This window comes from Cibotium barometz, chromosome 8 (genome assembly GCF_041138505.1).
Source record: "Cibotium barometz isolate CiBa-2024 chromosome 8, ASM4113850v1, whole genome shotgun sequence".
NCBI lineage: Eukaryota > Viridiplantae > Streptophyta > Polypodiopsida > Cyatheales > Cibotiaceae > Cibotium > Cibotium barometz.
The window spans coordinates 13816594-13888682 of NC_141053.1; the positions used below are offsets into that span (position 1 = coordinate 13816594).

At 42.5% G+C, this 72089-nt stretch overlaps 2 protein-coding genes across 9 annotated transcripts; both read left to right on the top strand.

The window, feature by feature from the left end:
* Positions 1 to 29650: 29650 nt before the first annotated feature.
* Positions 29651 to 55594, top strand: LOC147635938 (pentatricopeptide repeat-containing protein At5g27110-like). Of its 8 annotated transcripts, none has more exons than XR_015266463.1 (5): positions 29651 to 32654; positions 52317 to 52640; positions 54555 to 54641; positions 54864 to 54954; positions 55050 to 55594. XR_015266463.1 is itself a non-coding variant. In XM_086801341.1 (2 exons), exon 1 carries the CDS (start codon positions 30285 to 30287, stop codon positions 32622 to 32624), a length of 2340 nt encoding a protein of 779 aa, XP_086657467.1. In that variant the 5' UTR covers positions 29660 to 30284; the 3' UTR covers positions 32625 to 32654; positions 44862 to 44988. The 8 variants fall into 8 exon arrangements, 2 of the variants coding, with proteins under 2 accessions (XP_086657467.1, XP_086657468.1); XR_015266464.1 differs by having other exon boundaries at positions 54576 to 54641; XR_015266461.1 differs by adding an exon at positions 48992 to 49076 and having other exon boundaries at positions 29660 to 32654; positions 52317 to 54641.
* LOC147635939 (uncharacterized) lies at positions 44866 to 46266 on the top strand. Its single transcript, XM_086801343.1, has 3 exons — positions 44866 to 45207; positions 45363 to 45524; positions 45649 to 46266. The coding sequence occupies exons 1-3, from the start codon at positions 44905 to 44907 to the stop codon at positions 46069 to 46071; spliced, it is 888 nt and encodes a 295-aa protein (XP_086657469.1). The 5' UTR covers positions 44866 to 44904; the 3' UTR covers positions 46072 to 46266.
* Positions 55595 to 72089: the final 16495 nt, after the last annotated feature.

Consider the following 72089-nt stretch of genomic DNA (forward strand, 5'->3'; position numbering starts at 1 on the left):
GCTCACTCTCCTATATATATATATCAAAAGATCGAGACCGGGGCCGGGGCCGTGGGTCGATTGGGGGTTTTTTCTTTTCAAAATTTTTTTCCAATTGAAAAATCTTTCCTCTCCACACGTTTGGTTTTTTTCTTTTTAAAAAAATAAATTTTTTAATTTTTTTCAAAAATTAATTTTTCCTTTTTTTTAGATAAGTTTTCTAAGGTCTCTTTCTAGGTTTCAGCCTTGGCCGCGGTGTGGTTCGCACACAGCACAGGTCTGGGGATTCAGAAATCCCCCCTCGCACACAGAAACCAGATAACAAAACGCACGCCCACACGCGGAGCGAAAAAATAACAAAAGAAACAGAAATGCAGAAGACAAATCGCAGAAACAGATTGCAAAACACAGAAACACCTCAACAACAAACACACAGTCGCTTTCCTACAGTGTAAATTAAACTTCACGCAGCAGCCCGAGCTGCAAACTGGAGCTTGGTGCAGGGCAACTCCCCGACAGCGGTGCCAAAAATGTGCGCTTTTGCCGCACAGGTTGTAGCTGGGGACTTGCTGGACACCGTATGCGAGCCACGAATGGCTGCAAGCATACAACCACAGGGAAGGAAGCTCAAACAGAATGCAAGGGGTGTGTCACTCACCGCTCAACTGCCGCCTTGAAGGATTCCCGCGTCGCAGTGAAGAAGAAGCCGCCGCCGTCGCCGCTCTACCGCCTCTCCGCCGCTGTGCTGCTACACAGTGCTCGATCGCTCTCTCACTTTCTCTCTCTCTCTCTCTCTCACACACGCAGGAGAAGGAAACTAAAGAGATAAGGCAAGAGCACTCTTATATTCACAACACATGAGAATAAGGATTTTAGGGTTACATTTAACTCTTATAGGTGACTTGACCGTTCACACTTGGGCGCCCATACATGGCCGGCCGACCCTAACCCTTATCCTACTGATATTCAAGGTGCGCCTCTCATCGGCGATCACCCAATCCCTTCATCCTTAACATATGGTGCCAACAAGCCGAAGAAGCTTTACCTTTGCCTTTCTGACTGGCAACAAAAGCTTGGTCACCAACTCGCATAATAGATATGTTTTGCCTAGACTGCTCTTCTAGCAAGAGTACTGAAACCAGCTCATTAAATGTAAGGGCATTTGGATTTCCCTTCATCTCATGAGTTTAAGGGTGGAGTCAAAACTTTAATAAGAATACGGCAATGCATTGAGAATTGTAGGCACCAATGTACTATCAGGATATATCTCATCCACACTAGCGAGATGCTCCTTAAAATCTTTGATCTTGGTTAAGAAACTGTCCATTGAGTCTCCCTCATTCATGTGCTCAGACTCCAATTGTTTGCATAGATATGCAACATGTGCTTCATTGCGCACTTGGTATAATGCAACAAGTGCATCCCACGCGTGTTTTGAAGTGTTACATGATCGAATATGAGGAATAATGCTTCGCTTCACAGAAAGTGCAAGCAATAATGCATATGCCTGTGCATCTCTTCCATCCCATCTCATTTGAGCAGCACTGGGGTGGTACATGTGGAGGAGCCACATCTGTATCAGATTCTACTTTCAGATGTACCTACAGCACGTGATTGTATTGGTAGTTGTGAAACAGGATGAGTTTCACCACCACTCACCACATTCCAAAGGCCTTTAGCAACTAGTACATGCCTCATCATATAGGATCACAATGGGTAGTTAGTCCCATTAAGTTTGTCCTCAATAGACAACATGTTGAATACATCACTATTGCCAGCCATGACCTTCTACCAAATGCATCTTTCAACACACTGCAAGAACTCAGTATTCACTCAATGCAACCCCGGATGGCTGCCAATTGACTGAATCACCTGCAAAGTGTATGAAAAATAACATAGAGTAGAGAATAGAGTGTTATGATGGTCGATGTTGTTGAAGACACTGTAGATGCTGTTGCACACCAAATCTTTGCCATTGCACAGCTCAAACATCCAACTTTGAGCACAACCAATCTAAAATGACGCCTCTTCAGAACGTTTACAGAAACCTTGTGGCACCCAAAACACACCCGAATTGCGATGCGGACCCCAAGAATTTTATATACCTCTTCTCCTAAGCGGGTATCTCAATCAGAGACAGAAAAATAGGGTCATGAGGAGGGAGGCAGACTACTAGATCAAGTGTCAAGGAAGCTAGCTCTACTACCAATTGTTGAAATTAGGGTTAGGATTGTAAACAATGCACACACACAAGATAGAGAAGCTTGAGGGCACACAAACTCACTAGATTAGATTGAACAAATGTGTGCCAGATACAAAACATAAGTAAACAACCCCAAAATGTGTAGATAAGAGGGTGTACACATGCATGGGGAAAAAAACCTCCTAGTAAGGGAAAAAGTGCCCCGACGGTCGTAAGTGTGTTCACACACATCGATACCATATAATGCTACAGCAAACAATTTAACACTCCAAAAACAGGTGAATCTTTATACTTTTCTATGCATACGAAATATAAATTTCTTCAACACAATTTATGAGAAACTTGACATCATAAAAATAAAATATATCGTGCCACATTGTGCCATCTCCATGAGAGACTTGTTCTTCCTCTCAACCACACCATTTTGCTAAGGTGTGTATGGCACTGTACATTGATGCCTTATGCCTTTTTCAGCCATATATGCATGAAATTCCTTGGACATATACTCCCCCCCTCGATCTGAACTAAGGGTGCCAAGTTTACATTCACATGCATTTTCAGCCATGGATACAAAGTGCCTAAAGCACATAAAAACCTATGACTTCTGCTTTAATGGATACACCCAGCTATATCTAGAGTAATCATCAATAAAAGTGACAAAGTAGAGATATCCCCCAATAGATGGTGTCCTCATAGGACCACATACATCATTATGTATAAGCTATAATTTCTTAACAGCTCTCTCACATCCTTTGGAAATGATGCCCGATGCATTTTACCAAGAATACACCCCTCACATACATGTCTAGCAAGAGTTGGCAACTCAAACACCATATCATGCCTTTGAAGGCATAACAAACTGCCATAATTTAGATGGCCAAATCGTGCATGCCATAATTATGCATCACTCATAGCACGAATCGTAGAGACATTGAACAAGCATCATGCTACAACTTCTCAAATACATCCATCTTGTATAGGCCATGAAACAAGGTACCTGAGACAATGATAGAATAACCATCATTTCTATCCTGAACTCTACATCTGTCATCCACAAATTTCAAGCTTGACAAGGCTAAGGTTGAAACTGACAGCAAGTTCTTCTTAATGCCTGGCACAAATAAAACTTTAGAAAGAGTAAATGCACCCCCATTTGCAGTAGTGAGCATAACTCTACCAACTCTTTTGATAGGATATGAGGAACCATTTGCACATGTGACAGTACCTGCACTTGGGAGAAGGACAGATTCCAAAGATGAGAACAAATTCTTTTGTGAAGTAATATGCCTACTATCAACACCGTCAAAGTACCAAGCATCCGATTCTACCACTGACATGCATACATCATGAACAAAAGGGTCGTTAATTGTAATGTACAGTACATGCCCAATCATCTTAAGAAAAACTTGCACATTCCTTCTTCTCTGCACTTGGTGCTGATGCATCAGCCACACAGCCATGCCCGATTCTTTCTTTTTCTCCTTCTCTAGCTTTTTCTTGCACTCATTTATGTAGTGCCTTGGTTTCCGACAATAGTGACACTTGCCTTTCTTTTTAGGCTTATCACCTTCTTTCTATGCATCCTTAACTGAGGATTCTCATTTTGGCTTATAGCCACCATGCGAAGAAGCTTTACCTTTGCCTTTCTGACTAGCAACAAAAGCTTGGTCACCAACTCGCATAATAGATATGTTTTGCCTAGACTGCTCTTCTAGCAAGAGTACTGAAACCAACTCATTAAATGTAAGGGCATTTGGATTTCCCTTCATCTCATGAGTTTAAGGGTAGAGGCAAAACTTTGATAAGAATCCGGCAATGCATTGAGAATTGTGGGCACCAATGTACTATTAGGATATATCTCATCCACACTAGCGAGCTGCTCCTTAAAATCTTTGATCTTGGTTAAGAAATTGTCCATTGAGTCTCCCTCATTCATGTGCTCAGACTCCAATTGTTTGCATAGATATGCAACATGTGCTTCATTGCGCACTTGGTATAATGCAACAAGTGCATCCCACACATGTTTTGAAGTCTTACATGACCAAATATGAGGAATAATGCTTCGCTTCGCCCAAAATGATTGACTCATGTCAACAAGTGAAATTAACAATAAAGGAGAGAACGGCACCCTAAGAATTGGAATGGTGCGTTTCTTAGGGCATCCCATTATTTTGATTCAAGGAAAGAATGGAATTCACTGAATGCAACTGCGGATGGCTGCCAACTGACTGAATCACCTACAAAGTGTATGAAAAACAACATAGAGTAGAGAATAGAGTGTTATGATGGTCAATGTTGTTGAAGACACTGTAGATGCTGTTGCACACCAAATCTTTGCCACTGCACAACTCAAACATCCAAGTTTGAGCAGAACCAATCTTAAATGACGCCTCTCCAGAGAACGTCTACAGAAACCTTGTGGCACCCAAAACACACCCGAATTGCAACGCAGACCCCAAAATTTTTATATACCTCTTCTCCTAAGCGGGTATCTTAATCGGAGACACAAAAATAGGGTTGTGAGAAGGGAGACATACTACTAGATCAAGTGTCAAGGAAGCTAGCTTTGCTACCAATTGTTGGAATTAGGGTTAGGATTGTAAACAATGCTCAGAACTAAGAAAACTCTTGTAAGTGGTCTATGCTAGCACAAAGAATAGTTTATAGTGATAGAGCAGCCCCAACTGACTTATTATTTGCACCACGAAATCACAAGTGTGATAGGGACAGGATGTCCTAGAAAGGAAATGCTAAGGGAATGTTCCTAGAGTTCAAGTGAGCTAGATGTCTGGGCACTCCATGTGTTGGACTATGAGGGGGTTGACATGAAAGCACGCATGTCTGAGTCGAGAAGACTTTCGTAGGTCAAGCAGGCCTAAGATTATGGATTGGAATTTTCTTAGATTGCATGTAGCAATGGGATGGTCTTGGTAAAAAGACCATTGTGCACTTCTACTACCGGCCTTCAGAAACTTGACAGGCGGTGTGAAACAAAACACTCGCACACAAAACACTTCAACACCTTTGAGGACTTGGAAAAAGAAAACAAACATGGGGAGCTAGAGTGCTCCTGCAAATAGTACACGGACACCGATTGGCCCCAAAATGCAGTGGCGCCCCTTGCGGTATTTCTTTAATTGATTATAAAAGAACTTTGATTACAATAAGGCTAGAAAACTCAGCCGTCACAGTAGAACTCATGAAGCCTGCAAAGACCTTGCCAGGGCTTCTTGTCCACTCGGCATCCACAAATAAATCCAGCCATTGTTCACATCGAAAGACTCTCTCACATGAGTCCTGCATTCAGAAGCTTTCCTCCTTGATCAGGGTTGCCACAACTACCCATAGTCTCTCACCCTATGAGCAGCACACATCCCGATACTTCCAGTGCTCTTGTCGCACAACAAAGACTCTAATATGTCTCCAAAAGAGAACTCTCGTTATTATTACAGCACAGCATACCATAGAGAAGGCACATCTGTACAACACCTCTGTGCTTTCCAAAGGTCTTCTCCATCTCTACCATGGATCTCTCAACCCCTTTCCCAAACAGCAGTAGGGCTGTACCAAACCACATGTCCTTCCCTATAACCACAGCTTGAATTATGACATGCATTTCTAATGAGTTGCTCAGCAGGATGGCATCTCACTCATTTTGGTGAAGACATGCCTTAAGGAGGGGACTTTAAGGAGGAGCAAACCTAAGGAGAGGACCTTAAGAGGAGTGACAAAATTATAATCTTTTACTTCTTAGCTTTTTGGTCTCCCATTCATAGTGTAAGTTGCCAGATGCTATTTTTGGCCCCCTAGATCTTAGTATTGCTAATGCATTGTCTAGATCTGCCTCCTCCATGTATCGAGGTGTAAAAATATTCTTTTTATTGAGGATAGATGCATCAAGATTGGTGGCTTCACATTGGCCCATATAGATAATGTTCAGCTATAGGTGGAGATTAAGAAAGGAAGGAAAAATTTAGCACTCCACTCTCTATTTTGGGCCCATATGTATCTTGTTTCCACTTGAAACCAAAGACCTGTATCCCATAAACCATAGGTCTATTTCCAAGAAAGAGAGAGAGAGAGAGAGAGAGAGAGAGAGAGAGAGAGAGAGAGAGAGAGATTCAACAGGTGCCTGTGTGTACTGTTGCGCAGTAGCCAGCCAGCCTCTTGCCAAAAGCACGGGAGAGAGAGATATTTGGTCTGCACCTGTTGGTATAGCAGCGCAGCACAGCCGGCCAACCTGTATGTACAGCAGCGCAGAAGCCAACCAACCTTCCCTCCCCAAAAAGCAAGCCTGTCCAAGATATTCAACTATGCCTGAGTATGTTCCAGCGTAGCCCTGTGTGCCTGCAGTCCAGCCCTCATGTGCACCAAGCGAAAGATAGAGAGAGAAAGGAGCATGTGCCCTCCTCAACAAGCAGTCCAGCCTGCCTTCCCCCAGAGAGAGGGAGAGCGCCGCCCTGCCTTCCGCTTCTTGCCAAGGGACCCTGCTCGCCTTGCTTTTTTTTAAATCAAAAGAGAAGTCTCTTTCTACAGCCGCTAGCCCCTCTTGTAGCGTGTGAAGGTCGACGATATCCTCTCCTTTTCACCAATAGGGAGGCGCCTCCAACAAAAAACAACCTGCCAGTCCCCTTTTCTCCTAAAAAAACAAGAGCAATGGCAAAAAGCGCGTCTCTCCCAAATTAGCTTTTTGAACTATCAAAGGTTATAAAACCTTATAAATTAAAATCTCCTTGTCCCCTTCACACTTGGGGTTGTCCACACATGGATTTCCTTTTTAACTCCAAACTGATGCCATTCACACTGTCCACCATGTCCTCGTGCCCACCTGCATACTGTCTAGAGAAAAACACAGGGTCGTAACATAACCCCCTCTTGAAAAATAGCAAGCATCCTCGATTGCACTCAATGGCACAGTAAAGCATCCTATGAGCAAATACTCCCCATATGACAAAAGCAATGGCCCTCAAGTGCATCTGGGTGATGAAACAATCATCCTGCATAATATGGCCACACTGTCACGTCAAAGTGACAAACAACTCTTGCTTGTGCCTTCAAAACCTGTAGAAAAATTCTAAAACCAAGTGGAAACACGTAACCTGTGTTAGCCAAAAACAAAATTATGCATCATTCTACACATGACACACATATGCATTTGCTAACAATATGCTCCTCAAGATGCTCTACCTACTCTAAAGTAACAGTCTCAGGGCTGCTCATCACAAGCCTTACGCCCATGGACATCCGCCCTGTGTGCCTGCAGTCCTGCCCTCCTGTGCACCAAGCAAGAGATAGAGAGAGAAAGGAGCATGTGCCCTCCTCAACAAGCAGTCCAGCCCGCCTTCCACCAGAGAGAGGGAGAGCACTGCCCTGCCTTCCGCTTCTTGCCAAGGGACCCTGCCTGCCTTGCTTTTTATCAAAAGAGAAGTCTCTTTCTACAGCTGCCAGCCCCTCCTGTAGCGTGTGAAGGTCGACGATATCCTCTCTCCTTTTCACCAGTAGGCGCCTCTAAAAAACAGCCCGCCTGCCCCCTTTTCTCCTAAAAAACAAGAGCAATAGCAAAAAGTGTGTCTCCCAAATTAATTTTTTGAACCATCAAAGGTCATAAAACCTTATAAATTAAAATCTCCTTGTCCCCTTCACACTTGGGGTTGTCCACACATGGATTTCCTTTTTAACTCCAAAGTGATGCCATTCACACTGTCCACAATGTCCTCGTGCCCACCTGCACACTGTCCAGAGAAAAACACAGGGTCATAACATCTACTATAGGAGAGCAGTGATACAAGCAGTGATACAAGCAATTGTTGTGGCTCAAGATAGACTCTGAAGATATGGAAGTAGCATGAGTTAAATGATACTTGGGAAGCTGGTCCTAATTATTGGTACCTCTTAGACACAATGAATTTTGCTAAGGCGATGAAAACGTTACGACCCTAACTAGTTGATTGATAAGGTGGCAAGTATTAAGGCCATTGATTAGATGCTTCGGGCAAGGATCTGTAGATTGAGGCCAAGAGATGAAGCAAAATCTTGAGGACAAGTGGTTAGAAGGATAGCATTACACATGGCAGCATGAGGATCCGCACAATCACTTGCAAGTTGTAAGTGTGGGCACTATCTTGAGGCAGGCGGCTGAAGGAGGATTGGGTTCATGGCTTGAGCCATGCTGGCATCAGTTCCCAATGGTGGGGGAACTAATCAACAAGGCAAAAATGGTGTGGACAAGTAGGTTCTCACTTGGGTGCCCGTGTTATTAGTATATACAGGAGGGATGGAACTTTCACCTAATGCCGTGCTAGTTTCCTTGCTACTCTAGGGTCTTCTTCTCCAAGGGTTCCATATTCAGAAAGGATTTGTGGCATGATGAGCTGCTAGGGTTAGGGTTTCTATGAGGAGGGCCTGACAGATTCTAACACCCCCAAAGCTGCCTAAAAGTGTATGCTAGCATTTGCCTTCCATTGGCTTCAAGAAGCTTTCTTTTCTAGTCTCAGATTCCTAGTCTTGGGTATGGTTTACTCCGTCCACCATTGGCACCTGCTAGAGCAGTCTTCAAAGAGGTGCTGACTCTTCTAGGATTCCCTACATCGGCAGTAGAAGCAATTACTGCATATAATGTATGTCCCATGGTCACCATGAAACTTGTTTCGATGGCTTTGAAACTCGTTTCACGTTTTAGTGTTGAAACGTTTCATGTGCACATTGAAACCATATCATTTCATGTGGGGAAAAAGAAGGTGATTTTGTGTGCTTTTTAGCTTTAATAATTCTTTCTCTTTCCTTCTTTCATCATGTTTGTTCTTTTCTCTTCTCTTTTGTATGTCTTCTTTGTTTACTGATAGATAAATATGTATTAATATCATCTTATAAAACTATTGGCCTGTACCTTCGCATTTTATGTATATGATCATTTCGGTCCAACGTTTCATTGTCCACCTACCTGGTGTTGAAATGTTTTGTTCCAAAATAATTCGTTTCAGCATCGTTTCATTTTGATAGTGAAACAATTCGCGGCGGTGACCTTGGTCTGTCCCTAGAGTCAGTGTGCTGGGAGGAGTCAACATTGCAGAAGATTATATATCATGCTGCAGAGGTGAGGTGGGTTCTTCTTTCATCGGAGGATGGATCGTAGAGGGTGGCATTTGTATGCACTTGTAGAGAGGAGGGTCGCATTGCTAGAGAGAGACTACACTAAGTGAAAGAGCTATAGAAAGCTTTCTTCTTGTCACAAAAGGGTGTATGTTTCATGGCAGACATGGACAATGATGAAGGTTGTGTTATCCCCTTCCCAGCAGCACGCTAGAGGCATGGGTTAGGCATGCACTACAGGTCTCTATGGCATCTCATAGGCACCCTCTTATAGCCTCTTTAGCCCCCAGTGCCTCCACACTGAATAATGTGGAGTGTTTGAAGGACTTCGGGTCATTCCACCACAAGCTACAGGGTTACATGAACTAACAGCTAAAAGCGTCTATATCAAACTGCTTGCTCCTCTTGGATTGTGGATCATGCTAATGCTATTTGTACAATGCACAAAACACATAGATGGTGGGGTGGTTGTTTGAGGAGCATATGGAAAAATGGTTTGCCACTGAAAGAAAGATTGTTTCTTTGGAGATGCATTGTGGGAGTTCTGCTTGTCGATGTATTCTTGGAAAAGAGGCACATCGCTATGGCAAGATGTCACCATTGCATGCTACGAGATGAGACAGTGTCTCATTTACGATGGTATTTTGATTTCTCTCGTGCCCTCCTGGACAGACTGTCAGGGCATCTTTGCACACAATTCCCGGGAGCTCAATTTGGGAAGACATTCTGGCTTTTAGCTCGAATTCCACAATGATATACCAACTTTGGGATGTTCTTCGTGTGGACTACTTTTTGGGCATTGTGGACAATATGGCGAAATAGAAATCAGATGCATTATGGACAATATGGAAAAATAGAAATCAAATGCATTATGTACACATTCTTCTTGATCAATACGCCTACTTCGGACGCTTGTTGAGACAGTCGAAACTTGCAACAAATAGACGACCAGCAATATATTGCCTTCTTTGACTGCAGTCAAAGCAATACATTGACTTCTTTGACTAGCAATACATTGACTTCTTTGACTGCTTCTAAGCAGTCAAATCCCTGGCTGTATAGGGGCCTCAATTATATCATGATGTTTTGTTTGTGGGTTTCCACCTCGCAATGAGGTTTTCCACTGGTAATATAAGAATTACTAAAAAAAAGAAAGAGCCATGGCGGAGCACAACAGCTTGCAGGACTTGCCAATGCAGCCCTTGTTGCCAATGTCCCCTACCCCATCCTCCTAGATAGAGATGGGTTGTCAAGTGCACTTTGCCAACATGGTTGAAACCCATATTCATGGCTACAAATTTCTCCTATGTGGCCTGCCATGGCAACTGGAAGGGGCTGTATGGGTTGTCAAATGCACTTTGCCAACATGGTAGAAACCCATCTCCTTGGGTATAGATTGCTCCTATGTGGCCTGCCATGGCGCAACTAGAAGGAGCTATATGGGTGGACAAGCTATTCTCCTTTACTCCAATAAAATGTAAAGCTGTCAATTTTCTCTCTTTCCTTGTTAGCAGAGCTGAAAATCCAGTAAAATGTAAAGCTATCCTTGTTAGCAGAGCTGAAAATCTATCTTGGAGTCATCGGAGTGGAATGTCTCAACAACCAAGTTAACAGGAAATTATTTGATGTGTAATCCCTATGTGTGCACATATTACCTGTTGTGTGTGTGTGTGCTCGTGCGCGCTCACATACTATTGCTTCCTCTGTTCCCCACCTCTCTCTCTCTCTCTCTCTCTCTCTCTCTCTCTCTCTCTCTCTCTCTCTCTCTCTCTCTCTCTCTCTCTCTCTCTCAGTAACCGCTTACAATTTCTGTGTGTTTCTCTGCATAGGAAGCAAGATAAGGTGAGAAGAGGAAAAAAATTTGTTGGCCATCAAGTGCACACCCCCCTATTGCTTCCTTTGTTCCCCACCCTCTCTCTCTCTCTCTCTCTCTCTCTCTCTCTCTCTCTCTCTCTCTCTCACACACACACACACACACAAACACACACACACAAATTAAAACTAATATTATTTATTTCTCTCTTTTTGGGTGCAACAAATAGAGGCAAGAGAAGAACACACATAGCATTGATGAAAAAGAGGGGAGGCAGGGCATGGATGAGTTTTACTCTGATTGGTTTACTTGTTCTCTCTTTACTTTTACACAGCTACAATCTTCAAAGGTTTTAGACCTTAGTCTCTATTTATAGTATGTAAAAGGCCTTAAAGAGGAACCTTAATAAGACCAAGGATTTGAATGTTATACAAATAAATAAAGAATGGAATCTAAAATGGATTCGTAACACTTGTTGGCACAAGAGGTGGAGAGATCTCTGGGAGTCGCCTTTACCAATTAAAGCCAAAACCTGTGTATGGAAGGTGATGATGGGAGCTCTACCCATTGGACATAAACTGCAAAAAAGGAATATTTAAAATGTTGCAGATGCATGAGAGCTAAAGAAGACTAATGGCATGTATTTTGTTGTCCTACCTTGAGAGCTACTATGTGGACACAATTGGGGAGATGGGCTATGTCTATAGTGGAGGCTAGGATAACTTGGTCCCACTGTTGGTTTGGCAAATCTGCAGGTCCTAATGAAGAGAGCAATCTTGTACTGGGAATGCTCAGTATGGGAAATTTGGCACTCTAGAAATGAATTTTTGTATCCAATGGGAAGCAGATTTTCACATTGATCATTGGATGCCCCATTGATATCCTGCTAATACAGGACATAAGCTTCATGATAGACAGTGTGGCACTTCAGCTAAGCTATTTTTTGGGCATAGCCTTTAATCAGGAGTACCAGACATGAGCTTATCTTTTGGGAGAGGGTTGTCAAATGGAGGATCTCCACCTTGCATAGGGAGCTGGAGTAACACCCTGCTGACCATAGACTTCAGAGGCACTGGTACTTGTGAGGGCAGTTCTTAAGACCCATCTTTGAGTTTGAAAACCCCAGGCATCCCCCCAAGTAGCAAACCCCTTGTTACTGAGCTTGTAATCTTGAGGTAGCCAGACATTCAATCTTGACAGGCAATCGAGAACCAGATAGAATCTTTGTGGTACATCCCAGCTTTGAATCTAAGATTCCTAGTAAAAACCACATTGATTTTAAATTTGTTCCACACCCTCTAGATCCCTCTGCTGACCAGGTCACTGCCTTTGGGTTAAATCTAAGTTTTACAGAAGAGTAAGGTTATCAAAGGCAACTTCTTCCATCTAGGCATCCCTTGAATGGAAAAGGAAAGAACAGACATCATAGAGGTCTCCGGTAACGGTTAGCATACCTCCCTTCTTGATGTAAACTCAGTCCTTGAAACATATCGATGAAGATGTGTCGAGGTTGTATATTGGATGCATGTTGGCATTGGAAATGTCGTAGGTCTTGAAGGTCTGCAAGACAACATGGTATAACCAATAAGGTATTCTAGTGTAAAAACAGAATTTTAAGTACATGCAAACACCTAATCAAGCAATGAAAAAAATTTGGTTATGATTGGTCAAATTTTCTAGCTAAGACAAGTGTAATATTAAGGTTGGCCCAAATTCTATCTAAACCAAAATTGAGCAAAGAACATGCCTTGGTTTATGGCCCTAGTCTCTACACATTAATACTTTTGTGAAACTATCTCTAGCCATTATCTAGCCTCATAAATGAAACTACTAAGTGATTTATTTTTAAGCATTTGCTTTCTTATGTTTTAAAAAAATTAATAAATTATAAATCTTAATTCTAAGATAAAAATGTAAGAGTAAGGCACCACCTTGCTAAGACTCAAGCAATGGTTGGGAGACCTCATACAAGAGTATCTAAGAAACGTTAAGTACCTCAGCAGCGATGGTTTTTTAGCTTGTTTATTGATATGTTTTTAGCTACAAGGTCCTATCCCATGAAGATCAAGGCTATGGTCCCAAGGCTCTATCGCGCGAAGAGCCATAAGTCCTACTAATATCTCACATGGCAATGGTTATCTTCTTGGATCTTTCTATTTCATTTCATTTCTTTTCTTTCTTTATTTTTTGGTTTTTTTAACAACTCACTTGACAATTCACTTAGAAGGCTCTACTCTTAAGTAAAGAGGGCATACTAAGAAAGGTAGAGTATCTGGCAGACTCTGTTGGCATATTCAAGGTCAATCTAAGTAAAGATTAAACAAGGACCAATTCCTTAAAGGTGGAGTATCAGGCTTTCTCCTGATATGGACATGAAATTTGTCGGGGAGAAGCGAAGTGTGGAGATAAAAGTAACGATATTGGCATAAATCCCCTCTACCCGCTTTCTGTCATACCTTGACTTCACGGAAGGTATCATAGATTTTATGTAACTATCTTTTCCAGCTTTGCTCCATCAGTGTTTGTTGGCTAGGAACGCTCTTTGTTACTTGTTGCGGCATATTGATCTCCAACTTTAAGGACGGTAAGGGGCTTGCATAAAAACAGATGGAGCTTATGGGTTCTCCCTTCAATTTGTACTTGCATAGTGATGCACTCTAGGAAAACCAATGGGGTTGGGGCTACGATAGCCAACAAGGGTTTTGTAACAATTTGTGATGTAGAAGCTCCCCCATCAATCACCCTTCCTCTTGTGAGATAGGGTTTATTTTAGGGATCCAGACTTGTTTGGATGATGGTGGTGAAGGTTTATCTACAACAGTCTTTTCTTTGTTTAAATTTAATCCTATGAAGCCTTTGTCAATCACTAAGGAGGCTTGGCAATTGGTAAGCGACGAAAGTGAGGCTATTCATATACATTTATGTTTTGGGATCCAAATACAACAGTTACCCTCGTAGTAGCCTTGATCTTTTAATAAGCATTTAGGTATCCATTTTGGGATAATCAGTAGTTTGGACTTCCTGCGTCGATTATTATGTTGAGGTCTTCTTTGCTTGGTTGGTTGAAGTGGTGTAAATGAAGAAATCTTGGGAACCAATTTTAAGATAGATTTGGGTTGCCACTTTTTAGTCCATCATATTTGTTCATCCTTCTGACATGGAGGTATTTTACGTGTGGAGGTAAAAGAATTGAGTGTCCCTTGAATGATGGACAATGAACTGGAGATGTTTTCTTTAGATTTGGTTGATATTGTAGCTTCCTCCTCATTGTGACTTCTGACAAGAGAGAGAGGTGGTAAGGGGTTATGACAAAACTGTTTAGCTGTGTGGAGGTTATGACAAAATTGTTTAGCCGTGTGGAGGTAAAAAAATTGAGTCTTTCTTGAACAAGACGATGAAGTGAGGGGATTTCTTTAGATTTGGTTGATGTTGAAGCTTCCTCCTCGTTTGCAACTTCCGACAAGAGAGAGGTGGTAGGGGGTTATGAGTAAATTGTTCAGCCGTGGTTTCACCCACATAGACATGCCATGTTGACTAGCCAATCATACATTCTGTAGTCTTCAGTTATGTGCAACTAGGTATTACTGGTTCTCGTAATGTTCTTGTAGGCACAGCAAGGTCTCCCACTAGGTGTTTGTTATCACAATATATTTCAATTTATAGTAGTCCAAGAACCTGGGTGTTCCTATGATTGATTTCTTTCACCTTCGAAGAGGTGTTTATGAGTTGAGGGCTTTCTAACTGGTTCCATGCATTGAAGGAAATTAAATTGTGACTAGCTCCCATATCAAGCAATGCATTGTAGAGCACTTTACCATAAGGGCTAGGCATTTGAATGGATGTTCGTAGTAGAGGTGCTATGTGCTCCTTTGTGTGTCTCCCTCAACTTCTCCCACAAAGGCTCGTGCGCGGATTTAAGGATAGACTGCTAATGTTGTATTTGTCTTTCTTTAGTTTTTTATCGAGCTCGAGCTTTCTTTAATTTTGTATTTTTCTTGGCTTCTTTCTTATCATGTGTAATCCACAAAGCTTCATCGAAAAGAGGACCATAATACTTTTTGAATTTATTGCCATTAAGAAATCCACCGCCGGTTTCAATCCTGTCAAGAGCTTTAACATGCATAGTACCTTGAGGTGTTATTTCACACACTCAAAATGGTCCTTTTTTGGTATACTTGAGTTTCTTTTTTTCGTTGTGGACTCCATACATATGCACAAGGTTTCTCTCATTGCTTTCCTTATCCTTAAGATTATTGTCAAATGACTTTTTTCTCCGATCCTTTTCTGTTAACATGTTTTGTACAACGATTTGTCTTTTTTCCTTCAGTTGTTCAAGAATGAATAGTCGATCGGCCAACATGTTACCCCCTCAAGTCTCTCAGCCACCACCACTGTTACCCTTAAGCTGGGTATCATGAATTCCTAGGTCTTTTTACATATCAAGGTATAGTGAGCAACTTCTACAATGTGTCTATTTTTACTTTCTTCAACACCATTATGTTTTGCAAAGTGTACCTGCATGTGTATTACCTCTTAATTCCCTACTTTCTCAAGGAATCATTGAACTCATAGAAGAAATATTCTCCCCATCATCTAATCTTAGGCATTTAATATGCATACCTTTTTCCTTCTTAACTAAGGCTTTAAATCTTTGAAAGTGAGCAAACACCTCACTTTTCTCCTTCATAAAGTAAACCCACACTTTCCTAGTGTGATCATCAATGAATGTAACATGGTACCTGCAAACAACTTGCAATTGTTACAATCTTGGTCGTCCCCATATATAACATTTAATGGCCTTGCACACTGACATGCTTTTCATGTAAGAAAGCATGTTTGGCTTGCTTTACCAAGCTAGCATGCTTCACATACTTTGTGCATACCGTTAACCTTAAACTTTGACAAGCCTACAATAATATTTTGGGCCTACATAGATTTCAATTGCTGTATATTGACATGACTAATGTTCTTGTGCCATTTGTTAATATCTGCTATGACACTGTTGGCTGGTTACCTTCACCTCGGGTGTGTTAACATCCAAAGTAAACATTGTGCCATTTCTTTTACCCTGCATAACCAAGTGGCATTGATTTTTGAAGCCTTCCACAAAGCACCCTTGAGGATTGAACACTTGTAGACCCTAATCCACCATCGATCCACCATTTGTTCAACTAAAACTAGGTTTTTTGTAATACTAAGATACATGAACTACATCTAGCAGTAGGTACTTCATTTTGCCATCTTGTATAGATAATAGCACTTTCTAACATACACAATGGGGTGTGTATTATAATCACCTTTTGCCACATCCTTTTTTGTTTAACATTTTCACCCACTTGAAATGATATCCACACCTTAAGAGGTGTTTCAAGAGAAAGTATTAAATTTGAAGTTTCATGTGCATTATAAGGGAATTGTTCCATTGTGTTAAGTTCTTCTCCATGATTCTCAACATTATCAAGAGTTATCAATGTGTATAATGGTACCATAGGTCCATTAACCATCCTTACTAATTCTTGTTTGGAGGCTTATAAATTACTTGAAAATTCACGTTGGGTATAAGAATGTTCTTTTACATAGTCTTTTAGATCTAATTACATTTTGGGATAAAAGTGTAAGTGTGCAAAGATGGAAGTTTGTTAACCACTCCATAGGTTAACATGATTTCACCTTCTCAACCTACCATAAGGCACTTTACCATCTTACCATAAGGCACTTTACCATCTTACCCACTTGAACGAGTACATATCTTTTGTAAGACAATGCATATAAAGCATCCTTACCATGTGCTTAATGTTAAATAGGAAAATTCTATGGACTCCCTGTACATGCTTACTTGATACTTGTAGACCATTTTTAAGTTTGTCTAGCCTAGTGTAAAAATTAGTCACTTGTATGTAAGTCATTTTTTATAATAAGCAATATGTAATCATTCCCTTTCAATATAAACTTGTGAGCTCTCCTCTTTCCTCTTCTTACTTGCATGTATGCTATTAAATCTTGCATGTTTAATGGATGCTTGGCTTAGGTTTTCTAGTTGCATTAGATTTCCCTTCTTCCCCTCCCTTTTGTGAGAGAGATCGATCACAAAGGACCATCTCTTTTTGCCTCCATCTAGGAATAGAGAACTCTACCTTCACCCCATCCATAAGGAGCATTCTGGTGTGACAATGGAGTGAGGACACGCGATGGCCAAGCTAGTGCACCCACATAGGGAAACGGCTCTAAGGCAAGACCCAATGACACTTGCTTCGGCTGGCAAGGCTAAGGTAACCTCTTAACTTGAACATATTGTGCCACTATCGAGGACTAGGGCTTAGCTCCATTTATCTAAATCCATTCCAAGCTATTAGCATTACCCAATATTGCCCAATGTTAATTAGGAGGTCACACTCTAAAAAGCATCCAGTTGGATGTGTTTATTTGTTGTTCTTTTATTTACTATAGGGCATTCTAGTTTTACTTCTTGGAAGGGAAAAACCCTAATTTCATTGGTGATTTATATGATTTACCCTAGGTAAGCTTATTTCATAAAATAAAAGTATGTGAGCCTAGTTCATACAAAAACAATATGAACCTACATATATGACCCTGAAGACATGAGCCCCAAAAACATGAGCCTAGAGACATGAGCTTTTTTTTGTGTGTCTGAAACCATTTTTAGAACTTCTCTAAGCCTTTGATGCAAACTCGATCTGGACTTATTATTAGAAATGATAATATAGTCCACAATAGCACGTCAAACCACCCTTCCTCAAACCCACCCACCACAACCTTCAATCCTAGCAAATGACCATCTCTTGGTAAAGTGATCCGTTGGTTAAGAAAGGCTAGACTTATTTGAATCCACCTCGAGCAAGGAGCTATGAGCCAATGAAACAAAGATATGAGCTAAGGAATAATGAAACACTTGGAAACATGAGCCGCCACGATCCTCCGAGCTCTATATTTACCAATTGGCTTGGTAAACAGTGCCATAAACTTCATGAAAAGGGTAAAAACAACCCTTTTTTGGGTGAAGCTCTAGTGAAAGGAGCGAGAGCAAGACGAGTAACCTCAAAGTTTGCTCCATCACACGAAGCGGTCAAAGCATGTGGAAGCTAGAATGTTTCAAATATTTGGTGTCAATCCTAAGCTGGGTTTATTTCAAGCTAACCACACGACCAACTAGCAGCCCAACAATCATAATTTTATGGTAATCGGGACATGCCTCTTTTGTCGTACCTAATTATGGCACACACAATGCAAGTAGGAGTTCCAATCTCTCCTAGAGAAGTTCATAATAGAAGCTCCTTTACCACGGAACCCAGTTTTAGTTCTTCTCCACTTTTGGACAAGGACATTTGAAATGGTAAAGGGTGGGACTACTTCAACACAAAGGGACCCATGAGAGCATTTGTGTCCTAACTTGTAGGCAAGCCTACAACCTCAAAGCCATGATAGAGAATATAAAAAACTGCACAAGCCAACTTTATAGGGCAAGAGATCCCATACGTTGAAATAGAGAGTTTTGTGCAACCATCTCCTTGCATTCTACCACCATGTGAATATGCAAAAGACACACTAAGGATGTTAATTGAAATGGGAAGGGAAGTTACAAGGTAGATAACACCTAGAGGCTCAGAGTTGGGTAAAACCAATCCAATCCACATCTTAAAGATGATGACCAAATTTGATGAAGCTAGAGATCCCATTCAGTAACATATAGAAGTTTGATTAAATTTGTGAGGCCAAGGGATGGATTCATGATCCCACCACAATCTGTTCATTTGAACTTTGCCTTAAAGGCAAAGCAGGCCACTGGTTTAGGTCACTAAACCCACTTGAAAAGGCCAGCTATACAAGGTATTGAGACACATTCATCGAGGGATTCTTGCCAAGTAGAGCCAGATGGATCCCCATTGTACAAATATATAACCTCAAAGCAGGAGGAGAAAGAAACAATGCGAGATTATATTACTAGAACTAAGTATATCCATATGAGATGTACCACTCCATAAAAGTCTAGATGATTTATCACTCATTGATCGATTTATGATTAGTCTCAAGAGAAAAAAGCTTCAAGATCATCTCTAAACATTACATCTTCAATGAGTAGATAATCCCCAAGATAAGGATGTAGAAGTTGTCCACCCAAACCAAGAGATAGGGGATACATCATCCAAAGCCTCATTGGCCAAGGGTGCCCAACCAACACCAACTATAGTCCTAGTCAAGGACTTGGCAAAGAATCTCCTAAATTGTTTAGGCCAGCAGTGGTAGAGCTAGCCCCAAGGGAAAACTCAACGCTAGCCTCAACCAGCACCACAAGCTGGACACCCACACCTATTTCCATGTAGAGATATGGTTTGGTGTGCAATTTACCATGAAAATCATACAAGTACAAAGTGTCCAATTGCAAAGCATAGACAACAATAATTTTATGCTCATTGTCAGTGCCACGAGAACCATGACATAGCTTGTAACATGGTTACTCTTATTTTGTAAATACTTGTATGGGCCAAGGGCCATGGTCAAGTATGAAAGGCCAATAATAGGACTAGTGTAAATAGGGGCCCAAGTATATAAGTCCAAGGATCTCTTTTATACTAACTTTTGGAATATTCAAGTTACTCTTAAAGCTACATACTCAAGTTAACTTGGTATGACATACCCATGTGTATACTCCATGTCGACAGTGCAAGAATATGTGTACTCCATCACAATTGAGTGCAGCCCTTAGATCTTTCAATTCTTCTCATGGATCATTGCTAGTGCCAAGGAAATCCAACAATGTGGTCTCCGGTACCACGATAAATGCTCCTTGCACATGCTCCTTGTGTCAATGTAACCATTAGCCTCGCTAGCCCCACTCCTCCGCAAGCACAAGCTCCAGTATCTACCTATCACCCCAGTTGCTATATCCACCTTTGGTACTACCATCTCAACCAGGTCCTCGAAGGACTGTACCTATACAACAATACTTTATGACTCTATTAATAAATAGAGAACTAGGAATAAGAGATCTATGAGTATTATGATCAACAAGACCTATATGAGCAGCAATAGTATCTTTTATTCCTAGTTCTCTGTCAATAAATAGAGAACTAGGAATAAGAGTTCTATGAGTTTTATGATCAACAAGTCCTATATGAGCATGATCCCTATGGGTATTCTGAACAGGTTCCACCCACCATAGACTATACTTTGTGACTCTGTTAGTAAACAGAGAGCTAGGAATAAGAGATCTGTGAGTCTTATGATCAACAAGACCTATATTAGCAGCAATAGTATGATCTCTATGGGTATCCTAAACAGGTTCCACCCATAGACTATGCCACAGTGCAATACAAAGCAAGAGACCTCAACAATATGGTATGTAGGGGCCACCAATGCAGGCTATCACTGCAATTCAATTAATGTAAAGGCCCACACTATATTATGGAGTGCCCTCACAAAGACCTTGCATCAAGCACTCCAAACCCTATGCTTAACTCCAACGTTACGAAGGCACATGCTATAAGTGCAGATTCGACCATTCTTATAAGGATTGTCCCAATAAAATGACAATCACCCCCATGGAAAAAGAATATGCTACCATTTCGACGAGTGTTAACTTGTTAGGCGTACAAGGAGGACTTATTCATACAATCCCCCTTAATGCCATCACAAGGCTTCAAGCCAAGACAAGGGCAACTAAAGGAACATCCAAGGATGCCAATAAGTAGAAAGACCAGATTTCCAATTCAATTACAGCCTCATGGGAGACAAGTTCTTGTGGTTTCACATCTTTTTTAGATGTAGGTAATTGTGGTTGCTTTGAAGGAGTGTATTTCTTTTTTAGGAGTAGAAAGAAAATCTAGTTTTTCTTCCTCTTATCATTCAAATTTAATGTAAATTATTGTGTCTTTCATGTTATTGGCAGAAGGTTCTTATGGTCTACTTGCATTTGTTTTGGCTACCATTCTTGTTGAAACTTTGGTGTAGGCTTTTGATTGGTAATTGATGAGACAAGGATCTCTTTATTTGTTTTTGCTTAGAAACCCACATGATAGTGTTTGCTATCATGATACACTTAGGTGCACAACACATCCTTTTAAACCCATCTTTGTTGCTTATTGGGAGCTTGTTGATTCCTCAGTTTCTTCTTTGGTTGTTTCTTGGAGAGTCTTGAGGAAGAAGGCTAAAAGACTCCTTGGGTATCTAGACAATAATATTTTCCTTGCAATGCCTTGTGTTATGGTAGTCTATCTTTGTTATTTAGTTAATTATTTAGCTTATGGTAGTCTATCTTTGTTATTTAGTTAATTCTTTGGCTTGGCTTTTATTTCTTCTTCTAGGATTCTTGTGTTAGACTTCTTGGAGCGTTCTTGGAGATCTAGACTTGAGTATTCCCTTTGAAGTCACTTTGGATGATAGACAAGTTTTTTGACAATTCCCATTGTTTTTTTAAATAATATGAGGGTTGCTAGGCTCCATTTATGCAATTAATACATCATAATTCATGGATTTCTTGAATAAATATCGTATATTATGGATTAATTTAATGTTTTTTGTATAAACCTTTTGTACCCTTTTTTGTATTACAGTTTTTATATGCAAAAAATATTTTGAACGGCAAGGCCCAATTTTAAAATGGCCATAGCTTTCTCAAAACTTATCCAAATACACAAATTAATATGAATAAGGTTGATTAATTTATCTTAAATTACCAAAATATACACCGTAAAATTTGTTAAATGTTATTAGTAAATGTGTACTACATTATTAGTAATGTGTAATTAAATAAAAGTCTCTCCCCCCTCCCCCCTAAATAAAAGTCTCTCCCTCCTCCCCCTTACCTTGCAAAATGTTGTTCAAATTCAAAATGGCCATAACTTTCTCAAACTTATCCAAATATAGTCATGTTTATACATAAATTAATTAAAACAAGCCCAATTAATTTATCTTAAATTTCTAAAATATACATGTGAAAATTTGCTAAACATTATTAGTAATGTGTGCTCAAATAAAACTCTCTCTCTCTCTCTCTCTCTCTCTTAGACTGTTGTTCATATGACTTCAAAGAACTACATGTATATGTTTATAAGTTTGGACACAACTCTTAAAGGCTTTCTATGCATGAGGATGAAAAAAAATGTCTATCCTCAAACAAGCTTAAGCTATTTCGGATGTCAAAAGTGCCAAATTCTATACCCAAAAAAGTTTTAAATCTAATGGTGGAATTTTGGGACTGCTTGAGCCCTTATTTTTAAAAGTGTGCTTCTTGTTTCTTTTAAAAATTCCCCCTAATGATCTAGAGTTTGAAAAAACCTCGTAATTTTTTTAAAAGCTCACACATGGAAGCTTGCAAAAAAATATTCTCCATGCTTGTGGTATTCTATCTTTGTTGTGTAGTTACTTCTTTGGCTTAGATTTTGGCCTGGGATTTTGTGTCTTCTTCTTGGATTCTTGTTGGATTACTTGGAGGGTTCTTTGAGATTCAGACTTTTGAAGTCAACTTGGGTGACAAGAACGTTCTTTAACACCCCCCTTGTTTTTTTTGTGATAATATGAGGTTAGCTAGGTTGTATTATTCAATGGATTTAAAAAAATCATGCAAATAATATAACATAATTCATGAATTTCTTGAATAAACATTATATTAGAAATTTTATTCGCTCTTTTTGCACAAGCTTTGTTTAAAACCATTTTTATCTAAAAGCTTTTTGTATAAAAAAAATATTTAGAACAAAAAGCTTTCGTACAAAAAAGTGGAACCCAAGGCTTAAATTTAGAATGACCATTACTTTCACAAAATTATCCAAATGTAGCCATTCCTGTACATAGAATAGGTCCAATTAGTTTATCTTAAATTTCCAAAATATACACTTCAAAATTTGTTTAAACATTAATAATATGCACTTAAATAGAAGTTTCCTTCACCTTCATGAAAGTCCATTCACAAGACTATAAATAACTATATATATATGTACAGTGGCCACATCCCACAAACTTAGAAGAATTACAAACTTTTCTTGGTTTGTCTGGATTCTATAGAAAGTATGTTTAAGATTATGCGAAGATAGTTGTTTCGATGATACATTAGCTTAAAGGAAAGGAAAAGACCTTCGTTTGGGGGGATTCCCACAACAAAGAGGTTTTGAAAAACTTAAGGTAGCTATAGCTACAACTCCCATTCTCCAAGTTGTTGATCCAAATCAACCCTTTGTGGTAGAGACGGATGCTAGTAATGATGCAGTAGGTGCAATCCTTTTACAAGGGGAGAAACCTATTGCATTTGAAAGTAAAAAGTTGGACAGAGCCATGCCTTAAAGAAGTGGAGGCATTATTTATATGGTACCAAATTTGAGAGAGTCTTTGATCATAAGAGTATCAAATGGCTATCTTGTCAAAAGAGTTGAAGGACGCAGAGCTCGATGGGAAGAGTTTGACTTTCAACTGCGATATAGAAAATGACATTATAATGTGGTAGCTGATTCATTGAGTCACATGCCCATGGTTAACGAGTTGAGTTTTACTCAAATTTAGAGTGATTTTTTGGAATCACTTAAGGGGAAGTGCATTGATGATCCGCATTATGCCCACATGTGGAGTGTCATAGAGAAGAGGGATCCCTTGACTATAAATAAAGATAGCCTTGTTAACGAGACAAACACTTCCACTAATGATAAGTCTGGAGAGATGTCTCAAGGAGACATGTCACTTACAAAGTGAGGAAAGAAATCGTTGGAAGATTTTTTCCATCGATAATGGTTACCTACTTTATAAAGGTAGAGTATATATACTGTCACACTCAAACATTAGGTGCCGTATTTTATATGACTGTCACACTCAAACATTAGGTGCCGTATTTTATATGAATGTCATGATAGTCTGAGTGCTGGTCATCCTGGAATATGGAAGGCATATGCACTAGTTAAGAGACAATTTTATTGGTCTGGCTTAAGTAAGGACGTCCAAGACTATGTCTTAAAATGCCAAAAGTGCCAAGTCAATAAGGCAGATGCCTAAAGGTAGGTGGCTTACTAAGTCCAATACTACAGATCCCAAATGGCAAGTGGGAGAGTATCTCAATGGGCTTTATAGTTGGATTACCTAAAATGAACAGAGGCCACGATTCGGTTTGGGTGGTCATGGATAGGTTGACTAAAATGTGTCGATTTATTCTGACAAAAATGACAGTGACTAAACCTGAGTTAGCAAGGCTATTCACTGAAAATATCTATTGATTATATGGCTTACTTGCCGATATAGCTAGTTAGAGAGATACAAAGTTTAATTCAAGAGATTGGACACAATGCTAAGTATGAGTACGGTTGATTATCCTCAAAGTGATGGTCAAACAAAGAGAGTCAACCAAGTCTTGGAAGACATGCTACGAGCATATGTAAGCAAAAAGCAAACCAATTGGGAAGAATACTTACCCATATTGGAATTTGCTTATAATAGTGCCAAACATTCAAGAATGGGATTTAGTCCATTTATGTTAATGTATGGTTTTCAACCGTGAGCTCCAGTGGCCGTTGGACTCGAGAAAGAAAAGATACAAAAGGTTAAAGATTTTCTTCAAGATCTCCAAAAGATGATGAAAATTGCGAAAGAAAATATTAAGAGAGCATAACACTTTGCTAAACATTATGCAGACAAAGATCGTAGACAAATCATCTTTGAAAAAGGTGACCAAGTGTTTTTAAAGGTTCCCGCACATTCCAAATCTTTGAAAATAGGGAGAAGTCTGAAGCTATCTCCAAGGTATTATGGTCCATTTACAATACTTAAAAAAGTAGGTAGTGTTGCTTATAAGTTAGCTTTACCAGAAAGCTCCAAAGTTCATCCAGTTTTTCATGTCAGTAGATTGAAAAAGAAGTTGGGTGATGATAATAATCTCATCAGGAGATCCTAGTAGAGCTTTTTGAACCCCCATCCTTACCACACGAACCAGAAAAAGTATTGGATTTCCAAGAGAAAAGAACACAACACTTTGTACGACATGAGTGTTTAGTTAAGTGGAAGGATAGACCAGAAGAAGGTTATACCTGGAAAAAGGTAAGCATACTCAGAAAGAAGTTCCCGAATTTCATTTTCGAGGACAAAAACTTATCTTAAGGGGGGAGTAATGTCATGACAATGGGATTATTGGGAGCCTAGAGAGCTTGACCGTCCAAACAAAGCACGGGCGGGGTTTAGGGGAGCGAAAACGATCGGGTATGAACTCAAGAGTGGTCAGACACTAATGAGAGTGGTGGGGCACATGTGAAGAGCATCTAGCAAATAAAAGAGAGGAGTCTTATCTTAGAAGGTGTGCAGTTCTTGGCTGAGGTTGGGTGGAGCAAAACATGAGCTCTCAGCACTCTTTTTCTAGAGAAGAAGGTCGCCTAGTTGCTGGTGCCTTCATAATTACCTACCTTAAACTAAGCAAAAATAAGCACTTTACATCTTCTACTAGAAACTTTGGACTATCTATAATTTTGACCGTGGAGACCAATGATAAATGATACTTATCGGGATGAATGGTCTTTGTTGGGTTTAAAGAGACAATTATAGAGCTAAGTTACATACTTGTATTCATTGACAATTCATTTTATTCATGAATCGAATTAAAGGTCTTGCCTCATTGTTCACTTGCATTGGCACATGACATTTAATACACTATTCATTTTTGCTATTCTATTTCTTACAAAAGGCTTTTTCAAACAAAAGCATGAGGAGGAAAAAGGCAAGAAAAAAGAATCTCAAAAAAAAGAGAGAAGTGTAATTATAGCATTAAACAAAAGGACTACATCATAAGTCTATGCTCAAAGTTTTATGAGTCTATAAGGTCCAAAGTAAAAATGAGCTTATAAGTCACACAGACCCTTAGCATTTTCTGTGGACGTTAATATTATACCCTCTCTCTCTCTCTCTCTCTCTCTCTCTCTCTCTCTCTCTCTCTCTCCTAACAATGAACAATTTTATCAAATATATCTACTCCATTAAATTCTCCCAAATCTACCACTATACTTACCCAATATCTTGCACCCAAATTTTCCTTATTGCCCCCATCCCCCCCTACTGGCCCAATTTTCCCTAATTGTCCCATTTCCTTAATTTTCTCAGCTATGGTATGCCCGCATTGGTCACTTCATTTTTTGTAGTTTGTTGTACCTTAAAGGTAAAAGACAGTGCCAAAGTTGCCAAAGCTTAAGGCCCCTGTCAAACGTATATGTGAGGGGTGCAATTTGGGTAAGGTGCAACAAGCATCATTCTTGAAAGATGGATCAGTTAGGGATGTCTAGAAATTATAGCTTATACATAGTGATGTATGTGGTCCCACAAGGGCACCATCAATCAAGGATATCTCTACTTTGTGACTTTTATTAATGACTACTCCAGGCACACTTGGGTGTATCCATTGAAGGTAAAGTCATAGGTTTTTACATGCTTTAGACACTTTGTTTCTATGGCTAAAAATATGTCAGCATGTAAAGCTGGCAACTTTCGTACAGATCAAGGGAGGGAGTATATGTCAAAGGAGTTTCATATATCTAGGCTGAAAGAGGTATAAAACATCAATGAACATTACCTTACACATGGAGTGTTTAACAAGTGGGATTGAATATGAAGGGATTGACATCACTCATAATGCCTACTAGGATCTTATGGTAGGAGTAGAAGTCATTATTCTACTAATAAGCAGTTGTCAACAAATGTTCTTTATGTCTTAAATCTGAGTAGGAGAACCTCTTATCCATAACAATAAGCAATTTAGTTTATCCAAAAAGGAATACATCATATTAATTCTTAAAATAAATGGTGAACCACTTTACATAGGGATTAAGAGTAACTAGTATCATGATTAACTTCTCTAGATAACTAAGTTACAACTACCATGATAACTTCTCTAGGTAATGAAGTTACAACTAGCCTGAAAAGATGCAGGGGGGGAAGAGAGCTTGAGCTCTTGCAAGCACACACACACTCACAAAACCCTAATAGAGAACACACAAGGTGAGAGGCTGAAAATCTTCTTCTTCTTCACTCAACACTCAACACACCATATACAAGATAAGAGTACACATAATATGAAAGGTACTCAACCAATACATACGAGGGTTCTCTATAGTGTGAACCCAACTAAATGAGCTGTTCATTATACTCATTATTTCTGCTTGAGGATGCATAGTTGTTCTGCTGCACTTTCCCATTTTACATGTCAGCCTACTTCTTATAACATTCTGCCTGCACATGTCCAGGCTTACCACAATAAAAGCATTCATATGCATCATTATATTGCCTTTGCCAATTTCCACGTCCTCTTTGACTCCCCCTGCCTTTGAATTTGCCTCTTTCACCTGTGTGTTGTTGATGTTGTTGTTGTGTATTCTGGGACTGTTGTTGTTGCTGCTGCTGGCCATAATTCTGATTACCTGTTCGGCCACCTCCTTGACCGCGTCCACGGCCTTCTCTACCTCGTCCTCTACCTGAACTTGTGTAGAAGGCCTGTTGCTCTGAACTGTTTTTGTTTTGTGAAGACTGTTGGTCTTCACCCAAGCTCTTCTCTTCTATAATCAGCATAGACACCAAATCTGTAAAGTTGGGAATGTTTATCCGAGTCTGAATAGACGTCTTGAACGCCTTGTATTGTGGCTCGAGACTACATAAACAGACTTCCACCTTATCATCATCATCTCTACTAACACACCAATAGATGCAAGGGATTCCACAATACCCTTTATCTTCAATGCATAGTCATTCACAGACATGCTCTTTTTCTCCATAGTATGAAGTTCATTCTTCAACTGTATCTTACGTGCCTTGGTATTTGTTTCATAGAGTTTTACCAAGGTGTCCCACACCTCCTTGGGGGACTTGGCATCTTGAATGTGCCCAATCATGGTGTCATGTATACTAATGGAGAGCCAATACATAACTTTCCTGGCTCCTTGGTTCCAGTCTTTAAACTCTTTCACATCTGCAGTAGTCGGATTTATGTCCGCCGGTATCTCCGGTGCCTCTTCATGCTCACCTTCTATGTAGTCCCAATAGCCCTTTCCCATCAGGAAATTCGTCAACCTGAACCTCCAAGCATGGAAGTTGTTCTTATCAAGCTTCTCAGCCACAATCTGGGTTATGCCATCATTTGACATCTTGCCAGACACACAATTTTACCAGAAACAACACTCTGGTTTGTCCTGCACAAACTGCTATATTTCTGCAGCGGTACTGTAGTACTCTCAAATGTCACAACTAGTGACTTCAATATGCATACATACACCCAATGGCAACTGTTGACCTCTTTGCAGCACACACTGTGTCTGCATAGCCAATCTGTCTTCCTGCAGTTCTTAAAATAGAGTTGTGCAGAGAATCGATGACTTACCCGCAATGCTCAAAATCGCCTGCTTTCTGAAAAACGAAGGTCCAGACGCGCCCGAAACGCGTTTTCGGCTCGAAAAATTTTTGTCCGATAGGACAGTATAGTTGCTCTATAGCTTTACTCCCGCGAAGAAAGCTCCTCAATCAGAGATCGTTTGCCGGTGCCTCCCGTAAAGCTCCCAACAAGGGTGTAGTCACCAACACAAATAGGGAAGAGTAGTTGAAGCTCTTACGCTCGTATCGCTTCCTGTGGTTCTCTTGCTTGCAGCTCAGCCCTTAGCACGAACCAGGCTTTGATATAATGAAAAGATGCAGGGGGAAGAGAGCTTGAGCTCTTGCAAGCACACACACACTCACAAAACCCTAATAGAGAACACACAAGGTGAGAGGCTGAAAATCTTCTTCTTCTTCACTCAACACTCAACACACCATATACAAGATAAGAGTACACATAATATGAAAGGTACTCAACCAATACATACGAGGGTTCTCTATAGTGTGAACCCAACTAAATGAGCTGGCGCTATAACTATGACAGTCTCTAGAATGGCTGTCACACAGCCTGTCATCCCACTGGCCGCATATCACCCAAGATCTCACCAACCATGCCAGTGGTGTAAGTGTGGGGCCTATCCCCCAAGCGGGTCATCAGTGTCCCACCGCCTCACTAGACGAGCTCGATATCTCAACATAGCCTAATCAACTTCTCTAGATAACTAGGTTACAACTACCATGAAATGCTTACAATTATAACGGTTAACTTCTTGTGTTGGGAAGGTGGAATAATCCATCGGCTCGCACATGCAGCCCTCGAAGTGTAGCTCATAGGCATCAAACTCAAGCCAACTAGTCTAATTAACTTCTCTAGATAACTAAGTTACAACTAGCCTAATTAACTTCTCTAGATAACTAAGTTATAACTACCATGAAATGCCTACAATTACAATGAGTAAAAGAAATATAGGTTAGAAAATTATTCTTTAGTGCAATTATCAAGGACATCATCGCGGGGAGGGAGTTATAGCCAATGTGTGAGGAGAAAGGTTCGAGTTCATCTCTACTTATTAGTCTCGATCCACTATAGCCATATTAAAAGTAGTTTGGATGGCCCACTCGTGTCTAATGTCACATCTCTTTCTAGGTAGAAAGGTACCTCAATCATTCAACTTGTGTCTAATCCTCCTCGCTCACAATCGTTGTAAAACTTTACAATTTGAGGGTCTCTAACCATCAACTCATATGATCTATCTTATGTGAGTTAAGTTTGCATATAGCTTGTGCAAGCATTCATGTACAAACAGTCATGAGATTGAATTGAATTATTATGGGTAAAATTGTATTGTTTGTAGGTACAATAAGGTTACCAACCTTACCTGCTGCAAGGACAAGAAGGTAGTGGGTTCGAATCCTACCCTAATTCCATCGATGTTCCAAGTTCGCACATCGAAATGTACGGCCATGTCGATAGAGTTTAGAGTGGTGCCTGGACTGCTGTACGCTCAATGGTGTCAGGCTCTCCCATCAGGAGACCCATCTTGCCCAACCCTCAGTCTTGGACAGCAATCTTCCCATGCGGCAGGGGGGAGGATATATGTGCAAGCAAAGTTACATCTCGAATTCATCAGGTCACTCTTTGCTTGCTTGCTTGCAGAGCTTATAATTTTCATGTTGTGTATAGCTAAATCATGCAGTTTTGTTATGTGTTGACGCAATGACATCATACCAAATTCATCGCGCGTGCGATTGAAGGACCCACCCCTCGGCTTGTCCATGGCTTATGGACATGCTTGCAGGTGAAAAGTGTTTGGTGTGTACACAAGAGAACATGTGTGCCCTCCTCCTTGGCTTGGTGGAGCAGCTAGAATGGTCCACAAGGCCAGTTTTAGTTCTGGAGCACTTATGGATGCACTTAAAGCACGTCATCTGGGACATAGCAGTGCTTCTTGGGAGGCGCTGAGTGTACAGGAGGCGATCAGGAGCTTGGAGCAGATTGCCAAGGTCCCTTCAATTAAGGACCTCCTTTGCATTTTGCAAAAATGTAGGAAAAGGAAAAATCTAGTTTTTGCCAAGCACTTGCATACATACATACGTGACATTGGGTTGCAAGATCATAGATCTATAGGCAATCACCTCGTGCCTATGTTTGTGGAGTGTGGAAGCGTGCTGGATGCTGAGCTGGTTTTCAAGAGTCTGGCTCATCCGAATGAGCATTCATGGACTTCTCTGATTCTAGGGCACGCTCAAACCGGACAACTACAGCATGCTCTCCATCTGTACCAGAAAATGCAAGAGGTTAGTGTCCATCCTAGCAGTTACACACTCGTGGCCCTACTGAAATCGTGTGCTAGGTCACAAGATGTGAAAAGTGGCCGAGAGATTCATCTTGAGGTTGCACGGAAAGGATCCGGGACAGATCTTTTTGTTGGCAGCACTTTGATTGACATGTATGTCAAATGTGGGGCGATTGCAGAGGCATGGGAAGTTTTCGACAAAATGCCAAACCGGGATGTCGTGTTATGGACCACATTGATTGCAGGATATGCTGAACATGGACATGTTTACAAAGCATTGAAATGCTTTGAACAGATGCAAGATGACGGTGTCTCTCCGAATGCTTTCACGTTTTCTTGTGTCTTGAAAGCCTGTGGCAGCATAGGTGCTGTAGACAAGGGCCGATATATACACAGGGAGATTGCCCACAAGGGCTTGGAAAGAGATTCTTTCATTGGCAAATCTCTGGTCTCTATGTATGTGAAATGTTGTACACTTCCAGAGGCATGGGAAGTTTTTGACAAGCTGCCTGTTCAAGATGTCGTGTCATGGACTGTGTTACTTGCAGGTTATGCTGAACATGGACCCAGTCAAGAAGCACTGAAATGTTTCAAACAGATGCAACTGCAGGGTGTCTCACCAGATGCTTTCACATTTTCTAGCGTTTTGAAAGCTTGCAGCAGCATAGGAGCCATTGAGGAGGGCCAAAAAATACATAAAGAGATCATACAAGAAGGTTTTGAAAGGGATCCTATTATTGGGAGCGCGTTGGTCAGCATGTATGCCTTATGTGACTCATTTCCAGAGTCACGAGAAGTTTTTGATGAATTGTCGGTTCGATGTGTTGTCTCTTGGAATGCTCTGATTTCAGGGTTTGCTGAACATGGACCTGTTCAAGAAGCATTGAACTGTATAGATAAGATGCAGCGTGAGGGCATCTTTCCAGATGCTTTCACATTCGCTCACATCTTGAAAGTCTCAGGGATGTTAGGAGCCATAGACAAAGGACGCGTAGTCCATTTGGAGACTGTATGTAAAGGATTTGAAAGAGAAGACTTTGTTGGCTGCACTTTAGTTGGCATGTATGCCAAATGTGGATTACTTGCAGAGGCACAGGAAGTCTTCAATCAGCTGCAGCTTCAAGATGTCGTTTCATGGACGGCGCTAATCACAGGATATGCTGAACACGGACCTGCCAAGGAAGCATTGAAATGTTTTGAACAAATGCGAAGGCTGGGTATTCCTGTAGATGATTTCACCTTTGCCTGCATGTTGAAAGCTTGTGGCAGCATGGGAGCCATAGACAAGGGCCATGAAATACACCAGGAGGTTCTACTAAAGGGATTTGAGACAGATCTCTTTGTTGGCACGTCTTTGCTTGACATGTATGCAAAAAGCAGTTCACCTGCAGAGGCTCGGGTAATGTTTGACAATCTGTCAGTTCGAGATGTTGTGTCATGGAATTCCCTGATAAGTGGATTCGGCAACCACGAGGGTCATTTGGCTGTAGATTGTTTTGAAGACATGCGGCATGAGGGTGTGAAGCCAGATGTTATCACTTTTGCTTGCGTTCTCACTGCATGCAGCCATGCCAGCCTGGTACACAAAGGTCAGGAGTTTTTCAAGATGATGATAGAAGATTATGGCCTTTCACCTACAGTCGATCACTATACCTGCATGATTGATCTTCTTGCGCGCACAGGACATTTGCAAGAGGCAGCAAAGTATCTTGAAACTATGCCGTCTCCTCCATCGGTGGAAACGTGGAGAGCTCTGCTCAATGCTTGCAAGATTTATGGGGAAGTGGAACTGGGGTTGAGATGCTTTCAGCAGCTTGTTCAGATGAATGCAGAACTTGCTGCCTCATATGTGCTTATGGCAGATATCTATGCCAGTGGTGGTAGTTGGGATACCGTTGCAGTGGAGGAGTAGACATTCACTCTTATTATTTATGCAGTCAAGGTGAGGCTCGCATTTATTTACTGCCAGGCAATCTTAGTTTAAAGTACTGGAATGCTAAAAATACCAATAAAGAGAATTAGTGCTTTTAAGTTCATCCCTACAAGGTATGAAAGGTAATAAGAAAGAGCTTTCTTTTTTACCTTTTGGGCTGCACAAAGAGGAGATTGGTGTACATCCCAAGGAAGAGACAGAATCACACATGTGACCCATTTGCTGCATCTAGACACAGGTGCTATCCATCCGTTGTCTTGGTTGCTTCACACATAAAAGAACAGATAGGAAACATGCTTGCTACTGTATGGGCTGTACAGTTGTACAGGAGAGTACACGGATGGTGGTACAGACTATATGGACAGTCTGAGAATTGTGTGCATCTTAGGATGCTGGTTGGAAGCTGATTTGTGTGCATCTTGGGGTGCTGGTTGGAAGCTGCGGCTACATTGACCAGATCTATAGTTGGGCTGTGGAGAACACCAGGACGCCCCAAACATCAAGAAAGTACAAGCTTTGGGAATGGGAGGTCATGTGTAAGGTCTCCACAGACCATGCCCAAGGATTATCTGACCTAGAACTAAAACCCTAACCAGGTTTCGTAGACCTGACATTGTCGTATGCATTCATGACCGCAATGGATTGTGGCTAGCGACTCACCACCCACCCATAGGTTCAGTGCTTTGAACCACCCCGGAGCTTGAGGTCTAATTGCCGCGAGCTTGCTTGGCACCGATGGCCCCAACGTAGTGTCCCATGCCACTAGGCCGAACCACCCACTTTGCAGTTCCATGGCCACAAGATCTTGCACGCTTCCTTGGTAGCCCCAATCCACCGCGTGATTACTTGACCTCTTTTCTAATAAGTGACCTTGGGTCACTTATATAGTAATAACTCGGCTATTATTGGCCCTTGCTTTATTTATTAGCTTTCTTGCTTTATTTATAAGCTTTTAGCCATTATTAGCCCTAGGCTATTAATTATAAGCCCTTAGCCAATCTAGACTTCTTTTTGCTAGTGCCCGTGAACCCTCCAGGTCCCCATGCCCCGGCTAAGCCTTAATCCTAATCTTGGGTTTGTTAGCATATATCATCTCCTGGTGGTGGCTATTCTGGTGTCTACGGGTGTCCTTCCCATGGTAGCCTTTGGCTACCAATACATGCCACATCATATAGGCACATAATGGATAGTTGGTCCCGTCAAGCTTATCCTCAAGGATAACATCCGAAATACATCACTGTCTGCCATTTTTGATAGTACCCAAGCAAGTAATCACGCAACCTACAAGAAGTGCTAAGTGATCCTTTGATGCAACCAAGGTGGCTACTAATAAGGCCACTGACAATGGAGACCTGCAAAGTGTATGAAAGAAATGCAAAGTAAAGTGAGTAGAAATTTTTCTTGTAAGATGTAGAGATCAATGTCGCTGAAGTGTAGCTCGTAGACAAGATCCGGTGTGGTGAGTGTTTGATAATGCTTTCATGTGTATCTGTACACCCGTTGTCACTTGCACGCCCGTGCCATGGCTAATCTTCGGCATGAACTGTCTAAATCCCTAATTAGTGCAGTAGTTAGCAGTAGCATTAGTGGCATTATCCACAACATCAGAATGATCATCAGTATCTTCATCAGAATCATCATCATCATCATCATCATCATCATCATCATCCTTAGCAGCAACAGCAATATATCATTGTAATCAGCAGGAACAACCATATCATGGGAGTGCATGAAGGGGCTGGCAGCAGCATCATGTCGATTGGTAGCGGCCTTGTGCAGTAGGCAGTCGGGTTCCCTAGCATGGCAACCGGTGGCAGGACCAGCAGGCAGTTAAAGCGCATCATATAGGTTAGCATTTATGCAATGGGGACTTGTCCACAACAAGCCAACAGCAAGGGAAATTGGCCGACTGCTGGCCCACATGAAATAGTGCATAGAGCAGAAGCAAGATAAGCACTATAGTGTGCTGATATGAGAAGTGCAAGAGAGAGAGAGAGAGATATGAAGCAACTAAGCTGAATATAGTGCAGTGAAAGCAATCCCGAGCAAGAGACATAAAGGTCTCATAAGTGAGGGATACAAAAGATAACCAAGCTATGAAAAGTGAAGAGGCTAGCCCACCTATATATAGGTCATGAGGGGCTGGCCGACTAGAACACAAGACCTGGCCGACTGGAGAAAAAGGAGCTGGCCTGCAGGAGGAGCATCACCTGACTTGGGAAAAATACTAGGAAAATGGAAAAAAATAGGGTGAAAATAGGAGTGGCCAGCCCACAACCAAGGGCCATAAAAGGGATCAAATGTGGACACAATACATGGACAAAATATGGGGATGAATATGCTAACACCCCCTCTCAGTACCAGATGCTGAACAAACTCCGAGAAGCCAAAGAAGTCATCCTCTGTCAAAGATAAAAGAATGCAGCAAACAGGTACCAAGAAGCTCCACAAGGTATCTCCTCAGCAACTCAGCTACAAAAGCAAAAGAACAAGTTGCCAGGTACACCACTCCTCTGGAAGAAAACACCCATGTAGGTTGCGTCGTACTGCTCCAAATAATGGTGCCAAACCCAAATGTAAACAGAGTGCCACAGGCAAAGAAATCCCTAGAAGCTTGTAGCTCCAAGAAGAAAATACCCTCCGAAGAAATAGAGTCTATCTACTCCAACTCTGTACCAAGAGTAGTTGGGAGGACTCCACAAGCCCAACCAAATCCAAATCCCAATCCTTCAATCCCTGGAAGCACCAACGTGCCCTAGGCACAATCACGAACACTCCTGACCACAATCCAAAATGTGTTAGAAGTCATCTCTTGTCTTTATGTGGACACCAAGGCCTTTGTTGTGGGTGTGCACGCCCTTGTAGTTGTTGTTCTCATTTTTCCTCACCACTCGTATTTTTCCCCACATTTTTCCCATTTTGCTATGGCTTGGGTGGCTGCCATGTGGTGGCTGGAGTTCTCAGGTACTACCCGACTGGTCATTGTTTTGGCCGACTCATGACAGCTGGCCGACTGGTGGTTGTGGCTGGTCGTGGAGCCTCAGGGCCTGTCCGCTGCCTTGATGCAGTCTGGGGGCCATATAAAATGGCCCCACTGCCCTCTTGCCATTTTGTCTTGTATTCGGGATTCTTCTTGTGTATATATAGTAGAGTTACACGCCTCTCTTTCCATTGCTGTCTTTTTTTGCACTTGCTCGTGTTTCCAAATTTGGTCATCATCTCCCCGCTGCGTATTCTGACATGGTATCAGAGCCTAGGGCTCTTGATAGCTCTTGGGATTTGTGTGAGCAAGAGGAGGATTGTTGTGTTGCTGATTGGTGGACTGTTAGAGACTGTTCGGGAAGAGGAGAAGCAAGAGGACGGCGGGCTGATTTGCTGGACAGCCACTTGCAGGTGTAAGTTCTTCTTTGTTCCCACCCACCCACCCTTTTTCAGATTACATCCCCGCAATGGCAGATTTGTTAGAGATGGCCGAGAGGCATGTGAAGATTCCTACACTCCCCACGTTCCCGGTGGACCGTCAGCTGGACGGGAACAACTACGGCATATGGAAGGTTATGATGGAATCTGTTCTGGAGTCTTACGACCTTGCTGATTTCATTGTCGTTGGGGTTCCACGACCGAAAGTAGAGGAAGGGGAGTTACCGTCGATTCGTAAGGACCGGGAGGCACAGGCACAGTTGTGGGATTGTGTCAATGCCAGGGTCCGTTCATTTATCTTCCTCAACTGCACACCGCAGGTAATCAATCATGTAAAGCATATGACGCTGGCCAGAGGTATATGGCAGCATTTGGCTTCTCTTTACAACAAGGTATTGCCCATGAAGAGGATTTCCTTGGAAGTACAGATGCGGGTTATGAGCCCTGCAAAGTCGTCGACGATGCGGGAGCATATTAACAAGCTCCAGGCTCTTCAGCAGGAAGTTCTCCAGGTTGGGAAGGAGATATCATTGGAGGACATGGCCATAACGTTGCTGTCGCATTTGCCCTCTCAGTACTCAGCATTCTACTCGTCTTTGATTACCAGTGGCAGGCTCAGCACCATTACTTGGGAGGAGCTTGTTTTCATGGTCTTGGACCAGGAGGAAAGATTCTCGAACCCTCCTTAGCGTGGAGGTTCGGAGCCTTAACTGGCCAACGGTTGAAAGGCCGTATCACGGGCAAAGGGAAGGCTTCATCGGAGAAGTCTTCTGAGACGAAGTCCGTCGTTGACCGTGAGAAACTAAAGGCAGAGAGGACCTGTAATAATTGTGGCGTAAAAGGACACTATTGGAGGCAGTGTCCCAAGCAGAAGTTCGAGAAGGGTGAAGATTCCTCAGCGATCACGAAGACTCTGGCTTTTGTGCACTTGGAGGTGATGGACACTATGTTTCATTTTCTTCAGGCAGGGAGCAGGTTGGAGGACTCTCCGCAACGGATACTCGGGAGTGGATTCTAGACAGTGGTGCTTCCAGGCACATGACTCCGTCCCGTTCGGCTTTACAGGATCTCTACAGGTATTCTGGTCACATTCTTACTGGGGATACATCCACTATCCCAGTTCACAGTGAGGGCAGGTTGGAGATAGTTCCCGATGGCAGAGGGGGGAAGCATTCCTCCCAGGTGTTGTATGTTCCGTCACTTGGTTTTCATTTGTTGTCAGTGCATCAGGTTTGCAAGACTGGCGTACGGGTGGAGTTTGATGAGCATTTTGTTGCTCTCCGGGACAAAGCAACAGGCCAAGCAGTGTGGAAAGGCGGAGTGGAGAATGGAGTTTACAAGCTTTCAGCACTCTCTCTCCTGGGTCCTCAGTTTTGTGACGAGTGGCAGTCTGGTAGTGGCCACTTAAGTGTGGATACGCTGCAGGTGCAGGCTTTCCCGGACCAGATCGTGGATAGCTGCCGGTTGATGGTAGCAGTTGGCAGGAACTTTCCAGTACTGATGTTGGTGGTTCTTGTGTTTGTCAGTCAAAGGAAGCTTTACAGGTGACCTATGCTCTGATGTCTCGTAGTATTCAGGACAAAGAAACTCCTGTAGATGCGGATGTTCTTTCCACGGGGACCTCTTGGAAATCCAGGCAGGTGGCAGTTGATTACTTGCAGAAGGAGGTGGATGTTGCGCACTCTCCAGGGTTTGTGGTTCCAGATTCAGAGGGGGTGGTTGATAGGTTTCAGAAGGCCTTGCGTGGTCTTCAGCAGGTTTCCAGGATTTGGCATTCCACCGTAACACGTGTTGATCCCTGTCAGCAGTGTGACGCCTCTTTGACTTGGAAGCAGAATTTGGTTGATGGATACCAGATTGGACGGGAGCTTCCTGATGAGGTAGTTGAGCTCATGGTTGCAGATGACTCTTTGGGAGGCAGGATTGCGTATCTTGTGGTTTTTGCGGCATACGAAGGATCATGGACTCTTTTACACAGGAGGGGGATTGATGGATGGAGTCCGACTCCACAGATGGAGTGACTCAGTTTGGGGAGGAGATTCAGACATGAGGAGTTCTACTTCAGGCCCAGGAGCAGTTTTATGGAGCAGTAAGAGGCAGTCATCTTTTGCCTTGTCGACGTCAGAGGTAGAGTACTGGGCTGCTTGTGAGGTGGTGAGGTTGCAGAGGTTGCATGGCAGGATTGGGCTTCCACTCGAGGAACCCACGGTCATCCAGAGGCACTTTGTTCGTGAAAGGATCGTTGCTGATGACATCTTGCTAGAGTTCTATTTGATGGAGGATAGTACGGTGGACCTCTTCACGAAGTCGCTATCTCAGGATTTGCTTAGGCGGCACCCCAGCTCCTTATGGTTGGTTTCACAGCCAGGAGTTGAGAGGGGGTGTTAGAAGTCATCTCCTGTCTTTATGTGGACACTAGGGCCTTTATTGTGGGTGTGCCCGCCCTTGTAGTTGTTGTTCTCATTTTTCCTCACTCCCCGTATTTTTCTCCACATTTTTCCCATTTTTCTATGGCTTGGGTGGCTGCCATGTGGTGGCTGGAGTTCTCAGGTACTACCCGACTGGTCATTGTTCTGGCCGACTCATGACAGCTGGCCAACTAGTGGTTGTGGCTGGTCGTGGAGCTTCAGGGCCTGTTGGCTGCCTCTAATGTAGGCCGACTGCAGTCTGGGGGCCCCACTGCCCTCTTGCCATTTTGTCTTGTATTCGGGATTCTTCTTGTGTATATATAGTAGAGTTACACGCCTCTCTTTCCATTGCTGTCTTTTTCTGCACTTGCTCTTGTGTTTCCAAATTTGGTCATCATCTCCGCTGCGTATTCTGACAGGCCACCAAGTCTGTAAGCACCGCCTCCAAACCAATCCAGCATCCTGCAACATCGAAGAAGTAGATCTATGGAGCCGAGTGGTCTCATCAATAGCATCACTTAGAGCTAAAGTAGATTTCTCAGGTAGAGAAAGGGAAACATGTACATTTACCGTAGTGGTAATTGCAATAGTAGCCTCCTCAATAGCATCACACAGTGTAGAAGCAAGCTCTTTCATAGAAGGCAAAGGGACCAGTAACTCATCTTGGTCACTGGTTGTCAAAAGAAAGAGTCGGAGGCGAAGCAACATGAGACAAATCCCCCTTAGAAGCTTTGGGCAAAGCTAGCCCACTGTCCTCCATTGCAGGAACATCTCCAAAAGAAGTGTCCACAAGAAGGGTCAAAATCTGATGAAGATTGACCACAAACCTGCAATGGTGAAGCGCTTGGAGGAGGGTAGGCTGACCAGCAGCAGAACTAAGAAAAAAACACAGAAGAGAAGGTGCTGAAAACAGGGCAGAAACTGGGCCAGAAGAGTAAACTTTGAACCTAGAGCAATGATACCATGAAAGAGTGCACAGAGCGGAAGCGAGATAAGCACTAGAGTGTGCTGATCTGAGAAGTGCAAGAGAGAGAGAGAGATGAAGCAACTAAGCTGAATATACTGCAATGAAAGCAATCTCGAGCAAGAGACATAAAGGTCTCATAAGTGAGGGATACAAAAGATGACCAAGCTATGAAAAGTGAAGAGGCTAGCGCACCTATATATAGGTCATGAGAGGCTGGCCGACTGGAACACAAGACCTGGCCGATTGGAGAAAAAGGAGCTGGCCGACAGGAGGAGCATCACCTGACCCGGGAAAAATGTCACGTGCACACCCATCAGGTGTACAAGTGGCATGGCATCATCAAGCATTAATCAGGACATCTAAGTATTATTCAGGCATATATCAGCATAAGCATGTATATGGGGGTGTTTCAGCACCAACATCAGCACCTTAGTCTTCATGAGCATGTAAGGCATTCATTTGCATCAGGTCGGGACTGTTAGCACCAGCCGACAGCATGGTATGGGCAGCCGACAGCAGTTAGGCATTTATGGCAAGTCGTGAGCATCTGGGGGGCTGGCCGACTGTAGCACACTGGCCGACCAGCAGCCAGGTTCACATATATATAGAAGCGCATCCATTCAGTCCATAATATCTCAGTTCAACAGTTCATAGATCATCCATCTCCTCAGCGTTTCCTTCCCAGTTTCCTTCCCAGGCAACAAGGAGAGCATCAGTTCAGCATCAGTTCATCAGCGTTTTCAGCATATAGATAGCATCAAGTCCAAGCTTCCCTTCAGAGTTTCCTTTCCAGGAGACAAGGGAAAGTCAGTGGGACAGCAGTTCATCCAGCATATAGTCATCAAATCAGCATATTCAGCACCATAGGCAGCATATTCAGCACTCAAGTCGTCATTCCTACCTCCTACATAGAGGGAAGCCGGCATTGAAGGGTGGACCTCAGCATTGGAGCAAGGAACAGTCCTCAGCATCAGCATTCAGCCCATCCCTCTCATCCCGAGAAGGATCTTCATCTAGGACAGCATCATAGATCTATTTAGATCTCATTGTAAACCCACTCATCTAATATAGCTGCATTGCATTGCATTGACACTATTTGTCTCTCTTAAGCATCATTAAGTGAAGTTTAGTTAGCCTAAGGTTGTGTTTACGACGGTCAATCTCTCACATGTCACAAAAAATACCAAGAAAATGGGGAAAAATAGGGTGAAAATAGGGGTGGCCAGCCCACAACCAAGGGCCATAAAAGGGATCAAATGTGGACACAATACATGGGCAGAATATGGGGATGAATATGCTAACACCACACCCATATATTTTCATCTCATCGTTTTCAGCATTTGGCAAGTCATTATTTCAGCATTCATTCATCTAGCCCACAATAGAAGATATGTAGAAAGGCCAAGGTCACCCCTATGGGGCTGACCAAAGCCCTAAACCATGTACAAGCATTTATCAACCTTTTTGTACCATATTAATACAAGAAAACCTTGCCACCTAATCTCTCTCTTCTTCTCTCTCCTCTGTCTTAACCATGTTAATTAGCATCAATGTTCTTAATCAGGCTTAGGGCTGTGGATTAGTACAACAAGGCTTCCGCGCACGCAACATTGGTATCAGAGCATTCAGGCTCAGCCCACTATGCTATGTCCCAAGGAAGATGCACAGTTCCAGCAAAAAGGATGTAGTAGGGTAGCAGATGGAGTGGTCTGCGAATAGGCAAAGCTAGAGGAAGCATTCCTTGAGGGTAGGTACGCATGCCTAGTACCTCATTAAGCTCTCAAATCATTTCTGAAGGCCTAGCAACAGGCATGATTAGTTCCGGAAAGTGACCCGACGGTATGTCAAGGTTAAGGGAAAGCAGGCATGGGGACAGTAGTGAACAGATGTTCAGTTCTTCATCAAGACTTGGAAGTGGAGATTAGGAGTGACGGTGTTCAAACAAAAATATCAGTCAGTAAAGTCCAAGTCAGTAACAGTTCAAGGTCAGTAGAAGTCCAACGAGGAAGGACGACAGAGTCTCCACCCCGTCATCAAGTTTAGCAGAAGGGAATGTCTCGTGCATGCCCGTGCCATGGCTAGTCTTTGGCATGAACTGTCTAAATCCGTGATTAGTGCAGCAGTTAGCAATAGCATTAGTGGTATTATCCACAGCATTAGAATCATCATCAGTATCTTCATCAGAATCATCATCAACATCTTCATCAGCACATCATCATCATCATCCTCAGCAGCAGCAACAGTAGTATATCATCATAATCAGCAGCAACCACATCATGGGAGTGCATGAAGGGGCTGGCAGCAACCTTGTGTAGTAGGCAGTGAGGTTCCCTAGCATGGCAACAGGTGGCAGGACCAGTAGGCCGTTAAAGCGCATCATATAAATTAGCATTTATGCAATGAGGGCTTGTCCACAGCAGGCCAACAGCAAGGGAAACTGGCCGACTACTGTCCCAAACCCATATATAAGCATCTCATCGTTTTCAGCATTAGGCAAGTCATTATTTCAGCATTCATTCATCTAGCCCACCGTAGAAGATATGTAGAAAGCTAGGGTCACTCCTATGGGGCTGACCAAAGCCCTAAACCATGTACAAGCATTTATCAACTTTTTTGTACCATATCAATACAAGAAAACCTTGACACCCAATCCCTCTCTTCTTCTCTCTCCTCTGTCTTAACCATGTTAATTAGCGTCAATGCTCTTAATCAGGCTTAGGGCTGTGGATCAGTAAAACAAAGCTTCCGCACATGCAACATTGGTATCAGAGCATTTAGGCTCAGCCCACTAAGCTATGTCCCAAGGAAGGTGCAGAGCTCCAACAGAAAGGATGCAGCAGGGTAGCAGATGGAGTGGAAGTGGTGATCAGGAGTGAAGGTGTTCAGACAAAAATATCAGTCAATAAAGTCAAAGTCAGTAGAGCAGTTCAAGGTCAGTAGAAGTCCAAGGACGAAGTCACTGGTGATCAGGAGTGAAGGTGTTCAGACAAAAATATCAGTCAGTAAAGTCAAAGTCAGTAGAAAGTCAGTAGAGCAGTTCAAGGTTAGTAGAAGTCCAAGGACGAAGGACGACAGAGTGTCCACCCCGTCATTAAGTTTAGCAGAAGAGAATGTTACGTGCACTCCCATTCCATGTCTAATCTTCGGCATGAATTGTCTAAATCCTTGATTAGTGCACTAGTTAGTAGTAGCATTAGTGGCATTATCCACAGCATTAGAATCATCATCAATATCTTCATCAGAATCATCATCAACATCTTCATTAGCACATCATCATCATCATCCTTAGCAGCAGCAGCAGTATATCATCATAATCAGCAGCAACCACATCATGGGAGTGCATGAAGGGGTTGTCAGCTGGCAGCAGCCCTGTGCAATAGGCAGTTGGGTTCCCTGGCATGGCAATCGGTGGCAGGACCAATGGGTAGTTAAAGCGCATCATGTAAATTAGCATTTATGCAATGGGGGCTTGTCCACAATAGGCCGACAGCAAGGGAAACTGGCTGACTGCTGTCCCACACCCATATATAAGCATCTCATCGTTTTCAGCATTAGGCAACTACAGTGAATGTTCCTATTTCCCTTACTCTGTGTGAGGATTCTGGATTGTGGTCAGGTGTGTCCGTGTGACCGTGCCTGGGTACTTCCAGGGCTTGAAGGATTGGGATTTGGATTTGGTTGGCTTATTGGTTTTCAGAGGGGGCAATTGAGTTCTTACATCTGGCGATGCTGACCCTCGAGGAGGATGCTATTATACAGCATTTGGCTACTCTTAGTACAGAGTTAGAGCAGATGGACTCTTTCTTTTGAGGGTATTATCTTCTTGGAGGAGCTACAAGCTTCTAGGGATTTCTGTGGCACTGTGTTTACATTTGGGTTTGGCACCGATATTTGGAGCAGGACGACACAGCCTACATGGTTGTTTTCTTCTAGAGGAGCAGTTTACCTGACAGCTTGTTTTGTTGCTTTTGTAGCTGAGTTACTGTGGAGATTGCTTGTGGAGCTTTCCTAGTACTTGTTGCTGCTGCATTCTTTTGTCTTTGATAGAGGACGACTTCTTCGGCTTTTCGGAGTTTGTTCAGCATCTGGTGCTGAGAGGGGGTGTTAGCACATTCATCCCCAATTTTTGCCCAATTCTGGTGTTCTTGTGGTCCCTTTTGTATGGCCCTTGATTGTGGGCTGGCCACCCCTTTTTTCCATATTTTTTTGGGATTTTTCCTAGCCCGTTTGGTATTTTCCCAGTCGGCCAGCTTATTCAGTCCCAGTCGGCCAGCACTACCCACCTATAAATAGGTGGGGCTGGCCTCTCCCTCATCATTTAGTCTTGTACATATTTTGCTCCCTCACTTATGAGACTTCTAGTCTCTTCCTTGGGACTGTTTTGCTTCAGTATATTCAGCATAGTTGGGGTTGGACACACAGAGGATTGGTCGGGGTTGGAATACAATAAGATGCGGACCACTACGCTTGAGGAGCAGAAAGCATTGATAGATAAGGCATTGGTACCAGTGAAGGCAGGTTGGGGGCAGTTTGGGTGCACCATCATTTCAGATGGCTGGAGTGACATTCGTAGGCGACACATCATTAATATTCTTGTGTCGTCTTGCCTTGGCACATACTTCTTGCGTGCTGTTGATGCAGGAAAGCCTGGAGAGCGGATTACAGGTGAGTTTATCTATGAGCACATCCGGCAGGCTATACTTGAGGTTGGCCCAGAGAATGTGGTGCAGGTTATTACTGACAACGCCTCCAATTGCAAGGCTATGGGTGAGATGATTGAGGCAGAGTTTAAGAACATTGTCTGGACTCCATGTGCAGCTCACTGTCTTGACTTGTTGATGGAGGACATTGGGAAGTTAACATGGGTGTTGCCTATTGTTTCCGATGCCACAAAAATGACTACTTTTTTCCGCAAAAAGCACAAGGCATTGGCTATCTTTAGGAGTCACAGTACACTTGACATGGTGCGGCCCTTGAAGACCAGATTTGCATATATGTATCTTGTGTTGCAGCGACTCTATGCAGTGAGGGATCCACTTCTACAGACAGTAGTGGACCCGAAGTGGAGAGAGATGCATCACGCACAAGAGGAGTCCACTAGATACATACAGCGGCGGGTGCTTGATGAGTCCTTTTGGTCGGAGGTGCAGGCTATGATAGTAGCATTGCAGCCAATTTTATGTGTTGCTGCGTGTCACAGACATGGAGGGCTCCACCATGGGCCTAGTCTATCATCTCTTCTCAGAGATGAAGACACACATCAGAGGCTGCAGATCACTGGCGCTTGATCGGTATGTACTTGCTTCTGCAATGATTACTCTAGAGTCTATTAAATATTTAGTATAATACTATAATGTATAATAGTAAATACTATAATCAAAATTCAGCCTGTTAACTAATGTTGCGTCAATGCTTTTACAGTCGGGAAGAGATCTTGGCTATTGTAGACAAGAGATGGATATTTATGAGTCGGCCCATTCATGCGATGGCTGCATTGCTTTATCCTTTCTACAAGAAGCCAACTCTTTTTAATGACAGGAGTCTACTACAGGGCAAGGATGCGTACATTGGCTTGATTTGCGAGGAGGATGAGCAGTTGGACATTGATGCAGAGCTCGCAAGCTATGAAAATAATTTAGGGTCATCCTTTACTAGAGCTGTGGCGTTGAGGCCGGAGGCAACGAAGTTCTCTCTTACATGGTGGCAGAGTTATGGAAGACAAGGTCTTCCAAAGCTCACTCGTATTGCTTTACGTGTCCTCTCACAGGTAAAGTTTTCTATCTTTACATTTTCCATACATGTGTTATGGACCTGGGACCATGGTTCATTGTCCAATCATCAATGTCTATTGTCTATGACCATGTCCAATGTCCATTGTAATTTGTCACCATTGACACGTCACAATGCACATGTGACATGTAGGATTGCTCTGCTGGTGGATGCGAGCGCAATTGGAGCGCTTATTCGCTAATTCACACGAAGATCTGTAATCGACTCAGCACTGCACAGCTAGAGAGATTGGTCTACTGCCGAGCAAATCTGAAGCTTGTGCGAGATTACCACGCTTTGGGGACACCCAAGCAGGTTAGAAAGTTGAAACTTTGGGCTAGCGTTTATACATATTACAAGCGAATATTTGTAATTACTAATTACTACTTTCTACGCTGTTAATAATGTGAACACTGAATTGCATTTTGTTTTTTAACAGACAGATCCATCAAAATTGAAGTTGGTCTCGGAGGGGAGTGCAGAGGAGACTGAGCAGCAGCAGCAGCAGCTTGTGAGAAACGATCAGGAGGAGATTATTCGCATGCTGCACAGAGAGCTGGAGAGTGTGGATCGACGTGTGACGAGGTCACGTGCGCGAGTTCTCAGTCTCCCGTTAGTCGGGCGAGATGCAGGTCCAGAAGTTTCACGACGAGAGACCATTCGGCGAGGAAAGCTTCCTGTCCGTACTCCTCGGAGATGGGCAAATGAGGCTGTTCCTCTCATTCAGCCTACGGAGGATGATGATCCAGGACAGCAGAGTATGATGGCAGAGCCAGAGTATGATGAAGAGGGCAACGTCCTGACAGATGGGGACTTGCTCTCTTCAGGAGTGTTATCATCCTCATCCGATGAGGAGTTTTGAGATTCAGAGAGTAGAGTCTCGAGAGTCGAGTCGAGACTCTTTGTTATTGCTTAGTGTTTTTTACTTTTGAGTCTTGACTCTTGACATCAGACATTTATGATTTGTTATTTGTATGCTCTAGTATGAGCCTTTTAGGTTGACATTAGACATTTGTTATTTGTATGCTCTAGTATGAGCCTTTCTACGTCTATTTTGTCTTGACAGCCATTGTGTCAACTTTCAAGTATATGATGTGTGTTTTGAAATTAGTACATACTACATGCAAATTGGTTTATTTTGATTCTTGAATGTTTCAAACTTTTATGTACCTTAAATGTAGAAAGGTGTTGAATGTCCTATTGTTTGCCAATGGTACGTATTTTTACGTACATAAAAAATTTTACTGTACGGAACACCGTACAGTACGTACATATACACAACGTACAGTACGTACACATCAACCTTGCCATCTGGGCAGTCTGGATATAAATCATCGCACATTGTGCGCCTTTCCATATTTCTCGCTTAGCCTGTAAGTGGCTTATGAGAGGAAAGTTCAGGATTCCTGGCTTACACTTAATGGCTACCAACTCTCATGAAACCCTCCCCTTGGTTTGCCTGACACTAAGTTTGATGTTGATACAATGTTGCCTAGTCACCACACCACCAAAGGATCAAGACACGGGCGATGGTTGTTAGCAGTCATCTCCTGTGTGTACCATATTACTCAGTAGGGAGTGAGGGCCATTGTTGTGGGTGTGCCCGCCAGAGTAGGAGTTTCTCCATTTTTCCTCATTGTCCATGTTTTTCCTAGTTTTGCTAGTCATGGGGGGACTGTTTCTGTTGGCTGACTTGATCTGTTTTACTGGCCGCCTGTTTCTGTGCTGGCCGACCTGTTTTTTTTTGCTGGCCGACGTCATCTGATGTTGGCCGATTGATCTATTTTCTGGCCGACTGGTATTTATCTAGTCGTGGAGTTCTCTTGTTGCTACTGCCAGCCTGTTTTGCAGTGGCCGACCAGCAGCCCAGGGTGGTATATATACCACCCTTGCCCCCGAACTTCTTCTTGTACCGGTTTCTGGTGTATATAGTAGAGATTATACCACCTTCTTCTCTCTTTCATTTCTGTATTTCTGCTCTCAGTACTGTCTCATTTCCGTTGCCCATTTCGACATGCTATCAGAGCCCCAGGTGGCTTGAAGATTCCGAGACGGTGAGAGCATTCGGGACTGCTACATTTTGGTGCTGATTGGAGTATTGTTGGGCTGTTCGGGATGTGGAGTAGGTAGAAGGCGGTACCACTGTTGGACAGCCACGTTGCACTTATTTGCAGCCTCTTCTTCATATTTTTTTTCCCACTCACCCTCCCTTCACAAGACTAAGTAAACCCCCAAGATGGTAGATTTGCTCGAGATGGCAGAGAAACATGTGAAGAGCCCCACCCTCCCGACGTTCCCGGTGGACCGATTGTTGGACGGGAAAAACTATGGCATATGGAAGGTAATGATGGAGTCTATCTTGGAGTCTTATTATTTGGCTAATTTCATTGTGGTTGGAGTTCCAAGGCCAGAGTTGGAGGAGGAGGAGCTTTCACTATCCACTAGGAAAGAGCAGGAGGCTCAAGCACAGCCGTGGGATTGTGTCAATGCCCGTGTGCGTTCTTTCATTTTCCTTAATTGCACACCCTACATGATCAACCACATCAAACACATGACGCTGGCCTGAGGGATTTGGTAGCACTTGGCTTCTTTGTACAATAGGGTATCGCCCATGAAGAGAATTTCCTTGGAAGTGCGGATGCGAGTGATGAATCTTGTAAAGTCTTTGACGATGCAAGAGCACATAACAAACTAGAGGCTTTTTAGCAGGAGGTTCTTCAAGCTGGGAAGGAGATATCTTCAAAGGATATGGCCATCACTTTGCTGTCTCATCTATCCTCTCAGTTCTCAGCTAACATAAACCAATAAGAGCATGGTTTTAATAAGAAACCATGAATTAGAATACTTTCCAAGCACGTAGAGAGATTGGGAAGAAGATTACCATCTAAGAAGAGAGTAAAACATCATTATTTTAGGCTTACCCTTGGTTTTGGTTTGATTCTTTAAGGAGATGTGTAACCCTCAAAGAAGAGACTTGGCCACCAAGTAGAAGAGGGTAATCTCCAAGAGAAGAGGAGGATTAGTGAAGCTCCAAAGCTTCACAATGGAGACGCAGGATAGAGGGATAATGGAATTACACTAAAATGAAAATTACACTAGCATGTAAATACACTAAGATGAAAATACAAAGGAATGGGGTTCTATTTATAGGTGAGGGAGGCCACCAACCAAGTCCAACTGGGATCTAGAGGCTTCCAGCTTCAGTTTGATCCAATTTGGACAAGCTTTGGACCAATTAGGCCCACTTTTCTGATCTAGTTTGAAAGAGAAGAGATGAAATATCTCATTTTTTTGAATTAAAAATTAGGAGAAATGATGAGATTCTAGGCGTCTCCTTCATGAGCTCCACTCACCCTCCTAAGATGTCAAAATTCTCATTTTTTTACTATTAAGTGTCAGTACTAGTCAACTCTTCATCTTATGTGAGAATTTACTCATTTTTTGTGGATTTTCTTTTATTCTTGCATTTTTCTTATTCAAACACTTGGATTAATTCCATTGACTCTTTAGAACACTCTTTGGACCTTAATCCATAATTTTTTGAAAATAGGTACCCTTAGGCTAAGGTGTCGAATGCACATATTCAATTAATTTCTAATGCATATTAGAAAACTCTTTTTAAACTTCTGTTTCAGGGGAATTCATCTTAAATTTAAAAGATAACTTTGTATCCAAAAATATCTCTAAACTGTATTATCTCTCTCTAGAATATTTTCTCTCTCTAGGCCAAAAACAAGGAAAAACAATGTTTTCTTGCATTCTGAAAAAGGAGATGATTACAGGAGACTGAGGAGGAACCTTACAGCGATGAAGAGGTTCTTCTTCAACTTGATGCTAAAGAGAGGCTCATGCTTCTTTTATACTTGGGTAAGCCTTGCTTTTTGCCAAAAAGTGATGCTTTTGCTTTGCTTTTAGCATTTTACTTTGCTTTTGTCTTTTACTTTGCTTTTGGTCTTTTTAATAGTAAAATATTACTAAACTTTAGTCAAAAGCTCTTGTTTCGTTTTTCTAGTCCCAAGGCCTTGCTTTTTGGCCCTAGAGCTGCTTTTTGAAAAAGCGGCTTTTAGATTTTTAGTCCGGCTCAATCTCCTCTTTCCAATGGTGTCCTTGGCTTGCGGTCAACTCTGTTTGACTTTTTTCTTTTTTCTGCTTTTTGACCAAGAATGGTGCTTTTTCTTAATCAGGCCTTATGGACCCTATCCCCATATCTTGTTCCACCCGTTTGGTGTCCGGGCATGGGTTTCATCATGTGAAATAAAGCTAGGAGGGCCAAATAGTTACATTGATTCTTTCTTTCTTAAAAAGGGTTTCCAGAGATCAGTTGTTGCAGATCCAAACTTGTATCAGCAACCAAATCAATGAACCAACAAGCTTCCGATACAAGGAGGCATCAACCTGCTCACAAGGATCATGTACTGTAAGTTTGGTATTCGGGTCTATCGGAGATGAAATAGGCTTGTAGTTCTCTATCCCAAAGGCCTCCAGCAACTCATGAACATACCGTTGCTAAGAAACAAAGAACCAGATTGGACTTGAGTTTTCCAGTGGGGTTGTTGAGCTAATTTATGTAGACACCTTTGAAGACTCATTGGGACACGGATTGCGGATCTTGCGGTATCTGGAGGGTATAAAGGATCTTGGCCTCTTTTATAACATTGGAGGGGGAACGAAGGACCAAGCCAGTCTCCGAGGTTGGAGTGACTCTGATTGGGGAGGAGATCCAGACATAGGGAGATCTACTTCAAGCTATGGATTTACCCTTGGCTCAAGAGCTATTTTTCTTGGAACAGCAAGAGGCAGCCAACTATTGCCTTGTCTTCTACTACCGAGCTTGTGGTGTTGCTTGCGAGGTGGTGTGGCTACGAAGGTTACTTGGCGAGATTGGGTTTCCACAGAAGGAACCCACGGTCATCCAGTGCGACAACTAGAGCTGTATAGCTATTGCTCAGAACCCGGTCTTCCATGCCCGGACCAAGCACATAGAGATACAATATCACTTTGTTCGTGAGAAGATTTTGGCTAGTGACATCTTGTTGATCTTTTGTTCGACGAAGGACAATGCGGTGGACCTCTTCACGAAGCCTCTATCTCACCAGATGCTCCATTAGCACTCAAGCTCACTGGGGCTGGTTCCACATCCAGGAGCTGAGAGGGGGTGTTAGCAGTCCTCTCCTGTTTGTACCATATTACTCAGTAGGGAGTGAGGGCCAGGCAGAAAGTGGGGCTGGCAGAAAGAGGGGGAGCAGAAGAGGTGGCAGGCTGAAAAGGCTTAGAGCGGGAAGGCACAGGAAGGCGGGAGCAGGGACTCAACAGAGCAGAAAAGGAAGAAGGCGGAGGAGGGGAGCTCGAGGGCGGGGGGATACACAGGCAGTGAGGAGGGAGAAGATGAAGGGATGCCCGCAGGAGGCAGAGGCAAGCGATGGCGAGGGCAGGTGCGCAGACAAGGGGGGGTGGAGAGCTACACTGCTCGTTCAAAGATGTGCAAGACTGCCTAACTCCGCATCCCGTCCTGGGTTAAGTCAACACCCAACAAGACTGCCTGCCATCTACCACCGAGTGGCTATCCGGATAACCGAGGGTCATGGTAAAGCCTAGTATCCTTTCCCCTTTCGACACCCATAAAAAGAAACAAGAGCATGCAACAAAATAGATTCCATCACAATGCAACAAAGATTATCACTTATGGGTTTTAAAAAAGCATCACGACTTAGGGTCTATGAAATCAAGACTATTTAGCCATTCCTAAACCCACCAACGTGTGCGAATTCAAACGTGAATCCCACTTAGCAAGAGCCTCCTGACACCACTTTACAACCCCATGGTCACATCAGTTGGCGAAGGCATGGAGCACCCATCAACCTTGGGCCCGACACTATCCTCCCTCAAGGGATCCTAGATAACAAGCTTATGTTTATCTTTCAGTCTTATTGCTAGTGGCAGGTAAAATCCTAGCCATCCCGATGGCTTCACTCGCTCAAAGTCGTCATCGCCAACCGACTCCACGTCGTTATTGTTTGGTGACTTCACGGAGTTACTGCCCAATGACTCCATATATCTCCCGTGCACACGAAATTGTGCGCGCTAACTTGGAGAAAAGCGGTGACAAAAAGGTAACGGGTTATGAGCGGGAAAGAAGTGAAAGGCTAGGAGAAAAGCTTTTAGGGTGGGTGAGAGGGCTGAAGCGAAGTTTGTACCTTTCGGAGATCAAGAGCTTCGAGATGGCGTATGTAGATTTTGCACGTCGTGTATGTATGAGCCAATAACAAGGAAGAGGCTCCCATGAGCGGTCTCGACACCCTAAGGCCAGGTGCCCAAGTGTAAAAAGAGTTACCACTGTTGGCAATTGGCACAATTGGCCGCAGTTGGCAGCCAAATGATCAACCCTAATCTGCCAACAAGACTTGAAGGAACCTATAAATAGGTGGCTGAGGGTCAAATGAGGGCACTCAGTGCCATATTTGCCGATTCAAAGTCAAAAGCAGAAGTGGAAGTGCCTAGATCATCAGTTTGCAGCCATAGTGCAACTGTTCTAGCCCTGTAAAGCTTTGGAACATCAAAAACTTTTAATTCATGCATGTAACATTAACACTAGCATGATAGAAGTTCGGATCTGAGTCTAGGTCCAAGTTTAGCATTGTACATATTCATGTTTAGCAATATATATACAATAGATTAGGTCAACTCTCAGCATAAAGTGACTAGTGTTTATCAGCTCTCAATTAGCGTTTGATTGCCGTTAATCTAGCAAGCTTTGCAAGCATGTTACAATTCCATTGTTGTCCAAAAATGATTATTTTGTCCCTTTAAAAATTTCCCAAAGGCTCATAGAAAGGAAGAAGTAAAATCGGGGTGATACATAGAGGCAAACATTTTTGGACATCTAAATTTATCTATTGCACAAAACAAGTTCAATCATTTCAACAAAACATTTCAGCTGAACTGAAACATGCTTTCTTGTCAAACAACAATGTGTACACACGCATGCACTTGCTTGTGTTTGTTTGTGAATGTGCATGTGCATGTGAGATGAACGTTTTATTTTGTTGTTGCATGTGTTATTTCAATGTTCATGTCACACCTGTCTCACATCTTTGGTTTCTCTTGTAGGAAAAGAAACATTGGAAATGGAGGCCGTGGAGGAAGGTTATCGAGCAAAAATCCTTTGTGGAGATAACAATCCTGCTCTGATGTTTTTGGTAATAATTAGGCACGCTTTGGTGTTGGGTCTACAGCAGTAATTGTTGACTCTGAGGATGAGTTTAGAAAATTCAAAGATTACAAAGCTTAAAGCGATGTTTCTTCCTCCTCCCAAGCAAGAAGAGGCTCCAAAAGTGGAGGAGCCAAAACCAAGTACCACTCCACCTTCTAAAACAAACACACCTAAATCAAGTGCAATTCGTGGTGCAGAGAATGCAACTCCAACCTCGAAAGGTACTTAGTCTCAAACACCTCTGCTGAAAAGCTATCAGACATGGGTATTTGTAGTTGATTGTCAAAAGCTGATCACCAGTTTTATGGTAGCCTCTAGTGCTCCTGTAACCAGGATGCCATCCGAGAAGCCACTTCAAATGTCAGAGTACACCTACATTTTAAACACTCAAATAAGAAGAGTAACTTTCTTATTTTTAACAAGTTTTTTCCTCCTTCAAGAACCACTTCTATGGGCCAAATCAATGTTAATAGACCACCAACATCGTGTTTCGATTAAATACTTCGAATTTGATTTATAAACCTTTGAAGGGGTTAGGTAGAAAAACAAAATTTAATCGAAACACAATGTTGTTGTTTCTTTTTTCGTTTCCGGCTCTGGATGCTTTTCCTGTGCAGTGCATGTGGACACCACGTTCATTGGATTTTGCTGGAGTGGAAGCTTCTGGTCGTGCAGAGAGTGCATGCAGTGGATACAGCACCAAAATCATTGGTTCGAGGGAAAATATTTCTACCCAGTTTTGTTATCTTCCTGAAATAGACGTGTCCCTCTCTCTGTCGACTTGCAAAGTGGTCTCTGTTAGGAAAGTTCTCAGGACCGCCCTGCTCTCGAGCATAGTTCTCTCGGGCAAGCTCTCAGCACCGCCCTGCTCTCGAGAACAGTTCTCTTGGATCACAACTGCTTAAGCACCATCCTGTTCCTCCACCACAAGCCTCAACTCTCTTTTGTTCTTAGAGTCTAGCCTCAATGATTTCTCTTTCTCTACCCCTGTAAATAGTCACTTTTCGTGTCTTGAATAGAAGGGAAAGGAGTAGGTCTCGACACAGAGAAAGCAGGGAGCAAGGAAGGGGCTGTGCCCAACGAGCTCCTCTGTTCACCCCACTTTGTCCTCGCTAGCACCGGTCCTGGCTGTGCCGCACTCCACTAGTGCAGTTTCTTACTATGGTTGGCTCCAGGTCGTTGGCTAAGGAAGAGGAGGTGGTGATGTTGTAGGGGAGGAAGGACAAAGACGAGGTTAGTTTACAATGCATACCTATTCTACCCTTAGTTTTGCATTAGTAACATGAAAACCGGTTTTCATGTTAATGGCATGGTAACATGAAAACCGGTTAAACCTATGAAACGTTTCTATTTCAAAACGTTTTGAAACAAGGCAAAACTTCTTTTTACCTTCTTGGCCAAAACGCTGTTTCCTCAAACTTGATTTTTTAGGGGAAATTTATTTGGCCCAAAATCAAAAAGAATAGTCAAAATTTTCCCAATTTCACTTTCATTCACCAAAATCTCCCCCAATTTCTCATTTCTCTCTTCCATTTCCACTATTTGCACACCAAATTGCTGTGATATTTTCCAATTTCTTTCTTTTCCCCAATTTTTGACACTTTCTATGGTATAGACTTATATAACAAGTCACTTCGAAACCTCTCCGTTTTGTCTAGGAGAGACCAAACAAAACGAAACCCTTTGAAACGATGAAACAACGAAACATGAAACGTTTTTTGTGACTATGGTTAATGGTAGCTGGTTTTCTCAATCAACAATTTTGTCTTGAAGATCTTGCTCTTTCTGTAACCATGTAAAAAATGATTCAAATATGGTAGTCATGAATACCTCAAACAATGACCAAGGAGGGCCACAATCAGGGAGCAATCAGGCCCCTTACACATACACCCTGCTGGTACCTGCTGTCAGAGATCTGATGATGGGCAGGGGTGGCTGCTCATGGAGGTTGATGAACTGATGATGAAAAAAGGTGGGTCATTTGTGTAGTAGGTTGTAGCAATAGTTCTAAAGAAAGTTCTGGAGTGCAACAGTTCATGGGCGGATGATTTCATTCGGCAGTTAAGGAGCTTTTCATTATTTTTTTTGAGTGCATAGCTTGAAGATGTTAACATGCATTGGGTCATCTTGTGTAGTGGGTTGATGCTTTGCGACAGGTACCAACATAAATATCAGCATTAGCTGTGCAAACTGATTTTGGTCTGCTTGTACCAGTTGTGCAGGTATGTCACCTCATTAATACTCTAGAAAATATATTATGTAATTTGCATACTGCTTTTGAACCAGGCTTGCATGGCTAGCTGAAGATGACGTCAACCAAGTCCTTTTTGGCTTTGCAGTCTAAAATTTTGCATGCACACCCATCTACCATATCTCTTTACACTTCCAAAAGTATGAACTTGTTTTAAATTGATTGATGGTTGTCCTACCTGGTTATTTTGCAGCTGAGACAGCTTGTAAGTGAACATGATGGTGGACTGACTACAGGCTCGTTTATGTCAGTTACATTGAGCTGTGACCAGAGAGTCGTGGATGGTCAGTTTCTGTTCTTGATATTAAAAGTGAATGGCTACATAACTTGTGTTTCTTTCTTGCCTCAGATGTATGATTCAAGGGTATTGGTATCTTAGGAGCTATTGGAGCTTGATGGCTGGGTGCTTTCAAGGGGGTATATCAAAGATCCAGTAACTTTACTTCTATAGTAGAAGAATATTTGGCTGAAAGTTCAAATTTTGGTTAGTGCGATGTGGACCGATGAAAAGAGGCATTTGCAGCAATGTTTGGGTTTGCAATAATCAATGCAGGTGGTGATTGAAGAATAAGACTACACACTTAACTCTGCCACCAACATGCAAAACATAAGAGTGCAAGATTAGGTGCATTTTTCCTTGGATAAAGAGCACCTCCTTGGAGGCCTTTTTATTTACATACATGGTTTATGAGTTCACAACATTGAGGCAACCTTTTTTTTCATTATGGTGTATGTATTTTCCCTAGCTAAGTATATGAAGGAATTTGATTATCACCCTATATATCTTGGTATGCAAATCTTTCAATAGCCGAAAGAGATCTGTATGCAGTGGATTTGGAAGTTAGCTTTGGAGATAAATGCAAATCTTACTCAAAGCTCATCTAGATTTATCATGATACATGGACAGAGATGTCTGTGTTGTGTTATTTGGTCCTTGTAAGGTATCATGTGTCAAAATGATGGTTGGTCTCTACTTTCGTTTCCCATTCTTCAGGGTGGTTTTGACAAAAGCAATACACATGAATTATGTTCTATGTTCTTTCAATTCATTTATATCGTGAGTATTTATCTAGCCCATTTGGATAAGTGCTACTTTGCCACAAACCATTTGGTGGCCAATGATCCCCTTGATTGTTTAAATTAGTGTGCCAAAAAAATATCCATGGCATGGGTTGGTTTGAATGCAACTCTTATGTTGGGCTTGTGTATGGTGCTTTTGTATCAACACTTTTGAATAATATTTCCAAAATCTTGACAATCCATATAGAGATATTTTTATTGTTACATTGTTAATGCTCATTTTGCACACTAAAAGTTCTTTTGTAATGTTTCTTTGTCCAAAAATACTAGCATTCTTCAAGTTGCATTCCCATCCCAAAGATCATAGCAATGTGGTAAAAATATCGAAGTCATGCTAATGTGCAACTTGTGCTTTGCATAGTGGATGAGCTTACAGATTCCCTTAGAGGTGGCAAGAGACTCTCTCTCTCTCACACACACACACACAATCTCTTTGGTGTATCTTCATCGAAAAGCATCTCTCAACATCTCATGCAATCTTCTCTTTTTGATTCATTTTCACTGAGAAATCATGGCAAGAACAAGCACTTACACTTGTAGGACTAAGGGAATACTATATCCACATTTATTTTGCATAACTTGAGAGATGAAGATGGTGTGTGGAAGCCATGTACAAGGCCTCCTTCTATTATGGAATTGGATGGGACCATTCAAAATTAGGTAGTTGGTAGAAGTGGTCCGCACACTGTGATTGGTGAGATAAGTGCCACGACCATAATGGAATAATTTGCACGGGTAGATGGTGGTCTAGATCTTACTAGCATGATATGATATTATACCCTCGACCGAGCTCATAGTGTGATGCCTAGAGATTGGGCTTCTTCATGTGGCGAATACGTAGACCAAGGTGAGATTTGTTGGTGTTGAATTGAAGCTAAAGCAGAGGTTGCATATGAATTTTGGTTCTTTGGAGGTTAAGGGTTCATGGCAACGGGTCGTACCATGGGCCTTGTGCTTGTTGCCATGATCCTCCCCATCTAGAAATGTACATGGAGGGTTGGCATTGACGAGGTTAATTGAAGGTGCATGTGTTTGTGTGTGCCATGAGATGGGGGATATGAAAAAAACACGATGCCCATAGTGAAATATGGAGTTGACGTGCATGGGTAATGGATGAAAGGTGTGCCTCTCTGTGTACTCTAATTTTAAGATTTCTCTAACTCAACTGCTTTCTTCGACTCACTTTGTTTCTTTCTTTCAAAAGGTGTGCCCCTATATGTGCCCCCCTCCAACTTGAATATTTCTCCAACTCAATTGCTTTCTTCGACTCTCTTTTCTGCTCTGACATTTTCTTAACATCCGTATTCTTAGGGAGTCAAGATTATTAGATTGATGAGGCAGACAAAACCAACTTTTCCCATAGCTACGATGGACCTAGGCAACCCTTGTGGCTCGAGAGATTTAGCATTAGTGAGTAATGGGATAGAGGTAGTGTGGATCAATGGGCGGTGGGATTGAAGAAGCGGGCTATGGAGGTTCCCATGCATGGCCACTAAGCAAAAGGTGGAAGCTCCTTTCGATGAAAACTCTAGCACACCGCTTTCTTCGACACTTATTTGTCTGCTTTCTTTGACTCTAACACACGTTTTGAGATAGATGATTGAGTGTTGATGTGTAATGAGGCTACCTAATATAAGGCAATTGTGAATGAGGTTGGGTTGTTTGTGAGAATGGAAGAATTTAGGACACCCAGTATGGCATGCACATTGGTGGGTGGCTTGCCAAACATGGCCAAATGGATCCAAGCATTGCTTGAACCCCTTTTTAAAAAGCTGGTGGGCTACTCATCCACCTTGCTTGAAGCATAACGATATTGGCGAAACGAAGTACAGCATGATACGGCTTCGAGGTAAATTTTCCAATTGCAAGATAATGCCAACCGTGGCATGTGATCTTTTGGGGCATCTTTACCTCGCTTGATTTTAGCATCATTGGAGGAATGTTTTGCACCTTGGAGGGAGATGTGGAGCCCAGCTAATTCTTGGGCTCTTGTTGGCTTTGGTTCCATTGTCGGTGCTTCTCTTCTCTTCCCGGTTCTCTTCTCAAGGGAGGTTTTCATGCTCTCTCTCTCTCTCTCTCTCTCTCTCTCTCTCTCTCTCTCTCTCTCTCTCTCTCTCTCTCGACATACAGCGCCATAGAGAGACATTATTACAGGCTCAGACAACTCCAGAGGGGGGACGACAGACACAGATTACTACATTTTTTCAGAGATCCATCCCCCTCCCAGCCCCTACACGGCAGGGAATTACTCTCTAGAGAGCAGAGACACTTAGAGCCCGCAAGAGACAGAGGACACCTGGCTTTCGGACACCACGCCTATACCAGACAGAGATGACAGAGATCAGAGCTTAGTTTCACAGAGAGGGTGCGGAGCGACTGGCTCGCTTCAGAGCACACCCAGGCATGTTCTTCAGGGAGCTGTGGACACCCCCTTCACTGATGTATACCATTTTATACCCCCAGTATGGTACAGGATGGAGCTAGCTAGGTTGCATATCATGATTGTATACTCCATGCATATAGCTTTGCATTCTCCTAGTAGTAGAGCTCCATCCCCTGCACACCCAGATTCAGCTTTTTTTTGTTCAGTATTTTTTCATTTTGTTGGGATGACAGAGGATACCCCATACAGGTACTCTGATTTGTCTCATAGGCCGAGTTCGGTCTTTTGGAAGACGTTAATAAAATCTTTCTTTCTCTCTCTCTCTCTCTCTCTCTCTCTCTCTCTCTCTCTCTCTCTCTCTCTCTCTCTCTCTCTCTCTCTCTCTCTCTCTCTCTCTCTCTCTCTCTCTCTCGCTCTCCCCTCTCTTTAAAAATTGATTTTTTCATTATTTTTGTTTTTTTTTTCGAGTGGTGAGGTGGCACTTGGTGCAACAGGGCAGCATGGACCGTGTAACCACATGGCACACGCAACCCTTTTTTTATTGGGTGATGATGTGACACTTGATGCCACATGGCAATGTCGGCTCTAAGGGAAGGGGTGTTTCAAATGTTTAAAAGGAGAAGTTTTAAAGGATCTATGCAGGAATTTTTCAGAGGGGGGGGAGGATGGTTTTTAAGGGGGGGGGGGGGGATGCGTGCAAGTCCGTGTGTGCATTCATATGCATATGTTACCATGTGTAGAAAGTGTGCACATACGAGCATGGGTGTGTGTATGTGGTGTGCACATAGGTGCGTGTCCATGTTTTTTTGTCGTTTTTAGTTTTGTTTTGGGTTTCAAGTTTTTAATCATTCCCAGGTATGTGTATGTACAACATGGTTTTAAGGTTTTTGGTCGTTTTTAGTTTTGTTTTGGGTTTAAAGTTCTTAATCATTCCAAGGTATATGTGTTATGTACAATCAATAGGAAGTGCTACATTACACATGCACAACAAGGTTTTAAGGTTTCGACTTACCATGTGGCCTCACTTGAGCAAAGGCCAAGAGTCACTACTACTGACCCAACCACGACGAAAGCCTTGATAACACATGGGTGTTGTGGTGTGGTATACATGGATGTTGTGGGGTCACGGTGATCTTTTTGTAAGGTTATGGTGATCTTTTTGAGCCTTAGGCTTGCTTTCAAGATGGTGCCACAGAAGTGTGGGTTTGGCACCATGGGGTGGCTCTTCTTTGATGGGAACATGGATGGGTAAGGCCATTGCACATACTGATTGCCTCTTGTTGCTTTATATCCACAGACTGATTGCCTCTTGTTGCTTTATATCCACAGACTTCTTTGACTTCATAGAAAGTGGTGTAATTATATGAGTCAAGGTGGAACCCATTGTTCTTCATTCATGCTTAGCTTTGGGGTGGCATTAGAGGTATGGCTTTTGGTCTCCACTCCATCTTTGTTCTAGCGTTTGATGGCATAGTTTTAAAGGCTTGCGGTATGGATTTTCATGACTTCGAAACCCAAATGTAGGGGTTCCCTTTGTAGACGTCTTGTGCTTCTAGTAGATTGGTTGGGACCCAACAGAATGTCGCCCACACAACAAAATGTCAATTGATATTAGGCTCAAATTGGCATTCGAGGCTATCATTGCCCGACTCCCTTTAGCTTTGGATAGTGGGGTGTGTTCTTCTGTGAGGGTATTGGGACCTAAACAGAAGGGTTTTTGTAGAAGCCTTAAGCTTCTAACATCTCGACAAGCCTGTCTCATGACCTTTATAGGCTAGATGCATATAAAAGAAAAAACGATGTTGTATGTACAGTTTCTACCACAAAGGCATGGTGCTCGGGGGTTGGGTAAAACTCTGTTGAAGGGAGTAAGCTTCTGGATAAATGGTGGATGCCATGTTTTTTCATGGGCCTCGTACTTTCTTTGGCTAGCCAAGGTACTCTTGGGTACCCTAGCGGGCCTTGTACTTTCCTTGGCTAGCCAAGGTACTTTGAGGTACCCACTCCTTCTTGGTGACCTCCTTGAAGTGTTATTGAGGCTGAGGTTTGAGAATTGACCTTTGTCTTCACCGGCGGCAAGGTTTTAGATTTCTATGGTTTGAGGGGGTTCTCAACGCAGGCAAGACGAGGAGTGTTAAGTATTAGTAGTTACTTAAGGTCATGGCTTGTAGTAGGTGGAGGACGAGTCTTGGGATGTTGTCAGGTGTGAGTTGCCCTCATCCTCCAAGGGTATGGTAAAACCATTCCATGGGTAAGCTCGAGTGTTACAATTCTTTTCCGCCAAGTGACTATACAATCAACAGGGCTACAATCCATCCTTTCCCAAGAATATGCCATCTTTCTCCCAAGATTTTGTGGTGGAAGTGTATCCATGATTGTTAGAAACCCTTAGAGTCGATAGGTTTCGGGCGATGGAACTCATATTCCTAGTCATCATCTTCATTGCACAACTTGTTTACAAGCTCTACACATATGAATTGACATGGTCTGAGTGGTTGTGTCAGATTTGATGAGAATGCCTTGACCCATGTATGCGTCTTGTTTTCAATTTTATTTTCAAGGATTGGTTACCCCTGTGTATGGAAATGTGATTGGTTTTTCTGAATCGTAAAACAACCTTGCATATCTCATGTAAGGGCTTCAGAGGATCATAGTATATGACCCTCTTATTTGAAAATCCATCACCACGAATGTGTGATAGAATCTTAGCTCGAAGGTCTTAATCTTTGCATCCAAAGGTTTAGTTATATTTCCACCAACAAGCTTGACCACAAGGATCGTGCCTATGAGTGGTGGGCTTCACAAGGTCTCCACCCAGCAATCCTAGCAATCCCTAGCTGATTATATTGACACCAGCTCCACCATCCAAGATTGCATAGTTCATCGTGCCTTTATAAACAAAAAGTACACAAAATTCGTTTCATCGTTTTTAAGGTAGTGTTCCAACTTATTCATGGGCACTTTTTGATGTCTATTTGTCTTAGGTATGGAAGAAGAGCTCTCAATGTGGCAAGGCTTACCCTCCTCCTCCTCAAGGTTCACGAGTGTCGCCTCTTAAGTTCCCAATCATACAGTCAAATGTCTAATGGGATAAGTCCCTCCAAAGTTGAGAAAAAGAGAACTAATTTAGACTCAAAATTTTGAGGATAAGAAGGTTGTGAGGCCTGTTATATCTCTCATATCTGATACTCGTGCTCAATTGGCTCGCACAACTCACTCAGAGATGGACTTGGACCTACCAATGTGCAGGGGACGTGCGTTGATCCTTTCCTAGGAGGCGATGCCTATGATCGGGTCGAAATGAAGTCATTAACTATCGCATCGTTGGAGCAAAGATTATGGTGACTATGATGACCCATGGAAGGCCAACTTTGACTACATCTAGCAATATAGAATCTAGTTGGATTGGTTCAAGAGGCAAAGGCTCTAGAACTTGATCTTTTTATAACTTCTTAAGCATGATTAGGGTTTGGCTTCAACCTTTCGCACACTTTGAGGTTCCCTTAGTGGTTTTATAATTAACCCTTGAATGGGGTCAAGGAAACTCTCATGTGGGATCATTGGTTCGTATTCAACCACCTACTCGAGTACTAGCTCTAGCTCATCCAACACCTTCCTTACAAGCACCTAGACTTGTTTTATTCACTTCTTCTCCAACATGGGGTCAGGTTACTCTTTTGAGTTTCTATGAAGGGTGGTATGCATAGTTAATGGGTTTCTTCTCTTTGGGAAGAGTTTGTTTGGGGGGCAGGAGATCATTCATTGTATCCAAGAGGGGGGGGGCAGGAGATCATTCATTGTATCCAAGAGGGGGGGCAGCATTGGAGCTATCATCCAAACCACTTCCAATGGTCACGAAGTTATTACCCTTAACAACTGATCATGCATCATGCATTGTGTCGCCACATGATCTTCAAGGTTTTCTCCGTTTAGACCTATGGTTTCGGTCCTTTAGCCTTTTCAAGAGCTACTGGATCCTATAGTGCTTGTGCGCAAGGCTCTTTGGCTCTATTGGCTTCGAGCTTGAAGCATGAGATTTTTGCTTCTTAGCTGCCTTGGCTTGGCAACTACCCTGGTCTTGGTTTGGAGACTTGTGATGGCATTAAGGGGACTATATGAATAAGTCCTCCCTCCTTGTACACTTAAGACTCGTGGAAGTAGTTGATGCTCCTACCATTGGGTTAATTGTCACTCTGTTGGGACAATCCTTGAAAGCATGTTAAAATCGACACTTGTAACATGTGCCTCCATATTGAATGACATTGGGGTTTGGCATTATATTTGGGGATGGAGTTGGGAGGTGCAACAGCTCTATGAGAACACTCAGCCAACAACATGGTGCGGGCCCTTACAATGGAAACATTCAAGAGATGTGTGTGTGACATGTTACTGAAGTCTCTCACCCTTTTTTTGTGCCATAGCCTCAAACAAGGAGACATAGTCAACTTGTGTGACGTTATATATCTATGCGATGGGGTTCCATCTGGCTCCACTAGGTGAGAAACTCACAATTAATGTGTCTCTCAAGGCCTCATAGATGGCCTTTTTATGTGGGTGTAAAGACCTAAACCACTTGCCTGCGTTGCCTTCAAGGAAAGTCCAAATGAACATATCTTGGTGGGATCATGAATCCTTCCCATGGCCTCACAAATTCGATTGAACTTCTCTAGATACTGAATGGGATCTCTATTTTTATTAAATTTAATCATCATCTGTGAGGTATGGATTGGCTTTGTTTTACCCAACTCTAAGCCTCTAGGTGCTATGTTTTACCCAACTCTAAGCCTCTAGGTGCTATGTTTCTAGCATACCCCCTTCCCATTTTAACCGCCATCCTAAGCATGTCGTTTGCATATTCACATGGCGGTGGAACGTAAGGGAGTAGTTGCAAAAAACCCACTATTTTCATAGTTTGAGATTTCTTTTCCCATGGGGTTGGGTTGTGTGGGTTCTAATGCCACTTGTCCTCTATCGGCCTGGCTTTGAGAACACAAGCTCACTACATGACTAAGAACATGTCATGTGAATTTCCTTATGGATCCCCTTAGTTTGATGTACTCCTGGATAATAACTCTTTACTCTTCCCTACGTTCCATGTTCCTCGTCTAAAAGGAGAAGAAGCCCAACTTGGCTCCATCGTGAAGAAGCTTCTATAGTGGGCTCTTTGAGAAGATTGGACTCTTTCTTGCACTGTCTATGCTTCTTGTTGGGTGTTTTATAGAACACTTGTCCCTAATGGTACAACAAAGAAGACATGTCATGATTATTGTTAACTGTGATTGTTAGGCTACTTATTGTTCGTGGTTCGATTGTGATAAACTTGGCTCTGATCAAGACCAAATATTTAAAGCATTGTGGCATCTAACACATGGTTAACCTTGAGGTTCATGGTTCTGCTCCCACTCTTGCACTAGAGCTTCTCCAAAGATAGGGTGGTTTAGTATCATTTTCATGAAGTTTATGGTATTGTTTATAGAGCCACTTAGTGAGTATGGGACTCGGAGCACTATAACAACTCCTATTTTTAGGTGTTCCATTTTTTAAGAAGGGCTCTATTAAGTGATGGTCATTTGTTGCAACCGAAGGGTAGGTGGATTTAAGAAATATGGTTTGATGCACTATAGTTGACTTGTCTTATTATTTCCAATAATTAGTCTAGATTGGGTTTGCATAAGGGGTTCACTCTAGTGAAACGGTCTCTAGTGTCTTCCTGAAGCAGGTCTGAAACTGATTTCACACACATTGTGCGCTTTTGCCACACAGGTCGTAGTTGGGGACTTGCCGAACACCGTATGCAAGCCATGAATGGCTGCAAGCATACAACCAGGAAGGCAAGCTCAAAACAGAATGCAAAAGGTGTATCACTCACCGCTTAACTGCCGCCTTGAAGGATTCCCGCGTCGCAGCCGTGAAGGAGGAGCCGCCGTCTCGCCGCTCTATCGCCTCTCCGCCGCCGCCGCCGCCGTGCCGCTACACAGTGCTCGATCGCTCTCTCACTCTCTCTCTCTCTCTCACACACGCAGGAGAAGGAAACCAAAGAGATAAGGCAAGAGCACTCTTGTATTCACAACACATGAGAATGAGGATTTTAGGGTTACATATGGCTCTTATAGGTGACTTGGCCGTTCACACTTGGGCGCCCATACATGGCCGGCCGATCCTAACCCTTATCCTACTGATATTCAAGGTGCGCCTCTCATCGGCGATCACCCAATCCCTTCATCCTTAACATATGGTGCCGACAAGCCCGGCCCATGACTCAGAATATTTAAATTAATGACGTAAAACATAGTACGTCTGAATGTCCGTCATAGGTTAACATGCCCCCCTTCCTGATGTAGATTCCATCCTCGGAAGCTATGGTATGGTAAGCTCGATAGGGTTGTTGTGGTGGACCGTCTGCAAAACAGGGAAGTAGAGTGAAAGTATGCTAGAATTCAAAAGATATAAAGTGTATAAATTCAAGCATGTTAGACCACAATGGATGTTGCTATGAGAACTTAGTTTAAGGGTCACATTAACAGGAGTAAATTCAAAAGATATAAAGTGTATAAATTCAAGCATGTTAGACCACAATGGATGTTGCTATGAGAACTTAGTTTAATTTGCTAGTGTAGCAAATTAACATGAGTTTAAAATTATTGAAAGTAAATCAAGAGTAAGCAAGGTGTCAAAGGTTAATCAAGGTTTATAACTGGCTTAAGTCAAGGAAAATAACCAAGCTTAATAAATAAACACATGACCACATTGTGGCTCCTTTAAGAACAAGTTAATACCACAAGCCTAGGGAAACAAGAAACATCAGAGTTACAGGAGCTTTTTGCCTCTTTTTTTTTTTTTACACGTGACAATTTTTACACACAATGGCGACCTTCCTAAGGCAAAACTAACATCGATCCTGGTACCATGTTTAACACAAGGCATTATCTAGGAATCTATTAGCTCACTTTAGGCAAGGCTACCCCCTACCAACCAAGGCATCGGTCTGGAGTAGAATACTCCTCGCCTACCAAGTATCAATAAGGCGATAGGCCAACATTAAAGCACAACTATGCTTGTATTGCCATTTATTGTAGGCTTTTTTTTTTAATCTATTTCTTTTGATCTTCGCTCCTGAACTATAATTTGTCTTGCATCCTTTCGATAAAGGGGTAATAGCTATGTCCTAGAGGTCAACACACACATGGCCAGGTGTCAAACATTAAGATGGTTTGACCCTAGACCTAAGACAATCGTATTCCAAGGTTAACTAAAGACGTCATGCTGCCTAGGAATATTTCCAATAAAGTTAAGCTCATTAATGATTTACACTAGCATGCAAGCAACTTCAAAAACTAAGTAGTACATTGACAATTTCCATGTGGTCATGCATTATAGTTTATGCAATTAATTGAATAGTAAAAACGAAAGAGAGTGGGTATGAAAGAATTACACCTGTAATTGGAGATCTCCTTGATTTGACGAGACAGCTTGCAATTTGATGTAGATATATTTTAATGAACGTTGCGGCAATCTCAGGACTTGAAAGCGAACCCACCTCAAACTTTTCAACCTGTACAATCAACTAACAAGCACTATACCTCGAGAGGCACATCAGTGTGAAAATTTGAAGACTTGTTTAAGGAATCTAAACTAGAAAAAACTTGAAAACACTAACCTACCTACCAATCACCACACTACTACTGAGGATACGGTAAGAGGATGTTGTAGAGTCCTGGCTCTAGCCCTAAGGCTAAGCCTCTATCCGCATCATACAAACAAATAAAGTCAACCTCAGTAGTGCCATGAGTTTCATCCGTCCATTCATCATTGTCAGATATTTCCTTTTCATTTTCCCATCCACATAAACTCATAAAAAATGTAACCATGCGAGGATAGTCATCTTGTGGAAAAGGAAAGCATTGGGCTATCGGGGATATGTCCTCTACGGAGTAGGGGTCAGTCATGGTCAATAGGCGAATTAGCCATTCTAATTCCTCAACATTTTCTTCTCTGGCTAGTACATCTATATGATCCCATTCAGTTTCAATTACAGGATAGCACATGTGGAATATCTGAGAAAGGTATAGATGATACCTCTCACCAAAGGTAGGAGTGGGTGAAGTGTATGATGATCGGGCATCTGCCATATCTGCAAACACAGATATAGCATCAGTAGGTTTATGACAGGTCAATCTAGGTCTTGATTGTATACGGATATTTCTCTTGTTTTTGTGCTCTTGCTCTTTTTACTATTTTTTGTTTTTCTTTTCTTTGTTTTTTTTTTTAAAAATGTATGAAGCTATATATATACATCCCCTTGAATTTGGCAATTACATGGTCAGGGGAGAAGGTTAAGAAGGAAGCATTAGAATGTCGAGCGTGAGTACATGCTCCCCCTTTCCTTGGGTAGATCATATTATTTGCAATGATGTTGCAGCCTCTTGGAACCAATTTGTCCAGCGGGTCATAGGTTGTGATGTGGGCAGATAGCTTTTTATGACCCTTGTGGCCACATCCAATTGCAGAGATGGTAGTGTACGCTCCCATTGACGAATGGAGGAAATGGTTTCCGAGACGATACTATTACAAGGGGAGACGTAGACTCATCGGTTTTTTGTTGGGTGTTGACAAGAGTAGGTGTAGAGCATGTAGAAACTTCTATATGAGTGTGTGCCTGGCATGAGGAGCTAGAAGCTTCATGTGGCTCCCCCCTTCCTGAGCTAGGTGGTAATGATCGATACCGTTTGGGAATCCAAACTAACTCTGGAAGAAGTGGTGCGGAGCACTCTTACCTTTCCTTTACCACGGTCTTGAATTGTCATTGGGGTGGCAACAATTGGTTTGCAAGTTTTTACAGGTGATGTAGAGGGATTCAACTTATGTTTAGGGACCCAAATCTGGTCATTCCCCTCGTAGTACCCTTGGGCTACTAATAGTTTTTTAGGGATCCATCGTGATGTTACATTGCCCTTTCTCGGGTGGGTAGCTGCTTTTCTTTTACGAGGCTTCTTGGTGGCTGAACGAGATTGAGCAGGGGAAGTAGCTGTTAACGAAGCTTTGGGGACCCATTTGTATGTGTTTTTTGGCATAGTAAGCGAAGCTTTAGAGACCACCTTGCATGTTTCCACTCTTGGCGTTGAATCGTTAGAGGGGTGGCCAACAATCGAAGATGGTTTTGCCACTGGACTTTGTGATTTTTCGTTATCTAATATTTGAGTGGATGACTTAGGTGCGGGATTTTGAGCGGTCAGACCTAGTGTTGGTTCTTGCGTGGTGACTTGTCTGGTTGCCCAATCGATATTGCACTTGGTGGCCATCATCCATTTGCGCCCTAAGATTACAGTCCCTTCCATGGTACCAGCAGGCATAACTAAAAAGCTTTGAACTATGGTTCCCTTGTCATAAGCAACCGGAGTGTGCAGAATTCCTGAGACAGGTGTTTTCTTCTTGTTGATTCCTTGAACTTGGATAGAACTCTTGGATAAAGGTGGTTTTCCCAGTTGACACCACACGCCATATGATAGCAAATTGTGTTGAGCTCCTGTATCCAATAATGCATTATACAGTACCTCCCCGTAAGGACTCTGTAACTCAATTGGGTATCTTAGAGGTGGGTCAGATTCCAGTGCATCCTCCTCTGCTTCCTCGAAAAATACTTGCATAATTCCCAAGTTGGCTTCTCGTTGTCTCCTAGCACGCTGTTGATGTTCTTTGGCTTCGACTCTCGCTTGTATCTTTTTAAGCTCAGCTTGTTCTTTAGCTGCCTTCTTTTGATGGATTGCATGTAACTCCTCCTGGCTCAGGGGGTCAAAGTATCTTTTGAATTTACTCCCATTAAGGAATCCAATGGTTTCAACTCCGTTGAGAGTCTCCACTCTGATGGTACCCTCTGATGGTACCTTGCGGGGTAATTTCACATACTCTATATGGCCCCTTACCAGCATATTTGAGCTTCTTCTTTTCGTTACGCACTCCATACATCAGGACTTTATCCCCAACCTTGATGTCCTTGTCCTTTAGGTGGCGATCAAACCATTTTTTCCTTCTATCCTTCTCCACAAGGGCATTGTACACAGCCAATTGTCTTTCTTCGTTTAGCCGCTCAAGGATATACAAACGCTCTGCTAAGGGATTACCATCCCAACCCTCTTGAGTAGCAACACGAAGACTAGGAATGACAAATTCCCATGGCATGACTGCTTCTTGGCCATATACCATTTTGAATGGTGTGCAATTAATAGCCACTTTGTACACAGTACGATAGGCCCATAAAGCTGTCGTAAGCTTTAGATCCCAATCCGTGCGATGAGCTTCAACTGTCTTTGTCAAAACAGAGATTAAAGTCTTGTTGGTACTCTCAGCTTGGCCATTCGCTTTGCGGATAGTAAGGAGTAGATTTATGATGGGATATCATGAAATTTGTTGTGAGCTCCTTAATCACTTCATTTATAAAATGCATACCATTGTCGCTCACAAGTTCAAAAGGACAACCGAAGCGTGTGATTATATTTTCAAAGAGAAACTTGGCTGTTGTCCTCACATCTGCCTTACGTGTCGCTTTCGCTTCAGCCCATTTGGTCATATAGTCAGTGGCCACAATAATATAGCGAGATTGTGTGTTTCGGGCCGCTGGGCTAATCGAACCTACAAAGTCTAAACCCCACTTTTCAAATGGTTGGTTTACTTTGATTGAATGTAGGGGCATCTAATTTCCGTTGGGGTTTCTTGTATCGTTGGCATTCATCGCAACCCTTCACAAAGAGTGATGCATCTTGGAACATAGTGGGCCACCAATACCCTGATTGTAAGATCTTTCGCGTAGTTAAGTCTCCTGAGAAGTGACCACCGGCTACGCCCATATGTGCCTCTTGCAAAATGTATAGATACTCATCCTCTCGGGCACAACGCCTAAGAACGTCATCCTTTCCTCTTTTATAAAGAGTCCCGGCTATCAGGCAATAGGGTTCGCATTCTTTGATCAGCTTTCGAGCTAGATCTTTACGAAGCTCCTTGGGTGGAAAGCCATTAACCAAAAAGTTAACAATCTTCTCACTCCATTTAGGCATTGTCTCCACTATGAACAGGGAAGTGTCAGGTAAGTCATCATCAACCCCTATAGGAGCCTCACCATTGGGTATGCGAGACAAATGATCAACCATAACATGTTTCTTGCCAGGTCTCACAACAACCGTGAAATCAAACTCAAGAAGAATCAATAGCCATCGTGTGATTCTTCCTGTGGAGCATGGTTTGTTTACCAGATACAACAATGCTTGATGATCCACATAGAAAACAAACTTTGTGGCAAGGAGGTAATAACAAAATTTCCTTACTGCATATATCATTGCCAACCCTTCTCGCTCCGTAGTGGTGTAGTTCATCTCAGCATCGTTCAACTGGCGCGACTGGCAAAGCTAATGGGGTAGTCTAGCTTGTGTTCTCCAGGTTGAGTTAACACACACCCAATAGCAAAGTTTGATGCATCAATATGCACATGGAAGAGTAAATCCCAGTTAGGCATTCTCAAGATTGGAGCACTCGCCAAGGCCTTCTTTAATAGCTCATAGGCACGATCACATTCTTCAGTCCAAATAAACTCGATGAGAAGCTTATACAATGGTCGAGCTATGTCGGCGAAGAATAGAATAAATCTTCGATAATAACCAACGTGGCCCATAAAGCGTTGGACTCCCTTGTAGTTGGTGGGTGGGGGCAATTCCAGAATGACCTTGATTTTACTCTCGTCAGTGGAAATCCCATTTTTGGACACTATATGCCCTAAGATAACTCCGTGTTTAACCCAGAATTGGCATTTGAAAGGATTCAAGGAGATGCGATATAATCTACACCTTTCAAATATTTTTCGTAAACACATCAAATGCTCGTCCCAAGAGGAATGAACACAAAGATCATCTAAGAAAGCTTCACAGAAGTCCCTTAGATATTCCTTAAAGGCCGTGTTTATCAATCGTTGGAACGTTGCAGGTGCATTGGTCAAGCCAAAAGCCATGACGCGAAAGGCAAACACTCCAAACTCCGTGATAAATGCTGTTTTAGCTTGGTCCTCGACTGCAATTGTGATCTGATTGTAACCCGAGTACCCATCTAAAAAGCTATATGCCTCCTTGCCTGCCACTTTCAAGCACATGTTTAGAATATGGCAAGGGGTAATGATCCCTTCTGGTGGCTGCATTAACCTTTTTGAGATCAACGCACACTCTGAGTTTCCCATTCTTCTTTGGCACGATGACTATCGGAGAAACCCATTCTGAGTGCTCAATTGGGTATATGAATCTACATTTTACCAGCTTTTCAATTTCCTCTTGTACAATCTTTGCATACTTAGGATTCATTGGGTAGGGACGTTGCTGGACTGGTTTAGCAGTGCTAATCATTGGAATCGTGTGTTGCACTACCGAGGGTGGAACACCCTTCATATCATGATATGTCCAAGCAAATATGTCCTTGAATTCTTTAAGAAGCTTCGTAAGTGCAGCTTCTTTCGCCTTGGTGAGGTCTTGAGCAATAAAAACTGGTTTAGACTCCTCACCCGGATCTGCTAAGTCTATCTCCTTAACTACCGCAGGACCATCGTAGACACCGCTACTCCCATTGGTAGGCGTTCGTTGGGCTTTTGTGTAGACCACTTTACGTTCCCCTGTAGTGAATGATTTGAAATGCTCGGGAGCGGGGTGTAAGTCTACTGGTTCTTGTTGTGCCAGGCTTTTTTCTTTCAATTCTGCCTCCTTTTGTTGCTGAGCTAACTCTTGGTTTTGCCGCCTTCTTGCAGTACGACTTAGTTTCGGCTTCTCTTTGATTTCTAATTGGGCGACGTCATGAGGTTGCGAAATCCACCACATGACACTTTGGAGGTATTGTCCCCAATTATCCGCTATCTTCCAATGAGCGTCAATGGCTGCTACATAACTAAGCCATTCTGCAGTGGATCTCTCCTTATTTATTGCAGTTCGTACATTAGCTCGATAGCGTTGGCGCTTATGTCTCGTTTTTTTCTTACCAAGTTTTTGATTTTTGTTTCTATCAGATTCGGACTCACTTGGTCGATCTTCACTTTCGGATGAACTGCAGGAGGCCACTGTCCTAGGCCTTGAGTACCTTGCTTCCACATTTGGGTGAATATTTGATTCATTTTTTCCATCAGGCTCAGGGTCAGTTTCTTCTTGAGATTCATACTCAGAGTTGCATTGGTCAGAGTCTTCACTACTTTCAGTGTCGGTGGAGTTTGCCACGTTCACGCCATCAGGAGTCAAGTGCATAACACCTATCATGTTTATTGGCACTAACGGTGGCATATCTTGCCCCTCAGCAGGTGTTACCCAACTTGTGCCTCTATTTCCCCATGTGTCTATGGTTGCCGCTAGGTGTACCCAATCCACGTTATCCGACTCAGTCATACCCGGTAGGACATCCATGTAAGGAGAATCCTTTCCATCATCAGTCTCTTTTTTGCATGTATAGCAATACCTTAATGGGGCGGAATGAACAGTGGTATCCGATCGATTATCGATGATAACCTTGCTTCCTAAAGGATGTGCACGACCATTCTCAAGATCAACTCGAATGACAGAGTCCTGGAATTGTAGGTAGACATGGTTTTTCGACCAGTCATGCACCATTTGTGCTTCCCTCATGAAAGGACATCCTAAGATCATTTGATATGACATAGGATGCTTGGAGAAATCCATTACAATGAAGGTATGTTTTACCTTGTATCCCAGGACCTTAATCTTAAGGTCCCTTAACATTCCAATAGGTTTAGCTATGGTTCCGTTTGCCATCTTAACCACTATGTTTGTGACTTCAAGGTGAGGTCTTCCCATAGATTCCCAACAGTTTTTAGTCGCAATGCTCACGCCAGCACCACCATCAAGGATTCCCTTTAGAGTTAATCCCTTGGTAGTAATGGGGAGGGTTGCATTAGATTCGTCACCTTCAAAGTACTGTCCCAACTTG

Coding starts and splice junctions, on each gene's coding strand:
- LOC147635938 (XM_086801341.1), top strand. CDS start 30,285: ATGGTCCACAAGGCCAGTTTTAGTTCTGGAGCACTTATGGATGCACTT.
- LOC147635939 (XM_086801343.1), top strand. CDS start 44,905: ATGAGTCGGCCCATTCATGCGATGGCTGCATTGCTTTATCCTTTCTAC. Junction 45,208..45,362: donor CTTTACGTGTCCTCTCACAG/GTAAAGTTTTCT, acceptor TGTGACATGTAG/GATTGCTCTGCTGGTGGATG. Junction 45,525..45,648: donor CTTTGGGGACACCCAAGCAG/GTTAGAAAGTTG, acceptor GTTTTTTAACAG/ACAGATCCATCAAAATTGAA.